Genomic DNA, 70,535 nt, shown 5'->3' on the forward strand with positions numbered 1-70,535 from the left:
TTTTTCTTTTGGTGAGAACATTGAAGTTCTTTAAATATCTCTGCTGCTGCAAAGTCGCTTCAGCAGTGTCCAACTCTGTGTGACCCCATAGACGGCAGCCCACCAGGCTTCCCCATCCCTGGGAGTCTCCAAGCAAGAACACTGGAGTGGGTTGCCATTTCCTTCTCCAATGCATGAAAGTAAAAAGTGAAAGTGAAGTCGCTCTGTCGTGTCTGACTCCCAGCAACCCCATGGATTGCAGCCTACCAGGCTCCTCTGTCCATGGGATTTTCCAGGCAAGAGTACTGAAGTGAGTTGCCATTACTTCTCCGTTAAATATCTCCAAGAGGTAGCAAATTTTAACTATACAACACAATGTTATCAGTTATAGTCAGTATGTTACACATTAGATCCCCAGACCTTTTTACCAACCCCTCCCTATTTCTACCACCCTCATCATAACTTAATTAACTTTTTCCTATTTGAGGGTGTCTCCTCCTTAATTTACAGCTTCCATAAGTAGAGGAAATATCTTTTTATTTTGCTCTGACCACCAGAATTGGTGGATGTTTCAAATATGCTCAAAATAAATGTGAACTAAATGTATACTCAATAAAAAAAAAAAAGCTTATTACAGCAAGACTGTAGATATAATGCTTACCTTATATATAAAATACAATACAGCTATCACCAAAAAAAATTCACCAATATCAGGAGATAATTCTAATCCTTTTGGTCTACCTGGATGGATCATCTGCAGACATATGGCCAGATTTCCTCAACACTGTAAATTGTTCAATATAATCACTTGTCTTGTAGATGAGGTTTTCGCACTCTCAAATTTTCCTTTCAATTTTCATCCAATTTCAGCAAATTCCTTCCTGAAGTTTAAGAAGACAAGAGGCCTTGCCTGCTCTGTGTTAACTCTGGGCCATTTCTGGTAAACTTGGGATTGCGGGGCAGCACAACTCCTCCTGCTCCTGCTCCTGTCCATCTTCCATACCTTACTAGCCTTGTTGCCCTCTGTTTTACTTTCCTCTGAAGTTTTTTCCCACTTTTTGAGTATGAATTTAAAAGCCCCCCTTTTCCATGCTCTAAGAAGAGCACAAAAGAATGAAAGATAGGGCTAGAAGGGTGAACAAAGAGGGCAAGACAAGAATGATGAGGCTCCTCAGCCTTTATTTAACCTCAGTTTCTTTTTTTGTGGATGGCCAGAAATGGATGGACATTTTAGAAAGACTAACGGGGAAAAATTGCTAGGAGGAGACAGAATGTTGGAGAGATGCTAGGAGAAGAGACGTTGTTAAGGAAGTAACCTATCTTGACTTCTCCTCTTCCTCTCATCTCTTTCCACAAGTCACCTGCTAGTGGGACTCCTGGTGGGACTGAACCCTTTGAAAGCTCTGGGTAGATAGAAAGGATGAATGGCATGAAGTAAAAAATTCCACTCTTAAAAAAAAAAAAAAAATCCAATGTCCCTAGGGCCTCTAGATTCATTGCTCAAGTGTTTTCCAGTGCACCCCACCCACTCTCCCAGGCCAACACACACCACCAGGCCATCCCACACCTGAACTTCTGGTTGAGCCAGAAGAGCACTGGACGTTTAGAAGCAGGGCCAGAAGCTCAGCACAGCGCTGGGCTCAGCCACCACCTCTACAGGGCTGGGAATCCACCATCCCCAAAACAACGTCCAGAAAGCTCCGGGGGAGGAGCAGCCAGGAATGTCAGAAACAATTTGGGTTGGCACCAGGGAAGCCTCACCCACTTACCCACAGGGCTCCTGTCTTGGCTACGTCAGCGAGTGCAAGAGTGTCCTGACCCTCCTCCCAACTTCCAGTTAAACCAGAAGCTGGACATTCAGGGGAAGGGCCAGGAATGTGAACCACCAGCTACAGGGCCATCACTGCCACAGTTTCCATCATGGCTCACAAGCACAGCCCAGGCCATACACGCGTGTCTGTTGAACAGAAACATTCAGAGAGTCTGTTTAAGAAGGAAATATTCTGTTACAGACTTTGAGCAATAATGGCTGTCCTTTGTTGAGCCCTTACGGGGTGTGAACTAGACTCTCCGTGCTGTAGGTCATTTAATCCTAACAAGCACTGAAAGTCTCTCCGTTTTACATACAAGGAAACTGGGGTTGAAAAGAGTAAACAACTTGATTCAAGCTACTGAAGAGACAGATCCCACAATTCCACCCCACAAAGACCTGACTCCAAAGCCCATGTTTTTGATCACTGTGTATAGAAAACCAAAATTCTACACCTCTGAGAGTGCTCTTCCTGGATAGGACTTTAAGGCATTTTGACCTTGTTTTGTTAGAGGAATAGAATTCAGTAGCCAGACAGCACATAAGCTGCCTCTGTCTGTCAGTGCCTAAGGCCAGAAAAAGATTCTAGTAAGTCAGATAAACAAGCATCAGAGATAACCCACTCACAGAACACTTGAGGGACTGTGTGGGAGCGAGTGTGAATTCTGGGTTCAGTCTGGCTCATAGTTAATTTATCTCAATGTTAGAGTCATTCCCTTGTCTTTCAAGGGCAGCCAATACATGAAAATAGAGCTACCATGAACCTCGGTCACAGCTCTAAATAAACAGGCAGTGTGTTAACACATGACACGAGCTCTTCACTTTCCAAGTCACGTTTATGAAAGATACTGAGGAACTGACACCAAGGAGAAGTATAGCAGTGCACTTAGGAAAGTTCTGGAAACTTCCTGAAGAAAACAGTAGATGCAAACCCGAAGACAAAGTGAACACTGCCTTTACATCCGAGGGCCCCTAGCTCCTAAAGTAAGAGCACCCTTATGATTTTACAGCAGTTTCAAGAATAAATGTAATTGATAACTTAACAAAATTACAAAATAAACATGTTGAGACAGCTTTTTCCCTGTCCACAGAGACCTTGAGAATTTTCAAGATGATGGCTTTGCAGATACTAGGACTATTTATGAAAGATTCTAGTCAGCCCATACTGCCATTATTATTCCTCACTCCAAGTACCCATGGATTCCCAGGAGGTTCCTGTTTGTATACGTGGTTATCAGGGGAGTGCCCCCTTCTAGTGAAGAAAGGATGAAAGCAGGAAGCAATCAGTTAACATCCCGACTCTGTCAAGACCTCCCAAGCCACTGTCACGACTGCTTTTCCTTCCGTGAACTAAGAGCTAATAGTAGGCATGCACTTTCTCACCCCTTTCTATCCCACAGGCTCCTTCTAGGAAAAAGGATGCCCTTCTAGAACAATGGTCATATGAAACAAGCAGAATGAAGAAAATCAACACCATGCCTACTCCAATCTCTCTCAAAAACACAGATACCTAAGATAGGGCCATACCACACAGGGCCAGGCCTACAAGGCAAGCCAGCTCCCCATGTGATATCATTTAGAGAGAATCAAAAGATTCCAGGGTATATATAACAAACTATTTTCATTTATTCATTCGATCAGCCAATATTGATCATGCACCTGTGTGGAAAGTGTCTGGAAGGTAGAGACACAACAGTCATAGGGATGCCAGATTTAGCGAACAAAAATCTCATATTTTACCTGGCAACTTCAAATGGTCAGCGAGAGATAATGCCTGACCACAACACATTTACAATCTAGGGTCCTCTGTGACATGTGTGATGTGAAAGTTGCTCAGTTGTGTCCAACTCTTTGCAACTCCATGGACTACACAGTCCACGGAATTCTCTAGGCCAGAAAGAATACTGCAGTGGGTAGCCTTTCCCTTCTCCAGGGGATCTTCCCAACTCAGGGATTGAACCCAGGTTTCTCGCATTGCAGGCAGATTCTTCACCAGCTGAGCCACAAGGGAAGCCCTATGTATTCCCCAGAAAATTTCAAACCCATTAACTCTTTAATGCACAAGCCAATTTTTCTGATTAGCTTCAAAGCACACAGATGGAATAACACACAGAAGAGGTTTGTTTTTAAGGGAAAAGAAGAGTTAGAAAGGTTCAAGGCAAGGCACACATGAGTAGAATGTCACAGAGGAAGTAACAATGATTGACCAGAGATACTGCAATGACTGTGTGTCCCCAGTTGGGTGGCAGGGGGTCATGTGAAAGGATCCTAGTGAAGAAATTGTTGCTGAGAACTCAGCTTGTTTCACCTGCATTCCAAGTTAGTGACAAGTTAGCCGAAAACGTTGTCAAGGTTGGTAAACATTTCAATTAGACCTGAGCAGAGAGCATCGAGTGGGATCCCATGCCAACTTATGGTTTGGGGTGGAAACCATACAAAATGTGGTGGTTTTATAGGGTTTGAACCTGAAAGCAAGCAAAATGTGGTGGTTTGAGCAGTGTTTTTCTTGGAGTTTTTTTAGGTACTCAGGCATAAAAATTCACAGTCAAGCTTGGGAGGTCCAATCTGAAACAATAAAAAGTTTTCACACTATCCTTTCAGCAACCACAAGAAATAGCCTTCCAAGAGAAGTTGTTGACTCTTATTTTAATATCTTTTAAATCTGGTTGGTAGATGAACCAGCTAGGCCATATTTATGTAGCAAAAACTGACTTTGATATTTGAGGGAAGGAAAGAGGTTGTCTTTTTCATATTATCTACATAGGAACAAGAAAGTAGGGGGTTTTATGCATGCCATTGTGTTAATCATAAAGTCAGTGAATGATTAGTTCTCTTGGCAAAAGTTTCTTGGTCAGCCTGCTGTGAGCAACTCCATCACTTGAATCTGTAGTGAAACCGGGAGGAGTAAAATATTTGTTTGTTTTATATGTCAGTTATTAAAGCCACTGCAAATTCTTCACGGAAGTATGTGAAGCATAAATAAATAGGAAGTGGCACAAAAGAAGGGGCAGAAATGGAAGGAGATCCACATGCATGGCAAACCTTACCATTTCCCTTACTTGTTATTTAAAACTCCATGGCATCTTTAAAACTCAATGTCATTTTATGTCTGATGCAAAAAACAAATTTCTGTCTCTCCCTTTTCCCTCCTTTCCCTGATCTCCTTTGTCTGAGCAGGTAACTGAAATGCCTCGTGGGAATGTGTGAGTGTGGGGTTAGGGCTGCCCTGGCCTTTGAGGAGGGCGGATGGCATAGGAGTACCTTGCCAGAGTGCCGGAAAACAAGCTGCGGGACCTTGCCCAAGCTTTTCTGGCAGCATCTGTGAGGCTCATTCTCTGGACCTGCAACCAAATAAAAACATTCACTCTGTTCTTCAGCTTGGAGAGCCTAATATCCCTTCATCATCATCTCTTGGTCTCACATTGGTGTGGAATTTCTCTTTTTATTTTTAAATTTTGTACTCCTTTTTTTATTTTTGAGGGAGCTAGAAGAAAGATTATAAACAACAGTTGCGGTTTACCTGAGCGGAACAGCAGGAATCATCATTATTATCACTTAACCCATATATACATTGTTATTCCAAGAAAATCTAGTTAATTTGGACCTTGTGTCTTTAAAACATCTGATAATTCCAAGATGGCGAATCAGCTTAACTGTTCCTTTGGTGGAAGAGCGTTTACAAATCTAATTAAATAAGCTTTGCAGGGGGTGATTAATCTTAAGAAAACAAACTGCTTTCAAACACTCCAGTAATAACTGTTTCTGACAATTAATGAAATGATTACAAAGAATTCTGACCTACTCATTGAAGCAGACCCAGTTATGAGTGCTCAGCTGCAGAGTATTAGTCCCTGGCCTGTGTAAATATTTTCTATATTGTAGGTGACAATATTCTGTGTTCTCATATATCATAGTTTATACTGCTCTTCCATCAGATTAGCTTTCCATAGTGAGGGTTTCCCTGGATTTCTTTTCAAGAGTTGTTGCAAAGATATCAATAAAATAAGCCTGGATGGTCTTTTAAAGATGTTTATGATCCCTCCAATCTCTATTAATGACTTTTTCTTATATATATGTCCTCTAAACTAAGGAAATAATTGGATTCATTGGGAGCCCACTTGGCCAGGGCATCATGATTGTTAAAACCTCATTGTTAACACTCATACAGATAAATCAAATCACTATTCAAGGAACATGTCATATGGTCAAATGCGTAAGGATTCAACAGGTAACCCAACTTGTCCAGGAGTTCTTCAGTTAAAATGGGAAATTTATGAAGATATTTTGTCCTGAAAATGCTGACAATTCACTAGAGTCTCAGGTAAATTCTTCATAAAGTTACTTCTGGGAATAAAAGTCATGTTCCTTTGAGCACTCTCCTTGAGGGAGACTAAGTAAAAAACTAAATATAGAAGAATTTACCCAATTATAACTCATTTACAAATAAGAAAAACAGGAAGAAAAGGTTGAATATTTATTCATTAAGCATATATATATATATATATATATATATATATGGCATATTTACTGCCCATCAGGCTCAATTGTGAGCTCTGAGAAAGATAAATATTATATTGTGCTTGCACAGCATATAATCTAATTAGGGAGACAGATAAAGCAACGACAATAAAATCTACAAAACAGAGGCATAAAGACAGACACCTAATTTCAAACATTGGAAAAGACTCCCGGTATTATTGGTCCCCAGATTGTGTAAATATTTTCTATACCATAGGTTACAATATTACAGTATTACAAATAATATGATAATATACAGTATTACAAATAATACCTATGGTGGAGAGGTGAGAAGTTAGCCAGGGTGAGCTTTCTGGAATAAGGGGGTGCCATATGCAGAAACAGAAACCAAAAAGCCTTGTGAAGCTTTATATTACTGTCAATGTTAAGCATTAACTAGTATTCTTCAAATACTTTTCACAAAGCACCTTGTTAAGCATTTTATAGGCATTTCACCTTATTCTGTCATTACCAGATAAGTCGGTTCTATTACTTTTCTAATTACATAGAAAGGAAACTGAGGCTCAAGATTATCCAGCAGTGGGACCCCAGAGCCCTCCGTGGTCACCCTAGACTCTAAAGCCTCCTCAGATACGGCAGACTACAAGGTCTTTCCTCTACAGGCAGTGGAGGGCCACCGGAAATTTTAGGTGAATCTCCTAAAAGTAAGTCTAACTTTTTTTTTTATAAGAAAAAGATCCCCATTCTTTGCCAAGTGTTGTGGGTTTTTTAAATCTGTTGAATCAATACCTTGATTACATCTAGCTGAATTTGATTTCTACCTTGTTTAGAAAAAGATCAGTGACTTTAAAAAGTCCTTTTGTGCCTGTGAATCATAACCCCAGAATCAGGAAGGAAGTAGCAGTGATGCTGCCCTCAACAAGCAGGAATGGCTACTGCCACGTGTTACTCTGACATGCCACACGGAAACCCATGTGAGTTGTCTCACAGCGTATACGGTAGACGCCATCATTTATACCTATTCTTGTGGGGGTAGGGTCAGATTTCTAAATCCAAACACTTTAAATCTGAATACTTCTTTGCTTTTAATTGATGGTTTTTAAAGGGCAAGATTTGCTTAGAACCATGTTAAAGATAGAAGAGTAGAGCCATAGTGACCTAAAATGATCTAATTTTCTAGAAAATTACTACTTTCTACAAGCTGCATAAACTTTAATTTAAAAGACAAGGAGGTCTATTCTCTCTTTTTACACCCATGTGACATGCTAGGCTCTTAGGATTTGGGAAAAAGGAAAAGAGCAGATTGAAGAGATTAGAATTTTTAGCAAAATAAATATAATTAAGAAATAGTGCTTATTTCCATCTTTAAGGACTGACAAGTAACCAACATTTGTTGATTTTCCAGAGAGAAAGTATTTTCAACTTCAAAATACGTGTAAACTAAGCTTACAAAGTGAACCAGAGGCAGGTTAAGGCACAAGTAAAATGAACAAATTAGCTCATATGAACATGACAATATGTTTTTCAGCTAAAATCACCAAAACGAGCGTTCCTGGGATGCTTGATGCAAGCATCTTTATGTATCTGCATCCAATAAAATATCTCTAACATCTTGTCAAGAAATAGTATGGTAGCTTCCACAACAAATTTTCTAGAACCTGATTTTAGTGGTTGCGGAATGGATTTAGAAGAATGGATCAGGGAAAAGGGAGGCCACCAAGGTGAGAACAGACAGAGTCTGAAAATAACCTCAACAATTCACAGGACACAATCCATGGCCACTAAAGAGTTCTCTGCCTAAACAATCACTCCTGGGGCTCTTTTTCCTTCATCCACTTTCTCTCCTTGCCCTCTTCCTTCCTGAACTCTCCCTTCCCATTTCAGTCCTCCTTTCAAGCTGTGCTCCCAAGCCAGTTGTCTAAAATCACTTTCAAAGGACACATTTGAGGCAAAGCAGTCTAAAGTACTTTGTCCTACTTATAAAAGCATTTGGGTAGCCTCAGTGTCAGTGTGATTTGGGCCATCATGGAGGCTGACCCATTGAGGTTAAATGAAAATCAACTACAAGAGGAATGATTGGAAGGAGAAAGGGCTTGTTTTTATTTAAAACAAACAAATAAACAAATTCAGATATCTGCATGTGTTCCTCCCATTCAACAAGTTCTACAGAAAACTGGGTGGCAGCTATAACTTTATAAGCTACCTCCTGCAAGATAATGTTGAAGATATGACAGAAAATTGAGAAATAAGAAGGATATGTATATAGCACAAACGTTCATGATTATGTACACATCACTTGTGTTGAGTGTGTGGCTCAACTCTACTAAGTAACTGATTAACTCTATTTATATATATGAGAAGTGGTTTGAAAAGCACTGTAAAATTTATCTGAGTGTATATATGCAAGCAGACTAAAGTACTGTATTGTGTGTATAAATATCAGGTAACATAAAATAAAATATCCCTGTAGATGTTTGTTTAGGGACACATTTGGATTGAGCGAGCATTATAACAAGAATTTCTTTAAAAGCCACAAAAACATCACACCTTTTAGTTTTAATAAAGTCTAGTTTTTGGCAGTTCTTTTATCACATCTGTCATCTCCTAAGCTTTGCTTAGCCAAAGCACTCAGACTTGAATTTTGAAATTGTCAGTATAGGCCTTCTAATCTTTAAATCTTGAATTATCTAAGCAGATTAACTGCCATTATTCTATGCCTACAAGACTCGAGGGTAAAGAAAGCAAAGGAAATACAATTTTTTTTTTTTTTCCCAGGCAATTAAGCTCCTGTGGAGGTGGCGTTGGGAGCAGGTATCTGAAACATGGTCTTAGGTATTTTTGTAAATAACCAGGTAGACAAGATGAGTACATTAACCCCAGTATCAGGATCTAGAAGACAAAAAATGGCTCCATCTAAGAAGTTTAATAATCCAGCTTTTAAATAAAAAGTTATTCATAGTTCATAGTTACATTTCCCAGTTTGCCAAAATGCTTGACCTGAAGCAGAGAGATATCTTGAAGAAACAATTGGGGGGGCGGGTACTAAAGGAGGGGAGCTCCTTTTCACAGCAGCATCTATCTGTGCGGTGACCTGATTTCTGCTGTGATCTCCCTTCAGAGATCAAAGCAGGATTAATGTGATTCTTTACTGTTTGCATTTCACATCTCAAAGCTCTGGAGACTTAAGCAATAAGAACAAATGCAGCCTGAGAACAGGAGAGAAACTGAGTTTGAACGGGGCCGGTTAACAGCGGCAGAGGCTAGCTATGAAAAGTTACTTGGGGTTTGAAAGGCAATACAGACTTTAGAGTATTTTGTATTTTTAAGCACATTTGCTTTCTTTCTTCCCTTTTTCTGGGGCAAGGCTTTTGGCTAGTGCACGAGGCCAGCACTGGATCCCATGTTAGTAAGTCTCCACAATGACCTTCTAGCTCATTTGGAATGTTTTGCAGCTGTTAGTCACATGAAACAGAAAGGGGACCCTGCCGCGTGTTTTCACACGAAAACAGTTTCACCTTACAACCGGCATTTCCGCAGAGGATTTAAAAGAGGGGAAGATCTTTTAAAATATCAAAATGTTGAGCTCTTGTGTTTCCACCGTCCGTGTGGCATTTCTGGATGGTGGAACTTCTCAAGAGCGTTTCCACCGTTTCGGGATGCTTGTGTTTTTGTTGAGAAAAAAGGCAAGTCCCCTCTTCCCCGAGTCTCAGAAGATGAAGGGAAAAAATCGCTTTCGTTTTGTAACGCTTAGTGTACACATCACTTGGAGGGGGAGAAAAAGTTCCCCTCCTCCAAACTTGACTGTGAGTCTTAGCTGCATTACCTAGAAGAGGGCGCGCCAGGGAGTAGTCATTCTGCAGTTTTACAGGGAGTCGGGGTGAACCGGCTTGCGGAGGTGAGGGCGGGGGTTGGAGCAGAGGCTCTGTCAGCCAGGGATGTGACCCCCACGGTCTCCATTCCTGGTTCATACACTTCCACCCCAAACTCAACTTTTCCGCAACTCTGCGCGCCCTGACGCACAGACAGCGACACGCAACGAGAAGTTCCCCACACCGACAGCCCATTCGCCCAGCTGAGCCCTGCTTTTTCCTTCGGGCTCCGTCGCGTTCAGTCTTCCCAGATCCTCTAGGTCAGCACTCGGAGACCATTTCTGCCCTTGCACCACCCCCTCCCCCTTTGCACTCCCGCCCCCGGCTGGAGGCCACTCTCCAAACCGGTCCACGCTTCGTGGCCAAAGCCCCGGACGTGGCTCCAGGCAAAGACGCCGCAGGATGGACCGCGAGAGGGGTCTCGACATCACCCGACACTGGGGAACTGGAGGTCCTTCCCGCGCGCACCCCGCCCTGGCACCCACAGAGGTTCCACCTCCTTCTGCGTAACGTCCTGGCGGAGCCGCAGGGACTGTGGAGCTCTGCCCTTTCCCTGGCAAGGGGTGCGGGGTGGGGAACTGGGGGGTAGGGGGTGGGGGTCCCCTCGGCCGGAGCCCAGCCGCCCCGCCCCAGCGCCCACGCCTTCGCCCGCGCGTCCGGGCGGCGCCGGACTCCCGCTGCCCGCCCCGAGCTGGTACCTGGAGGGGAATTCACTGAGGAACCTTGGGAATTGTCTCCACTAGAAAAGCAGCCGGCCAGTGGAGCTTTCTGTCTGGAACACAATTCCCAGGGCCAAGGATGAGGGAAAAGGAATATCTTTCAGTGCCTAAACACTCTACATTCACCTCGTTGTTTTAACCACACCAGGAGCCAAGTGGACTTTCTTAGGCCGTTTCTTTGCTTTCTGTAGCGTCATCTGACGGTGTTGTTAATTGTTTTCTCATCATCGTGCTAATTTGTTAATGAGGACATTTTCAGCTGGAACAAGGTTTGTTCCGGAATCCGTAACTACGAATCAAGAATGCCTGTGGGGAGTAACTCGAAAATTCAACCGGAAAAGTTCGGAACATCAGTATCAACTCACTCTCTGCCCGTCTCTTTTTCTGGTTTTACACTATGCCCGTCTCTTTTTCTGATTTTACACTATGATTCTCTCTGCAGTCCTGGCTTGGCCAACGGTTACCTATCACTCCGAAACAATCTTGTAGCTAAAAGCAGAGTAGTTGGAGACCCACAACTCAGTTAAAAAGTGTTAAGTTTTAAAATATTGCCTGGTAGGGGTTTTTTTTTTTTTTCAAGTTTAAAGTAAAAACTCTTATATACAATTCATTGCTGTATTTTAAAAGCCTTTATATTACAGAGAATTTTTTAACTGCAGGTATCTGACTTTGGGGGAAAAAATGAGAGTTAGAATTCAATGAAAAGTTATTCAATTGTTAAAACATAGTGGGAGCTCTACAAGCTTTATAGTTTCTGTCAGGGCATTGCTAATGTTTTTATATATATTCTAGTGGTTTGGACTTAAGTTTTCAGTTTTTAAATGTTATGTTTTGGGGGTGATCCCTCAAGCTCATATTAATATATGATCTTTTTAATCTAGTGAAGAATCTAAATTTTAAGGAAGGGAAGCACAGGCTTCAGTCTATCTCTGTTTCATATTCTTTAAAGAATATGTATGCACTAACTCTTTAGACTTGTATTTGTCAACTTAAAAACAAAATGTTTAAGATAGATTTGGAAAATTAACTTGAAAGAAAGAGGGTGACTTTTATCTATTGGGGAGGAGGGAGGGTGTTTAAATTAGGGTAATTAAATTACAGTGTCCTAAAATATATAACACAGGGAGAGGGCTTTTAAAAATGACTCCATCTAACAACACATATATACAAACTAGTAAGAAGTCCATAACCCCTATTGCCAGCCTGCATTGCCTGTAAATTATCTTCAGTTGGAACTCTGCTAAGAGTTTATCCTCCATTGTAGTTTGGAATTGTGTGAGGGTATATATGTACGGGATCTATGTATATATAATTCTTATACTTTATATATATTTAGACATACATTCTTTTTAAATGTTTATGTGGTTAGTCACTTTAAGAGCATCAAAATAAATGGTACGTTGGCTTACACTATCTCCCAGGTATTCCCAAACACTGATGAACAAAAATCTGTATATCGGAAATGAAGAGCTACCCATTTAAAGAAAAGAATGGAAAGGGGAACTCGATTTATTCTCATTTGTTTATCGCTAGACGTTCCCCCCTCTCTGCAAATTCATTTGAATAGCTTTCAAGCCGGAAAATGGAAATGTGGCTCCTGCCCTCTATTTCAGCGGCGGCAGCAGCGTCCTGGCAACAGCGCAATTTTCTATCATCAAGGATAAATGGCATCGAACAGAACATTCTGATAAAAAAAAAAAAAAAAGAAAGAAAGAAAAGGAAAGAAGAAAAAAAAAGCCTCAGCCCAAGGAGCCCATGATTGCTGGCCTTCCTGTCTGTCATCCCTTCACAAAATCCTCTCCGCAAACCTGAGCGGCATGCTGTCAGAGCTAATAACGTCTTCTGAAGGGGTTTGGGGGGGTGGGTGGGGGGAGGACATAGTCTTCTCTGCACAATGTTCCCATTTATTAAATCGAGTGCTTATTTTTAAATTGCAAATATCTTTGTTTGGTTCACCGCAAATTAAAGCCAAGATGTAGGAAGTTACATGATGCAACAATTATTCGTGTCATATCAGAGAATCAAACCCCTATCTCCCCTTCTTCTGGTTAAGGTCGGATGAGGGGGAAGGGGGAACCAGGGGGAATCCAGGGCAGGAGGTTTTTTGGTGGAAAAATACAAATCCGTTCGCCCTGCAGGTAAGCTGAGAGTAATTGAAAGCCAGAGGAGCGATACCTGTTTCTACCAGGGAGAGTGAGCTGACGGCGACACCGAGAGCGCGTGTGGGCGCGGTCCTCGCCGCGACGCCGCACGCGGGTCAGCCCGAGCTCCCAGCAGAACCACGAAACTGTCCCGCGGGAGGCTTTGAACTTAATGGTGGTTATTTCTCTCCTACTGCGATGTCTTTCCAGAAAAGGTCATTCTGCTCTAAGGAGATAGATCTCTGGGGTCCCTGTCCTGGAGAGGTCTAGAGGACACCCTGGAGGAGTTCCCCGAGTCGTGCACTTCGCCAGCAAAGTGGAGGCTTAGAGCCGAAGAGGGGCACCCCACACATCCAGGCGCGCTTGCAGATGCTGGCCTTGGTTCTTCTTAGCGGCCTGACGCCTGGAAGTGGACGGTCGGGCTTGACTGGTGACCGGCTCTAGCGCCTGCCCAGTTCCAGGGCCATCCACATTTCTGCGCTTTGGACTGAAACCCCCACGGCTCAGGAGAGGGAGAGTTGGGGGGAGGGGGTTAAAGGAATGGGGAGTAGCGGTGTTGACCCTCTCTTCCTCTTAGAGCGATTGCTAGAGAATTTTTTTTTTAAATCTCATTGGGAGGTAGAGGTGAGGGAACGGATCTAAGATGAAGAGCGAATCCATTTGATATCCTTTAGAGCAAGGCAAAAGAGAAAAAGAATGGAGAGGTATGTAAAGGTGTGGAGGATCCTAAAATGCGGAGATTGAAGAAGTAGACCGAAGTCAGGATTAGCAGGGACGATATGGGTGCTGGGGGAGACGGGGTGGGGGGTGGGGGAGCGACGGGTAATCAATCAGTTTGGTTTGTAAAGAACTCTGCGGCTGAGAACGGTGGGAGGAGGGGAATGATGGGGAAACCTTTGTTTAATGAGGAAACCTAATTATTGCGCATCTGGAAGTCTTGGTCCCAACTACAAGCTGTAGGCGGGTACCCCCCCCCCAGGGGAAGCAGTGCGCATGCGCCAGTCGTTGGCTTTGCCTGATAAGGTGCACACGTGAGCCGACTATGGCGGAGCCCCCGCCAGCGGCCAATGGGATCCTGCTCTTCCTGCGTGTCCGGGTCACACCGACACCGCGGTCCCCCCACAATAGGCCTTTAAAGCCCACTTTAAAAATAAAAGGAGTGTTTTAGTATTGATTCTCGCCGTGGCACACTAGATTTCTGTGGAAAATAGACATTTTTATGACTCCACATACATTTACTACAAGCAAGGGTTAAAGTATTCAGAATTTAAGGGAAAAAAAAAAAAAAAAGAAGAGAAGAGTCTGTTCAAAGAGCACTAGCGGGAAGTTAAGGAATCCTGGGGACTGCTGCCTTCAGAGCCCTGAGATCTGTGTCAGTGTTTTATCTGCCCAGCCTGATCTGTCGCTTTAAAATCACTCCTAGCTCATTGATCAAACGGGCCTCAGAAGCAGAAATATTACACGTGCAAGCCTAGTTTGAGAAAACCACCCCCCACTGGCCTCTTTCTTCACTCCCATGCTCAGACCCCATTGTCGCTAGACCTCTAGAACACCTGTGGCTCCAAATCTCCCCCTTTCTCAGACTTTTGTCAGAAGTGGTCTGTGTGGTGAGATCCGTGGGTAAGCCCGTCCACATCTGTAAAATGGGGCTAATTAGGGCAGAAGGAACCAGAAAGGTAGAAACAGGACATGAATCTCCAGCCTGTCTGGGCCTCTCCCACCTCCACCCGAGCTCTGAGGCTGGAAAGGATGAGGTGGATTCTCTGGGCTGCAGAAGGAGTGGGCCAGCTGGGAAACATTACCTAGCATGCCCCGTCCGTGCACCCAGCACCGCTGCCTGCCCTCACTGCAGCACTGTCCTGACAGTTACCAACAACCCTGGCCTCTTCCTGCCTTACAGCCTTGCCAGAATTACTGCCCACAAATGGGCCTTCAACATCCCAAGAGTGCTTCTGTCCATGACAGGAAAACTGCTTGTTTGTATCACTGAAATAAAACAGGTGGGGATTATTATTTGCAGTCCCTCTCCCCTCTTGTGTAATTCACAAGTCTCCAGTGTAGGATTAAGCTTCAAATGCATTTGGTCAGGTACATACATTTTAGTGCTTGTTTCAAACAATCACATGCTTAAAACCATCCCAGCAGTGCCTCTGTTTGTCTCTTCTTCTGCCTTTCTCACCCTCTAGGCCCTTCCACTATAACACAGGCTCTTTTTTGTTCTGGAGGGTGTGAACCAGAATTCCATCCCAGCCCTCCAAGAGGTGCAAGCCACTAAAGAGTGACTAAAAGGTCTTATCTGCTCATCTAAGATCAGTAGTATCTAATCAATAAGCATTAAGTTGACATACTGTTAAGCATTTAGCTGCCAACACCCATGTCTATTTGTGAAGGAGACACCCACTGAACCTTCAGAAGTGCTGGTTGATACCCTCTGAATAGAGCAAAAAAAAAAAAAAAAAAGCAATCACAATTGTGCTTTGCAGAAATTAAGCTTTCTCCTAAACTGGCCCAATAAAAAGAGGCTTCAAAATGAGATAGCCATGTTGTGTAAAATACTTTTGAACACTAGTTTTGAGGGTTTCTCTTAAGCTGACTTAACTTTGTGCTTTAGGAAAATAATGGTGTATTTGAAAGAAAATATAAACCTGGGGGGAAACGTCCATTATCTAGTCAATAATTTTCACTGCCCACAGTTGAAGCAAAATCCCTATCTTGGGAGTGGCTGTGAAAAGTGAAGGTTTTGGGTAAAACTGAACCAACATACTTCTCAAACTCATGTCCCAGAACTTTGATGAGGACTCACAGAAGACCAGCAGACTGGGAGTCAGATGGGAAACACTGAGGTGCAGACAGGACAGGAACCTGAACCCAGCCTCTGCTTTAGCCTCAGCCTCAGCCTCTGGAGCTGCTGTTTTCTGGGATCCCATCAGCTTTAACCCAGACTGTCCCGAGATCTCTCTGTCTCCCCTGTGTGCTGACCTTAGGGTACTTTCTGGCTCCTGCCCATCCCAGCAGGTGTCAGCAGGCTTGTTGGTAGAGCAGCTGAGTTGGGAGCGTGTCCTTTCCCATGTGGGGCTGTTCCCCTGTTAAGTGGTGACTTGTCAAGTTACAGGGAAATAGCAAAGGCAAAGGCAGGTAAAAGGGAAGATACTGAGGACAACTACAAAAATGCAATTGATAGCATGAAGGCTTCTGCAAACCAATGCTACCTCCTCCTCTCGGAGGAGAGCTATGCCCACAAGTGAGCTGGGGCAGAGAAACCTTCTCCTTCCTGTTTTGGGTCTCATGGTGGTTAGAGGGATGGGGGAGATTCCTTTTTGTCTAGTGTAGGTCAGCCAGGGAGCAGGGCAGGGACTCCCAGTCCTGCTGCAAGTTTTCCAGGAACCCTGACTCAACATCTGTCTCTACCTGCTCTCCCGATTTAACTCTGCTGCCTGGGACCCTCTGACCATGCCTTAGGTGTTACTCTAAGGACATTAAAGATGCTGCAGGAAGCTTCCCCCTGTCTTCCCAAGACTAGGCAGCTAACCCAAGCCAGTCTACAGGAGAACAGGGCAAGCATGCCTATCCAGGGCTGGCATTTTCAAGCAACTTTGGATTACAGGCTGCGTCTTGAATATGAATTAGCCTTCTGCGCTGGTGTGACTCCGTTTTGAAACGCAACTTGTCAAAGTGTGGTTTTAATTAAACGTCTTCCGGTCCTGAAAGATTACATGTTTTGTAAAATATATCCTAGCATGAAATTTACTTCCACGATCTGAAATTAGGTACCTTGTAAATGTTTTCATAAAAAGGAAATAGGAAGGGTGTGTGTGAGAGAATGGAACAGTTCATACTCCGCTGCGTTTCTTTAAAGCGTCCTCCCAGCCGGCCCAGGCGCCGGACAGGTCCCAGGCCGCCCCGCCAGTGGGCCGGGACAGAGGAGGGACCGCGCGCCCAGGACACGCGAGTAACCCGAACCCGCCCCGGCAGGCGCGGCCCAGCAGCTTTGGCAGTTGGAGACAATTCAGCAGTCAGACAAGTTAATCCCGCACTGATTTGTTTCGGATCCATCTGCAGGACGCCGGATGCCGCCTTCAGCTGCTGCTGCAGGCACCTGCCTCCCTCTCCACCCGGGGCCGCTGCGCCCGTCCGGTGATGAAGAGACGGGAGGGTGCAGAAGGGCCCCATAGCACCACTGCAGACAGCGCTTTATCTCGAACGTGCAAGCCCTCCTTTAAGAAGTCCTGGCTAATATTTAGAACCAGCAGTGTTGATCGATAGCCGTCCTAAAGAACTGTCCATAACTGCTCCAAACCAATCTCAAAGCTTCCTTGGACGGACAAGGACCCCCCCTCCCCCAAGGCTGTCTATCACCTACCTGGCGGCGTTTAACATCCAGGTAGCCCTCAGAGGAGACGGACCCTGTTTTCCCGCCTAGGGGCGGGGAAGGAGCTTGCGCACGTTGCGTCTTTCTATTCCGCACAGAATTAAAAGCTGGGCCCTTGAGGGATTTCCCTTTTCTTAACTACTCTCTGCGGATCCGGCCAATTCTGGCGGGATTTGCTGGGTTCGAGTAGAACTTGGCGCCCACGGGGTGGGGTGTGATGGGAGGAAAAGGCGGTGGTGGTGGGTGGAGGGGGACGCATCTCCTTTCTTTCATATAATTGGGGCCGAAGAAACCAGAGGTGGGTAGCGCGGTAGGGAGTGTTATTTACCGCCCTCCACCTGAAATAAGCAAGACCAATAAGGCGCCACGCTTTTCGCCCTGTTTACTCCATCCAATTCAGTGATTGGCAACACAGGCCCCGAAGGCAAAGGCAATAATTGCTCCCCGCTCTCCTTACTAGGGAAAAGTGTGTAGGCATTTGAAGTGTACTAAAAATAAACGAAGGAGCGAGAAAATGAAAAGGGGACAGAGTGACAATTGGCGGCAATTAAAGCGTCTGCGCATGTTGCTGGAGGAGCTGGGACCCACAGCGGTTTTTGTTTTCCCAGGCCTGATGATGTGACTAACTCAGGGAATTTTTGTCCCTGGCTGTGTGTGTGGGTTTGTGTACGCGCGCGCGCGTGCCCGTTTTCAGCAGCCAAGGAGGCCACTGCAAGGGCCGGGTGCGTGGGTAGCGGGCGGGCAGCCTGGGACCGTTTCTGGGCCCTGAAAACCCGTTTGGCCTTGGGAAAGAGCCAAGTCCAGCTCCCGCTGCCTTGCAGCCGGTCTCAAGCGAGAGCCTCTGAATAGCATTCGGCCACCACCTCTTCCAGGAACTTTGGGACAAGCTTTCAACTTTAAGGTGTCTAACCTTAAACGGTAAAAACATAATAATACTAACGCGTATTTCACCACCACCAGAGATGCAAAGGATAGGAGGTGAGGAGGGAGGGTAAGGGGGGCGGTTAGCCAAATCAAAGCTTGGGAGACATTTTGACAGAGCGCTTGAAACATTACTCTTAATTTTTGGAAGGCTTTCAAGAAGAGAAAGAGGGTGGGGTGGAGAGAACCACAGCTTTCTCCTGTCTGTCACTGGAGCGTCCAAACAGAGAGGGCTCCAACCTCCCCAGACGCGAGAACACACAGTGGGAAATTGCTTCAAGATACATACAGTTAGGGCTTTCTTTCCCCAAATTCTACCTGAGCCGTGAACTTTGGGAGGGAAGGGGGAGTCCTGGGTGTCAAAAAGCTTCATTGCCTCGAACCAGGAGATCAGAAGGGTAATCATTGCAGGCCCTGCGCTCTGTCTGGGCCTGGCTCTGGCCGCCCAGCCTCGCGCCCAAAAGGGGGCCCCCGGTGGATCCGCGCCCCGATCCCTACCTCCGCCTCCTCCCCCCACCCTTGTCTAGGGCCCCGGAAGGGGGTGGGGGCGACACTGTGCAGCCACCGTCAAGTCCAACTCGGGCTGGCTTCAATGAAAGCTGGCAAATCCGGCGAGTCTCGCAGAAATTTTCTTCGACCCTAATTCAATTTTAAAGCGGATTTTTACTATTAAAAACGCTGCCGAGCAACACATTGAATTAATCTGACTGTACGGTTTTAATTACAGTGAGGCTTTCTCTACAAATCTGTACAAGACAGTGGCTGGCTCGGGGAGGATCTCTGCCTCCTGAATTCCATTATCCGGCCCCACGCCCCACGTTTCCCGCAGACTGCGGCGCGTGGGAGCCAGCTGCGGGCGCGAGCCGTCCTGTCGACCTCTGCTGGGCGCCCTCCGGCTCCTGGCCTTCCCCGGCCCTTCTTTCACCCGGGCCTGAAGGACAGCCCTGGATGCCCGCCTGTTTGTTGGCTGCACTGATATCCCGAAAGGCTAGACAGGCTTTTAAACTCTTGGGCCCAAGACCTTTGAGCCGCCAGAGCCTCCTTCTTAAAATGACTCGTTGTTCCAGGGAGGGTGACCGCTTCTGTAACTTTTTAAAGTGTCCTCCAGCTTCAGCTTGGCGACGTGCTGCCCTAGATGTTTGAAGGAAAAGCAGGCTAAGGGGCAAGAGGCAGAGGGGAGAAAGGGGTAGAGATAAGGAGTGGCTGGGCCACTAGCTTTGCTGTTCTGCCATCCCCTAACCCTCCCCACACAGGGCTGTTTTGATTAGCCTTAGTTTTATTTGCTGAACAACTAACATTGTGGGACAGTGGTCCCTAATGAACAGGATGGGGAAGAAAGCCTGATGAGAGGTACTCTCAAAATGAAGCAGATTCACACCCATTATGTCTCTTGATCCTGCTTCTCTAACTCCCTTTCTTTCTATAGCTTCTGCTTTTCCACTCTTTCTGCTTCCCCCTCCACAAAGCCTGTGGGAAGAAAGATGATGAACCCAAATGTGTGTCCAAATGGACACAACTCAGCGTGTAAAGAAGCAAAGGCATGGAGCTCCGAGGGAAGGGGCTCACTTGATGCAGAGGGAGGGAGCATTTTCACTCTCTGTACAAAATCAGTGAAAACTACCGAAAAGTACTATTTCACTCCCCTGGGTGGGATGAGGGGGGAGGCTTTCTTTCTCTGAGATTTATGTAAAAAGGATTTTAAACAAAAGAGAAAAGGCAGAGTTAGCGGAGTGAATTTGTTTTAATAACCCTCACTTCTAAGGGCTCTCTAACTTGTCCTCTAAGGAAAGTTTTGCTAAAAATCTAATAAGTTACCTTTCCTTTTATTGGATGTTAGAAAATAAAGGGAGTAAGAGGTATAGGGATGAGGATGAAACTCACTAGAGCATTGACAACTCAAGGACAGTCAGGTACAGAACAACTCTCTAATAAAAATGGTTTTTCTTTCTTTTTCTGTTGTAACTAGTGAATCATCTAAGAACTCACATGATAGCAAGAAGTTCCCATCCCAGGTTTTCTGAGAAGTTGTCCCAAGCCTGCTTCTCCCTTAATGTTGAGGCGTCTACTGTGACTTTGTTATTGTTACTGCTGATGAAGGGATGCAGGAATTAAAACAGAGGGTGCTTCTAGGCATTTAGGAAGACGCTTGGTCAGCTGTATTAACTCCTTATTATGCCTAAAAATAGTCTGCCATTTCCTGTTGATGCTTGTTCCCTGCCACTCCCTTAGGGCGGCATTTATCCTCCAATGGTCAGGGGTCCTGGTTTCCAAAGACTGCCTTGATTGAAGCTGACTTCTAACATCTCTGTCTTCCCACTTCCCCAGCTGCAATTCTCGGCAACGCAAATATGAGGGGCTCTGCTTTGGTTTATCAACAGATTACAAAGAGCACCTAACTGCACAAACAGCATCTAGTTCTAATCTATCAATAAGTGCTTAAACATGGTTGAGTTCTTTTCTTCTTGGACTGAAAGAAGAGTATTTGTGTATGAGAGATGTGGGGTCCTAGGCTTGATAAAAGAGAGGAAGAAAGGGAAGGAGGAGAGAGAAAGACCGCATACAATCTTCAAATTGAGGAAGACAGAAGTAAGTATTGTTTTCCCCCCTGGATCCATACTAGGCCCAGTCTATTGACTCTCTCTGTTAAGAAAACTTTGGATGATCACATAGCCTGGAAATGTGGTCAGGGAGAGGCAGAAGGTGTTGAATTTGAAAACCTGGAGTCGGATTTGAAACCTGGAGTTGAATTTGAAAACCAGGTTCAAAAAGATCTGGAAGAGGCGCCTCCAAGTTGAGACATCCTTAGTTGATAGTCTCCAAACTGGACAGTCTAGAAAAAGTCTGTGAAGCTCCCGGTAGGTGTCACCGGTCCTTGCCATCCATGCTATGGTCTTCTAGCTAACTGTTCTTAGGCCCGGGACTGGATAGATGAGAGAGATGTTGTCCCCAGACTTCAGTGAGCCTCTTTTTGTGGAAGGGGTAAACAGGGACCACTTTTTAGTTGCTTTGGGGGGAGGCCTGGGAGGTGAGGGTGCTAAGATGACATTATAGTTTTATCCCTAGAGAAAACAATGCCACAATAATCAGTGCTTTCTTGACTAGTCTGATACTTTTGACTCCTCCTGAAGATACCATCACTGGCCTGGGCCAAGAAGTTTGGAAAAGGGCAGCTCTCATGTTCCCCCCTCAAACTTTCCCAGCTGTATGTGTTGGGAGAGGGGGGAAAGGTGCCTGGGTTTCCAGGATATGAAGCACTCTTTTCCTACACATGTACACAAAACAGAATTTTACATTGAATGGGGAAAAGACTAGCAAGAATTTTTTTTTTTTTTTTTCCGTACCAATGTCTCCCGTTGAGAAGGGGGTTCTTACCATGGTCATGTAAATCAATACCCAGTTATTTCTTTGAATTCAAAGGCTATTTATCCAGGTCTAATTTCTTTAGAATTAACGTGATAATTGAGCCCAACTTAGCAACCAAAACCAGTCAGGCCCTGCCTGGCTTGAATGTACTTCTACAGCCTGAGGAGGCTGCAAACCCTCCAGTGGTACCCAATCTACTCCTTGACCGAGGTACTGCTGCAAACACTGGTCCATAGATAGAACAGCAGGGGGCTTCCCCCCCCAAAGAGCACCCTCCTCCCCCAGTTGCCTTGGGCACGCTGACCCCCACACAGGGTCCCGCGCTGGCAATCAGCTGGCATTCCTCTCTAAAGAACACTGACAGCCGGAATACAAGCCCCAACACCTCGATGTCTTAGAAAGCAAAAGGCAGCTTAGGCCTCCAACCCTGCCTCGTAAAACTTTTCAGTGAATGTGACCCTCACCTCCTATAGGCCCTAAAAGAGCCTGAGGTCTCCAGATCACCAGCTTTACTTCTATTTTGAATGATAAAGACTTCTTAGGCCTCACCTGCTCTCCTCCTCCCACCACTCCCCCAGGGTTGGCTCGGGTTCCCCAGCCGGCAAGACAAAGAGGTCTGAGCCAGGACCCGGCTGGCGGCCAGCAGGGCGCAGGAGCCTGGAGCCCCTGAAGTGGGCGCCTTCGCTTGGAAGCCTGAGGAATCTGGGAGTTCTTGACTCTCGAGGATGGGCTGGAGGTGCCGGCTGGTCGGGAACAAACCAGGGGTGACAAGCCTTAGCTCACTACTGCCGCTCAAGACCCTGGGCGAAGGATTTAGCCTGGTTTATTTGGAGAGAAGAGACAGTGGGCAGCCACTGAGCCCCGAACTCCTCGCACGGAGACGGATGGCAGAGACCACACGTGGCAGCCCCTCGGCGCGGGCCACCTTGGCACGCTGTGTGGGGCCACACGAGCGCTTCCCAGGACCAGCTGGAAAGCCCAGTGCTCAAGTCTGCAGTTCAGATTCTACCCCTGCACGCATAGAGACCCCTATCAACAATGCCGGGTTGGTCCCCTCATCGTTGGTTCCGTTCCCCAGCCCGGGGCTGTCTGAGCCCACTCTGGGCCGCTCAGCAGGTCTTTACGCAAAAACTGCCACCTCGGGGCAGTTGCACACTTGCTCCTCTGGGACACAGGGTTGAGATTTTATCCTCTAATGGGGGAGGGATAAGAGCCCTGTAGCTACTACTCAGACATTTCCAGCCCTCCCAGTGCTTTCTCGGGTATTAAGCAAACAGGAAAAAAAAGAGAAGAAGAAATCCTTTGCCAGTAGAGGCTACTATGCTCCGGATCTGGTGCCCAGTGAGGGGACCTTGAGGGGCCGGCCACAACCCGCCCGGCCCCGGGTGCTGCCAGAGTCGGGGGAAGCCAGCGAGGAAGGCAGGGCACCTGCGACCAGAAAGAAACGCACATGCACGGGGGCGGGGGCCGGCAGGGGGGCCTTCACCGTGTTAACAGCAAGCTGCAGGGTATAAAGCAATAAAACCGCCGCGTCTACCTGCTGGCTTTGAGGACCTCACAAACAAGCTCGGAGCGCAGCCCGGGTGCGCCGTGCACACCCCAGGGGAGGGAAGAGAAGACCTTCTCTTTCTCTGACTTTCCCTTCTCCACCGCAATCCCCCACAGATGCACACGCTACACACATCTCCCCCTCACCCAGCCCACCTTTCATTTTCCTTGAAGCTTTTTTGTTGTTGTTTTAACTCATTGTCGATTTGTAAACGCGTGGATCGGGTTACGGGTTCGCGTGTTAAAGCGAACCTCTTGTTAAAACGAGGGGAACCAGGCAGGCCACTTAAAAATGAATTCAGAGTTACTGAACCGGCTCCCAGGACTCCAAAAGTTAAGCGCGGCAGGCTAGGACAGGGAGGGGGAGAGGCGACTAAACGCTGCTGCCCGGAGAACCTTGGAAAACTCTCGGGCAGCCAGTTTCAGGTCATCTGATAAGATGGAGGAAGGAAGGAAAGAAAGAAAAAGAAAGACAAACTAGTCTAGCCCTGCCTTGAGACCCGGGGCTGGGAGCTGGGAAAATCAATTAGCATATGCCGCGATCGGTCTGCGCAGTGAGTTGGAGCTGCGGGTCTGCAGTCACCTTTTCTGAAGTTACCGAATGAACGGCACCACTAAATTCTCCACTTCTCAGGTACCTTGAGTCATCCATCCTATGGAGCTCAAGCGAGTAGGGTGCAAAGAAGGCTCGCGCAGTTTTCCCAAAGGCAGACCTACAGTGTCCCCACCACCTCTAGACACGTTGGCCCGGAGTTGTTAGATTGTATGTTTCTTGGTGTGGCCAAAGGCTTGGGGCTTGTATCTATTCTCAGACTAAAAGTTGGCGCCGAGCCCATAGGGGTCTGCATGCCTTGCCCACCCAGCCCCGGTCCACTGGCAGTGCCGACTCCCGGAGTCTCCCCGAGGTCCCAGGACCCTGACCCAGCCACGACCCAGCCTGCCCTCCTCGGCGCCCGATCCCCAGTCCAGCTGTCCTACCTGGTGGCCGGGCCTGAGCGGCACGCTGGGGCTCTTCTGACTGCTCAGTCTGGAGACTAGAGGGAGAGAGCTAGATCCGCAGCCCTGGGCTGCTCCGAACTTAATGTCTTTCCCCAGTCCATCTTTGAAAGAGAAGTGGTTCTACCACCTGGATGTGCGGATATAAATCCCCTTGCAAATAATAAATGGATTAATAATAACAAGGTATGAAGTTCTTTTTATAGAAAAAAAGGAGAGAATTGAAACTAAATGCGGCAGTTAGACAACCATTTTGATAAGAGGATAATTGAGGCGACACTGGTGTATAATTAGAGGATAATTTATGCTATATCCACTTTTATTCCACCTCCCAAAATAAACCCAGTCCATAATCATTACAGGCAAATTGTTCTGAATTTTATAGCAGCAATTTGAACAAAGTACTGCAGTTAATCATGGGAGATTTTTGTGTATTCCTGATTAGAACTCTAATTGCCTCCTTCCAGAAAGTAAAAATAACTGTAAAACGACTCTATTTTTATCATTAACAATGTTGACAATAAAATAAAATCAATTGGAATTGTAATCGAGAGACAAATTTAGGACGAAGGCACTTTTACTTGGGTAGTTTATATTGTAATCAAGATTTGCCAAACCACTAACCGCATGTATCATTTGCATATATTTGAAAGCATTACAGTAGCTTCTGTTTTCAATAGGAAAAAATGCATTACTGTCAGTCCTCCAACGATGTGCTTTCAGAAGAAGCTGCTGCGTTCTGGGGGGGGGGGGAAGATTTCTCCCCCCTTTTTTGTTCACTATATAGGAAATACAGCCTGAAACAGCAAGAACCTCGCCAGAACAGGATTTAATTTTTCTTCTTCTTTACCCCCTCATCCCACCCCACCCATGGGGTCGGTACCAGGTGTGGGGGTTTTCTTCCCTTTGTGGTTTCAATAAAGTACGTCTAGAAAAATCCACGGTGACAGGGCGCTCCCGCGGGACTGCAGTGGGACTGGGGGCGGGGGGGTGGGGAGGTCAAGGGAGGGACCCCTGCTTTAAATGCGGAGGGCACTGCTTCGGAGCACAGGCAGCCTGCTAGGGTGCGGAGGGACTTCGAGACAGCAGCCCTCTGCCAGGCAGTTCCAAGGCTGCGGTACTGGGAACGGAGGCTCCGGGTTTGGGGGTGCGAGCTGCGGCGGGAGGCGTCGGCGGCCGGCCGGGCGGAGGCAACTCCCTCCTCGGAGGCAACTCCCTCCTCGGAGGCCCCGTGCACGGAGCCGCGCGGCCCCCGGCTGCAGCTCGGGGCAGGGATTGGAGTTGCCGAAGGTAGGCGAAGAACTCGGCGATCGGCGCGCACACCAGTGGAAGCCGTGCGCCTGTGACGTCAGGGGGCGACTGACCAATGGGGAGGCGCTGCCCTTTGGAGACAAACCATTCGACTCGTGGCGTCTGCATCAAGTCTGAAAGCAGACGCGCAACTTTCGCAGAATCCACCTTAAAATCTCTGCCTTAAACTGCACCAGCCCCCAAAAAGCCAAGGGGGGAAAAGAAGGGGGGGAGAGCAGAGTCCCCCCTCCCCCCTCTCCTCTCCCATCCCTCCCCCTTCCTCCTCCCTTTGAGTTAACAAGGCCCCGCTCACTATATCTCTTTATATTAAAAATATATATATTAGAGAAGAGCGAGGGAGAGGGAGAACCACCTCCGCCCCCTCTCTTTTTTTAAAAAAATTTTTAATTTTTTTTTTTTTTTTTTGCAAGGATCCCAAGAGCTAAGGTGGCTGCAGAGGGGAGAGCGGCGCGAGCCAAGTGGGGGAGGGTGGAGGAAACCCGGGAGAAGGCTTTCTCCAGCCCCCAAAGTTTTGATGATGACCATGACTACGATGGCTGACGGCTTGGAAGGCCAGGACTCCTCCAAATCCGCCTTCATGGAGTTCGGGCAGCAGCAGCAGCAGCCGCCGCCGCCGCCGCCGCCGCAGCAGCCGCCGCCGCCGCCGCCGCCGCCGCACTCCCAACAGAGCTCCCCGGCCATGGCAGGCGCGCACTATCCCCTGCACTGCCTGCACTCGGCGGCGGCGGCGGCGGCGGCGGCCGGCTCGCACCACCACCACCACCAGCACCACCACCACGGCTCGCCCTACGCGTCGGGCGGCGGCAACTCCTACAACCACCGCTCGCTCGCCGCCTACCCCTACGTGAGCCACTCGCAGCACAGCCCTTACCTCCAGTCCTACCACGGCAGCAGCGCGGCCGCCCAGACGCGAGGGGACGACACAGGTGAGAGGCCGCTGGGGCAGCTCGCTTCTCCCGCCTCCCGGCTGCCCCCCACCCCGCCCGCCCCGCTCACTTCCTCCATGCCCGGGCCTCCGCCGGCCCCCTCCCCCAGGCGGCCCGGCGCGCCCCCGGCCGGGCCTGGTGCGCGCCCGCTTGCCTGGCGCCTGCCTGCCGGCCTCGCCCGGCCGGGCCCCTCCGCGCCGCCCCGGACCCTAGGCTTCCCTGCGGCTCGACCCGCCTCGCTCGCTCGTCTCCGAAGCGTCGCTCGGGCCGCGCCTCCGAGTCGGCGCAGGCTTCGCCCGACCACTTGGCCCGCACTGCGCTGTGCAGCCCGCAGGGGCTGTGCGCCCTTTTGCCTCTCTCGTCCCCTCCGGGTTTTGACCCACGTTTGGCAGGACCGGGGACATTTCTGGGCTAGAACCGGGGAGCGTGTTTGGCTCCACCACCTAATCGGGGCAGCCGGTGGCCTAGTTTGCGTGGGGCGCCGGGTGCGCTTCGGTGACCCGGGGGGAAGCTGGCACGGCCTCCGGCTCTGGTTAAGCTGCTGAGAATTGGACTCTCTCCCGCGGACTTTGAGGTGTCTCCCACCCCCACCCCTTCCGTGGCCCCCTCCCTCGGGTTTTTGATAGCTGCTGGCTACTCCTTTGTTCGTGGAAGTGAAGCCCGGGGCTCAGCACTCGTGGGAGACAAAGTTGCCGCGTGAGGCTCAACCCGCTGCGGTGCTGATCTGAGCCTCGGGTGGTGTTTTGTTTGGGTTTTGGTCCCTCTCGGCAGACTCATTTTCGAACACACCGAGGTATCTTGATGCACCGGGCTTCGAGCTAGTGACATCAGGCCAACTGGCCGCAAAATCACCAGGGGGGCTCAAGCACACCTGAAGGCACAGTGAAGCCAGGCCGAGGGGGCCCTGCTCCTCGGCGGCGAGAGCAGCCGCCCCGCGGCGCCGCGCACCCCGGGGAGCGGCCGGCGCCGCCTCCGCTGCGGCGGAGCTAGGCTGTTTGCCTCTCGGCCCAGGGCGCTCCCTGCACCCAACCACCGCACACGATTAGAGCCAGAGTCAGGGTCTGAAAGTAGCTTTTGCAGCCGCCGGGAGTACCCGGGCCCTGGGAACCCAGAGAGGTCAGGATGGCTTGGGGACGCTTCAAGGAAACTGTTCATGGCTTTGAAGAGTCTGGGCACAGGCCAGGCCAAGCTCGGGGAGACTGCAGCAGTAGCCTCACGGGTGATCACTCCTCTGTATCCTTTGCTTGCAGATCAACAAAAAACCACAGTGATTGAAAACGGGGAAATCAGGTTCAATGGAAAAGGGAAAAAGATTCGGAAGCCTCGGACCATTTATTCCAGCCTGCAGCTCCAGGCTTTAAACCATCGCTTTCAGCAGACTCAGTACCTGGCCCTTCCCGAGAGAGCTGAACTGGCAGCTTCCTTAGGACTGACACAAACACAGGTAATTCCAGAGAAGCCCTGAAATGCTGACCCTCACTTGCAGATCGGGCAGGGAGCTCATCAGGAGGAATTCTTGGCCTAGTCAACCAAAGATGGAAGGAGCTTAATGACAAATGCCTTTGCTCCAGTTATGCGCTTTTCTGGGGCAACACAGTTTGGAATAAATGACCTGGTATTGAATACTGGATTGGATTTGCACATCCTCCCCCCGACCCTCAGCAACCCCACCCCAGCCTAGTGTCCTTCGGTGATCAAACTCATTATTTAATCGAGTCCTATTCCAGTAGAACAACACAAAAGAGAGCAAACAAGTAGCAGAAAGAGAAAAAGATGTTCAGACCAGGAGGGCGGTATAAGACCCGTGTTTCTTTAGGATCCTTTTGCGGGCCCTGGGACTTAATGAGGATTTCAACTCATTCACATTGAAAGAATTATGAAGTGAAAAGGATGGGTTAGCCAGACATGCACAGGTTCCAATAGGATTTGGTAAAGTGACCAAGGTGAAAACTGTTCATCTTAGGATGGGTGAGGTGAGTCTGTCTGAAAATTGTCCTCAGTTCAGTTGGTTAAATCATCCTGGTTGACTGGCTGGTGCAGGCTAAGTTACCTCCCTGGATCACAGAATTTGGGCATGATGGCAGAGCCGGAGATGAAGAGGAACGAAGCCTCCGTTAAGTACAGTTGCTGAAGTTCTCCAGTCTTACTAATTTGAAAGGCGTATGGGGCATTTTAGACTTCACAGGAAGAGGTTTTAGGTAGGTATATTAGGACCCTTGTCATAGAGCCAGGCTGCAGACACCTGAGGTTTTTGTCCCTGTTGATTAACTTGGCTGCATGGGGTGTAGGCCTCATCTGAAATGGATGCTCTTCAGCAAGGGGACATCAGGTTTCTGAGACTGTGTGCTGAGACCAAGACTGAAGTCTCAGCACAGATGCTCCTTAAGCTCTTTCTTTTCAATTCAGCCTGCTTTCTCTCGCCATGTTGCCACTGGAAATATTTGGGATTTGAGATGAAGGGATTCCTGCTATTCAGTAACTTGTACTCCTTTTGGAAAAGCAGATTCCTAAGGCTAAGTAATTTTAAAGGTAAACGAAGCTGTACCATAGAAGGTCCTTCTTCACATAAAGTAGATCTGGGATGTTAGCTTGCATACGCTCCCATCCTAGACTCCTGGTTCACATTTAATACTCAGGAGCCCTTTGACTTTTAGTGCCTGCCCTAACAATCATGACCGCAATTTGAACAACATACCAAGTAGGGAATGAATGAGGCACAGTCCCTCATCGCTGCAGGATTATGTCAGAAGAAAGGTGTTCCATGCACAGTGGGTGGCATATGCAGTGTACGCCTATGTATGTATAGTCAACGCATTTGGGTTTTAATCTGTTCTTAGTCATTTGCTCAGGGCACATCCAGACTATTAGAGGAAGTGCATCCAGTTAGCTTTAATCTGAAAAATTCACTGTGTAAAAACCCTCCTTTAGAGTTTGAACCTGGCTGTCTCCTTGGCCTTTATTCTAGTTTTATTCTTACTTATGCTGTTGTTTCAAACCTAGACTTCCATCTAACTGAGGGGTTACAATGACTTTAGGTATCCGGACAAGATACCAAGTAATCGGCGGGGGTAGGGTGGGGTGGGGTGGAGTGGCGGGGAGAGGGGAGCGGCTAGGAAGAGGTGGAGGAAGGCGGGGTCTTGAGCGCTTTGCATTTGCGGGTTGTCTTAATTTTTCACTCTAGGCACCGGTTCGATGTTTTTCGGGCCTAACGATCGCTGCTACGTTTCTTTCTAGGTGAAGATATGGTTTCAGAACAAACGCTCTAAGTTTAAGAAACTGCTGAAGCAGGGCAGTAACCCGCACGAGAGCGACCCTCTCCCGGGCTCCGCGGCCCTGTCGCCGCGCTCCCCAGCGCTGCCTCCGGTGTGGGACGTTTCCGCCTCGGCCAAGGGCGTCAGTATGCCCCCCAACAGCTACATGCCAGGCTACTCGCATTGGTACTCCTCTCCACACCAGGACACGATGCAGAGGCCACAGATGATGTGAGTTATCCGAGGGCAAAAGATACCCTAGGGAGACGTCTGAACAAGGCAAGGAGGATCCGGGACCTGCTTGCATCTGCCAAACCGAGCCGAAGGAGCAGGCTCCGGAGAACTCTTTATGTGCGGCCAGACTGTCTGGGCGCTTGTTCCCTTCTCTCTCTTCTCCCGTCCTCTCGGTCTCTCTCTCACACTCTTCCTTTTTTTTTTTTCCCCCCTCCCTTCTTCCCATTTTTCTTTTTAAAATTCCTTTCCTCATCTGCCTTTTCCCTTGAGCAGCCTCAGTAATTGATTTTGAATCTTAGAGAGAGAGAAGGAGAAAGAGAGAGAGAGAGACTGGTTTCTAGGCCAGTGCTCCTGAAGCCTCTCACTGTAAGGCTATTTTCCCTCACCCCTTGGGATCCAGGCTCTGAGCCTCTGTTTCTCTTTGGGAGTATCCATCAAAACGACTTTTTAAAGCAGACATTTTCCCCCACCAGAAGAATCTGTGCAAACATGGCAGCGTTTTTACTTGTTTAATGAGCTTAAGACATTACATGATGAAAAAGAAGCAGTTTGGACTCCTGCATTTTTATTTACAATCCCAGACTGACAAAAAAAAAGAAAAAGAAAGGACAGAAAAGAAAAAGAAACCCTGACTTAACAGCCCTTCTCTAAAGAAAAGGGAAAATTCGGCTGTAAGATTAGAACATTGCCACGAAAGGAATGCTGCATGTTTTATCAAAATGCAATGAGCAAGAATGATGATTTAAACAAAACAAAACCACTTTCCCTCCACCCCTACCCCCAAACCCTGAACTGGAATCAGGAAAGACAGAGGAAACAACCAAAATCACCATTCTATTGCTTTGATATCTTTACTAGGTGAATTGGTGGCATTCACTAAGCTAATAGGGACATTTATATCAAGAAACATTTCTGTATATATTGTTGAATTTTAGTTGTACATATACTTTGTATGTTTTTGTCTTCTTTCATATATGGAGTAAAAGCCACAAAACGCTGAGAGTGTCCTGTATATTTCTCTTTGTGTGTCTCTGTCTTACCACCCGCTTCTTCCTCTGCGCCCCCCCCCCCAGTATATTTTCTATCACTCTTAAAAGAATTCCTATTTCCTAATATGGGAAACCCTATATATAAACATCAAGTGCCTGGAAAGATATCGCAGCACTAACCTTTGTCTGAAGTACTTTAACTATAGATGTTTTCTCAACTTCCTTTATGTATTCTGTTTTATTGTAATTTCTACACATTTATCTGTTTTTAAGAATCATTAGAATGATCTAACCCCAGGTTAACCTCCAGACACCCAGTAGTTTCCAGTGCTGAAACTGAGTATTCTCCTTTCCCTTTCCTCAGCCAAAATAATACAGCTGTATTTGTCTTTGTTTGGAAGCAGCTTTTTTTTTTTAAACAAACAAAAAAAGGAAAGAATCAGAGGGAAAAAAACAGAAACTAAATGCACAATTATGACTACTTCATGTTTACAACCCTTTACAAGCTAACTAGATAGGAAAACACACAATCCTGGATGAAATACATCCTTCCTTCTGATCTTGTAGAAAGCACAGAAATAATGAAAATGAAAAGTCCTTTCGTCATGCAAGCAGGAAGCCCCATACTGCGAGAATTAATGGCTACAGACCTGGGCATCCTTCAAATTATGAACCTTGAAACCACTGAGCCATTTATCAGAAGTCAATAGAGATACTCAGAGTGCTCCATATAATGACAGCGACATACAGTCGTGCAAAAGGACAGTCACTATAATTAGACACAAAGCAAAGACTACTTACCAATATACCCGTTCCTTTTTTTGTTGAGCAACTTCCACGCTCAGTCAGTCTTCAGAATGGTTTAAAACCGATCAGTCTTGTCATTTTCTAGCATTCGTATTGTTACATTAGGAAAAATGTTTTCTTTTCTTTTTTCCCCCTTCCTACTGTGAAACTTTGGGTTCGTAGCTCCCCAGGATCAATTCTGAACAAAGCCTCCAGCTGCAGTGCCATCCAATTTGAAGCAGACATTGGGGACAATTTAAGGTTTTTATCCACAAGAAGGTTTTTTTCCATTCTCTTAAATGCAGCCATAATTAGAGTAATTTTTCATGTAGCCCGCTGATTACAGCGTTTTTACCGTCAAAGATAATTACCTGTAATTTTCTTCCACTTTTAATACTAAAAAGCCATCTTTATTTAGATTCAGGAACAGGAAAGGCGAAACAAAAGAGGGAAATTATTCTGTTATTCATACACAAATTGCAGAGACGTAGGACCTAAAATTGAAAATTAACCAAAATTATAATGCTGAAAAGAATGGAAGAGGATGCAGAAGTACAGCTGGTAGTGGGGCTTTGCTGAATTATTCAAATTACGTTAGCGAGAAAGCTACCATACATCGAAACCAACACTGATTTTTGTTTAAAAAAAAAAAAATCACCAGACACATGCCAAACCACTGAGAGTGCGTGGAATTCTGAAACCCAGAAAATGCATTTTAACACATTGGAGATGTTACCATGATGCTCCAGTGTGGATCTTTCTATCTCTTAATACACGTTTAATTAAACAGGAAGTTCTATCAAGGGGTCCTCCCAGGAACTGGCATTGGAGATGGGCTTCCTCTGGGTCCTCTGAACTGCAAGGGTTAATCATTTTCGCTCTTTAGAAGGTATTGACCCCATAGTAAACTGATTCCCTAGAGGGGGAATAGGTAGGAGGGGCGTGGGTGAAGTCTCAGTGCCTACTACGCCTCCCCACGTTGGAACTTCCCAGAGTTCGAGTTCTAGAGCCTTGTTCTGACAATATTTTTTAAGTTGGAAAAAAAAAAAGGAACAATAGTTGGGAAGAGTGAGAGAGAAGGGGGGAAATTTCTTCTCAGTGCCAATAAGCATCTCATTTATTTTCTGACATAATTTAGCACAAACGTTCCTCCGGAGAAAGGCCTTTCTGTTTCTGTGCTGAGGTGAGGGAAACAAAAATTTCTCAGGCTCCTACCCGTAAAGTCTCTAGCTGCTTCCAGCATCTACAGGGTCAGGAAACAGCGTCATCTATAGATAGAACTGCACCGCATCTGCGACAGTCTCCCTTGGCAAGTCGCTAAATCAAACGGGTTCCCTGGCTCCACAGCTCGACTCTGCATCTCGGCCAATCGTGCCCCTCCAATCCCAAGGTCTCGGCATTGGGGCCTCTCAGGCCACAGCTCTCCGGGTCAGCATCCCACGCCTTCCCCCATCCCCCGCCCCCAGCTTAAGGCAAAGACACTGGAAAGCAGCCCTCAAGTGGTTTTGGAGGCCAGTTATTCCGGAAACTTTCTCCCCAATACAGGAAGGCGTCAAAGGGGCTATAAAGTCGGAAAGATTCAGACTACACCTGCCGTTGCTAATGTCCACATACCTGTGATGCTAAAGGGGCATTTGTCCCTCCGTTTGCACACTCAATGCCCCCAAACTTAAAACCATCACCACGTGTAAGACCTCCATGGATTTGTCTAGGACTCGTTTTGAGTAACAATGTTTCAAAGTCTCTTTCAGCCTGGAACCTCTAGCAGACTTCCCTTCACACCTTACAGAAACCTGGTGCACGTCCCAGCTTCCAGTCACAAGCTGCACCAAATAGCAACAGCACAGAAAGCCAGAGAGACAGATTGACTTCTTAAGGATCCCATTCTCACCCAAGTCATTGTACTCACCAGAACCACAACCCTTTTACTGTTAAAGTGGAATAAAAGGTCAGAAATGAAAACCATCTCTAGAGCAAAGTTGCAGTCCGTAACAAATCACAACAGCAATACATACAGCTTTGTGTGAGAATAGAAATATGAGCTGTGTCTTGTAGTATGCAAGAAATAAAAACTTACCCCCAGTGAATCCCTCTTAAGCAATGATCAGGGTCTAGAAATCTATACTGAACAGAAGCAGAGGAGAATATTTTTCTGAGTCTCAGGGCAGAAGCGCTTTCTCTATATTCTTGGTTGAGTGAGCACATCCAGGTGTGAAATTGTTTGCACACCCCAGCACCTCTTATATTGCCAGCAAAATTAGCTGTTATTACTGTCACTGTTTAGTGATGGTTAGCGTGATACAAAAAAAAAAAAAAAAAAACTGCTGTAATCAAGACCTGGCGCATCTTTGCAAATTACAGATAATTGTAAACGTCCAGATTATGATAATAGCATCCTAATCCAGCCTGCAATATAATTATTACAGAGTGTTACATCTGAAACTGTCCAGTAGGGCTAATTCAGCCATTATTTAGACCCTATTTTTGTACTGCAAATGGGTTGCTGAGTTGAAAATGTACGATTGTAATTTCACAGGGCACTCAATGAGTAATGGTATAGGAAGAGGAAAATACAAAAGTGAAATGTGAACAGTAGCGATCAAATCAAACCCTGAAGGACAAAAGACTGTTTGATTCATATGGAAAAAGAAGAGCGGGAATTAAGAAAATAGCAAATCAGTGGTCTGAAGCATTACGTGTCCAAATCTTCAATATGTGGAGGGCTGATGTGTTTGCAAGGGCTTCTACATCTGCCGCTGCCTAGTGTCTGAAATAATTCTTTTTCTTTCTTTCTTTTTAAACCTGTCTTTCCCCCCTCTCTCCTAAAGCATTATCGTCCTTTTCAAAAAAAAAGGTGCCCCTCCCCCAAGCAAAGAACATTTGTCAGTTTCATCATTGTTTCCACCAAGGCAGCCTCAGAAAGTGCCTGTCATTTGTTTATGAACATTTTCTTAAATGAATTTTCAATCTCTCTTGTCATCAGAGCAAAATGCCCTGGGTGTTTGTAAGTGTTCCTGAGCTTCATCTCCATTCTCTTTCACTGAGAACAAGTCATTGAGAGTCCTAAAGGATATCAGCAGAAAATGTATTAATTGCTGCTAATTAAATAAAGCCGGATGGGAAGCCCTCTCCTCTACTCACCTTGGCTGGCTATTGGCTTTAATCCTATCATTAACTTTTATTAATTAACCCACCCCTTCTCATGTCAACCAGTCCAGCTGCTTCTTTTGCTACCGTCACTGATGTACTTCTTTCTGTATTCCAGAAAGTCTGGTGTTTTTGATAAAGGACTGTCCCTGCCCCCAGATATGGTTGCTAAAGAGCAAGGTCAGTCTCCTTAAACTGTGGAGGGACAGAGGAGAGAGGGAGTTGGAGAATTATAGCAAGAGAGCCTGGAGAGACACTGGAACACTGTGCTGGCTCCATAGTGAAAGCAGACCCTGGGTTCCAGCTGCTGCCTTCTGGAAGGTAAACCCTGCCCAGGCTGAAACTTCTGGATTCCAGCTCTGGTTCCTGGTGGGGAGGTCCTGGTCAGGGGGACCTAAATCTGGTACACTACCAGTAGCTCATTTTTCCCACCATGAGAATTGAGAATTTCCTGGGCATCTTTTCCAGCCTCTAGGACAATGTGTGATGATTCTCCTCCCACCACCTAGCAAACCCTGGAGCTACCCAGCCAGGGCCACCCTGCGGGGGTGGCAAGCAGGCTTCCTTAGCTCCCGTGAATTTAAGGGCAATAATGAAATGTCCCCTGTTTAGTGACCCCTGCTTACAGATGAAAGTTGAGTCCATATCCTGCCTCTTGCCCCGCCCTCTTCTCCCACCTTGCAAATGGCAAACAGCAGAAATAGTCCTTGAATGACAACGAGCTTCCAGGGGCAGAATTCTGTCTTCTCGCCTTTGCAAGGAGAAAAAAAAAAAAAACAACTTTAAAATAAATCGTAGCTTGGACTGTTTACCGCCTTTCACCTTCACCTGCTTCTTAAAAAACAAAACAAAACAAAACAAAACACTAGACTGTGCGTGGTGGTTTGACAGAGAATTCTTACTGAAACTTAGTGTGTGTGTGTGTGTGTAATGATGTTATGAAGCCACTATTTTCCCCTTCCTGTGGCGAAAGGTCGTAATGTGTGGTATTTCACGATTTTATATAAATTTTGGTTTAGGATGTGGAACAGACTGAAAAATACGTGCTCTTTTGGCAGAGACTCCTTCGGGTCCCCATAAAGCAGAAGTAAATACGAAGTCCCAGCGAACAAAAGAGCAAAAACACTTAATTGCTGCAAATCGGGACTCTCTTCTCTTTTAAAGAGAGATTCATGTACATTCCCTCGGTTCCTATCTTTACGGTTAGAGCTCGACCTATAAAACAGGTTATTACATTACAGCCGACAAGCCTGGATGATTGAAAGGGAAGTCTCCCCCCCGCCCCCCGCCCCTCCGCAGTCGACACTCCGTGTACTTTCTGCCCCGTACCACCGGGGAACCGAAAGCTTGTCAGATGCAAAAGAAAACGGATGGGGCGGGGGTGGGAGACCGGACTGCGTAGAAAAATATTTAGCCAATCCCACATGTGCTACCGCTATTGGGGCTGTTTTCGAGGCCCAGAGTTCGCTGTGACTCTGAAAAAACCACGTACAGTGTGCAACACTCGCAGGCAACCTGGGAGAGCGCGGAGGGCGGGAGCAAGCCGCAGCGCCCCCTCCCCAACCTCCCCCGAGGCTGAAGCCTCCGCCCAGCTGCTGTGGGAGGGGGTGCTTCTGGGCGGAGGACAGGGGTGACCGCAGGCGGATCCGCCGGCGTGGCGCGCTTCCCAGAGGTGCCGGAGGGCGTCTGCCCTCAGGGCGTGCCTCCGGGGAGGGCTGGAGCGCTCCGGGTTGGAGACATCCCAGTGGCCAGGGGGAGGCGCGCCATCCCGGGGGTTGCGGGATGGGGCGGGGAGGGGGTGGTGGTTGGGTCGCCCTAAAGGTCCCTCTCTTCGAATAAAAGAAGGGCTGGGGAGGGGGCAGGAGAGGGGCAAGGGGCAGGGTTCCAGGAGACGTCCCTCGCGCTCCGGGCTGGAGAGCTCCGGAGACCGAACGGTGTCAAGGCCAGAGGAAGCTGCAGGGCGCGCTGCAAGGAGGCGAGCGCCGCCCGGCCTTGGCGCGCTGTGGGCGACTCCCAGGACGGCGCGGCCGGGACGCCGCGAGCCGTGGGGCGTCCGGTGGGATCAAAGAAGCCAAAGGAGGCCAGCCGGCGCGTCTGGGATTGTGGGAGAAGGGGCGGGAGAGAGAGGATGGGCATGGGCGGGGAGAGCCTGGCCTGGCCTGGCCTGCGCCTCTGTCGTCGGAAGGGGGTGTGTGCGTGTGTTGGTGTGCAGGTCAACACGCTGCTGCCCGAGGCCGAGACCTGGGTGGATCCGAGTGTGGGTGGACGGGCTCTCGGGTGGGTGCCCCACCGGGAGGGCGAGTGAGCGAGCGAGATCAAGGGCAACGAGGCCTGCGGGTTCCTGTGTGTGTGTCTTAGGCCCTGCGGCTCAGCACTGGAGCCGCCTGGCACCCACAGGAATGCGGCTTCTCTCAGCTCCCCCGGCCGCCCCCTGTTCCACAAGGAGGTGGCCGCCAGGAAAAAGGGGGGGAAGAGGGCAGAAATCCGCCTAGCCCAACACGAGCCTCAAACAAAGGCCAATTTATCTCATCTTTTACAGGAGGGTCCCGGAGGAGGACGGGGCACCAGAGTCATACAGCCGTGCCAGCAGCATGCCCTCGGCCTCCCGGGCTTTGTGAGGAGGTCTGAAGATGGGGACAGGGGCTTGGGAGTACGGGGGCGCGGTGAAGAAGCCCACGGGAAAGAAAGTGAAATATGGGGGTGAGCTTGACATCTCGGGAGCAGTAGATTGACAGTTAGGCAGGTGGAGACCGGAAGGGGCAGGCAGAGGTCAGGAGAGTGGGGTCGGGCATTAGGGGACCATGCCGGCGGGGAGTGGTACCCGTTTACATTAGATATAGGAATAAACAATGGAGGGAAGGCGGGAGGGTGGGAGGAAAGGGAACATCACACGGATATTTTTAGTCTTTGCTGAGGATCTGTTATTTTTATATCCTTGGGCGCAGGACTGCAGGGAGTTAAATTCCCCAGGGAGAATCCCCGCGGTGCCAGGGAAAACCCGCTGCAGACTGGTTTGCCAGAATATTTTTGTCCACGACTCCTAGACCAAGTTTAAAAAAAAAAAACCGCGCGAGAGAAGAGGCCATTGCGAGTGGAAGAAGTGAGGTTAGCACAAGGGAAGGAATCCTGAAACCAAGTCTCCGCGCAGCGCTCCGCCCGCCCGCATCGCAGCGAGGCTCCGATGTCCTCAACGGCAAGCAGTGTCAGGGCTGGGGGTGGCGGGGTGGTCAGTAAAGAAGAGCTTCCCTCTTCTTTCCGGGAAGAGTCCGAACTCGCCCTTGCCTCTGCTTGACCACGACGGACGAGGGGGGGCGGTGGTGGTAGTGAAGGGATCCCCTTTTCAAGGCCAGGAAAGGAGAAGGGGAGATGATGGGGGACGCCTGGAAAAATATCTGCCCTCTCCACGTGTAGAAAAATAAAGAGTGTGCTCCAGGCACATGCTTGCCCACTCCGGCCACCAGCGGGTCCACCCCCTCCAACCTTCCCGAGCACGCACCCCGGGGTGGCGAGGGGCGCCCGCGCTGGGGGAAGTTGGCACTCGACAGCCGCGCCCGGGCGCGGGATTTCTCCCAGCCGGATCCGCCGGATAGAAAACGCTGGCTTTCGGTGTAATGGAAACTCCGGAAAGTCTTACAAGCCAAGAATGAAAAGCAGGAAACAGAGCCCTCTACCTTTTCCCTCATCCTTCTATTCTCTGCCAACCCAGAAAACAAAGTGGGCTCCGCACGGCTTTCCCCCAGGCGCGTGACCACCCGGACCTTCTTCCAAGAAAGACGAGCTGGAGGGTATCGAAGGCGGAGGCAACTTCGAAAAGGGAACCGCTTTGGGGGTGGGCGAGGAGGGGGTGGTCCACAGCCCTGGCCACGGCCCACGAGCCACCTTGGAGCCAGGCAGGGTGTCCCTTCAAGACACGCAAACCTTCGAACCCCCCCTCTAGGCCTTTCCAAACTGGCAGGTTAGAAAGGGAAGGGGAAGAGAAGGAAGGAGACGAGCAGAGGAAAGAGAGAAAGAGGCGAAAGAACACACAGGTAAATTCCCCTCCGGGCACACAGCGTGCCTTTTCAGGTCTAGTCTCCCAGCCCTGGAAAAACCTTCTCAGAAATCCTCAGATGACAGGATGTAATTTTTTACGTTCTAATCTCCACTCCCCACCCCCAAGAAGACTCTTTTGTCAAATTTATTACTGCTGACTTCCTAGCTGTAAAATATAACTCATGCAGCTTGTAATTTCCAACAAATGATTTCCCTTGGTGTCCCAAGGAAACAGAATCAGGCGGACTAAGGGACAGTCAGAAAAAGACACCTAGAGTTCTGGCCTGAGAGCGCAACTCTAGACCCGAGCCGTGGCTCTCTGTGGTCACACTGCTGACGTCTCTGTGCAGAGGTGCGGGGAGAAGGACCGGACAGAGGCCAGGGTTGCTGCACGTCCATCCTCTCCGCCCCGGAGAAGCCTTCACAAAAGAGAAATCCCTGCAAACAGATTCAACTTCCCACCGATTGGAAGCTGCTTTGCCACTGTTTTATGTAAAAGCAAAGCGGGGAGTGCTCCTTCCTGAAAAAACCAGTGGTAAAGAGGATGAAGGAAATAAACTTATGTTTGGAGTATTATCTATCTCACACGAAGGAAAATCAACATGGGGCCACAATGCTTTCCTCCTTTCCTCCACCTCACAATTCCCTTTCCTGGCCGAAAGAACCCCCCCCCCAACCCCCGCCCCCCATTACCACCTCCCGCCCTCCCCCCCACATGCCCTGCCTGGCCGACTGATTTAGGTCCATCATTGTTTTCAAGTCCCGTGATCCTTTCCTCTTGTGAAAGAGCTCAGATAAATTTATAATCATACATTAGGGAGTCCAAGGCACTACCATTTGCCACACTGCAAAAGATTTCAGCTTTTTAAAAAAATGTTAATAGGGGAATTTTCTTTTTCTTTTTTTCATTTTCTCATCTCTGGAAGCTCCCTTTGAAGGGAGTGTAATTTGTCTAATTGCTCTGGCAATACACAGAGGCTGATGGAGGTGGGGGGGGGGCAGTCTCCACCATAATTGCTTTGAGCTTAGAATTCAGAGTGGTTATTGAGGGATTTCTGCTTCTTTCTTACTCACACACAGAGAGGGAGGGCTGTATTTAGATTTTCAGCATTACTTTCTACCTGAAACAATTTGGGGTTAAACTTAAAATTATCTAAACGTTTTTGTGGTTAGGCCAAAAATCACCTTAATATATATTATATGGCAGTACTCTAAACAGGCCACATACGTATATAGACATATAAAGTACAGCATCCAGCATACACACATCTACAGTTCTGTATCCATGCATCCCCACTTTCTGTTTTCCTTTTGCCTTGTTGGATCTCTACAGTTTGTCTTCCTTTAATAGCCTGCACAAAACATCACTAGCCCATTGTAAGGGGGGCATATGGAGTATCTTTTAGAAACATTTTGCTTTCATGGTCGAAATAATTTTATTTATCCAGAATATACAGCTTAATTCTTCTATCTACACTTATTTACATGGTTAAAATAACATTGAAAAAAGTCTTTTGAAAAGTTGAGGTCATAGATTTCAAGGCACCATTGATAGTGTCCACAGTTGCGCAAAAATGTTCGTCTGTAAAAAAAGGGGGGACGGGTCCTTTGAAATGCAATAACTTACATGCAAAAAAAAAAAAAAGCTTTACACATGAATTTTTTTGTTTCCGTTTTTTCCAAACTTTCCCATATGAATTCCTTTTTTTAAAAAAAGGTTGATTTTCTAAAACAGCAAAAACACAGTAGTCCCAAAAAAGAGAGCTAGAGAAAGCGGCTGGTCTAATAGAGTGTCCCGGAGGCCAGCGCCAGCGGGTGCTGTAAGGAGCCGGGCGGCGGCAGGTGGGAATTGATTGAGCTGGCTGCGCTCGGGTACCAGGAAGCCGAGTTCTCCAGGTAGCTGGACGCGGGGGACTGGTTGGAGGTCGGAGGGTGGGCATGAGGGTGGTGGCTGAGCGAGCGGGACGAGCCCTGGGGCTCCCACACCGCTGGAGACTGCGGCGAGTTACACGCCATAGGGTCGCTGGAGCTGGGGCTATGCTCCGGGGGCATCTCCCCGTTTTTCATGATCTTCTTGATCTTGGATCTTTTGTTCTGAAACCAGATTTTCACCTGGGTGGGGGGGAGGGGAACAAAGGCACACGTTACCGGGACGCTCAGGTGCTTGCCCGCGCGCCTCCCCCAGGGCGGCGACCTGGGGCTTAATTCGGCCCCCAGGAGGCCGGACCCTGGTGTCCCCCCGCAGCTGGCGGCCTATGGTCAAGGGGCTGGACCCGGGGGCACAGCCTGGATCATGGGTCCCAGAAGGGCCGCCGCTGGGGCAAGGCTTCGGTCTTTGGTTGGGGCCGGGGAAGGGGGAGCGAGTGTCCGCGCCGGCGAGCGCGCACGTGTAACCCAGCGCGGGACGCACGCAATGCGGCGCCACGAACGTCTCCAAAACAACCGCCTGAGCGCCGTGCGCCAGGGGCGCGTCCTCGCGAGGTAGGAGGGGGACCAAGGAGTGGTCTCCCGGTTGCCCGACCGCCTCCTTTTCCTCTCACTCCTGCTCGGCTTCGAGGACATTCTCTATTCTTCCGTAGGCCACCGTGGGGTTGCGGTGGGAGTGAAGGGGACCCTCCAGGGCAGACTTCCCCGAGCCACAGCGCCCCCCACCTCGGACCGGCCGCAGGCGCAGGGCGTGACCCTCTGCTTCCGGCCCCCAGCGCGCGGCCTGAGACCCCCGCGCGGGGACCGGGCCCTGCTCACCCCAGCTGCTCTGCATTGTGCGGAGCACTAGGCAGTTTCTTAAAGCTGCGAGGGTGTCCTCGAGACAACCCTCCCCTTGTTCCCAATCTAGGGAACTGGCCCCTCGGCCCCCGTAACCTCGAAGGGCGGGGGCTGCTTCTGGGGATGAACGACGTCTCGCTGCCGTCCCCACCACGCACGGCGACGGCGCCCGGCCTGACTTCTAGAGGGGAGGGCGCGGGGTCAGTGTCTGTCTGTCTGAGTTTCTCGCGGACCCTGATGAGTCGGCTCCAGCCCGCCGGGACCGAACCGCGCGGTCCAGCCGGGCTTGCAGCCCAGGCGGGGCTCTGGCCCAGGCCGCGGCTGGATTTACCTGTGTTTGCGTCAGTCCCAGCGAGGCGGCCAGCTCGGCGCGTTCGGGCAGGGCGAGGTACTGAGTCTTCTGAAACCTTCTCTGTAACGCGGCCAGCTGAAAGCTGGAATAAATAGTCCTGGGTTTACGAACTTTCTTTGGTTTGCCGTTCACCATCCTCACCTCGGGCTCGGCCACTTCTTTCTCTAAATAATCAAAACAGACCCGGTTAGAACTCGTTGGCAGACAATGGCCCTTTTGCAGAACTTGCGAATACAGTCCTTGAAATTCTTAGCACGCAGCCTTCACTCTCTTTCCTCCATATCACCACCTTTACTTCACGGGAGGACCCCCCCCCCCAATCATGGAAAAGGCCAGGTAGCCTGATTAATTCCCTTCTCTGTTTATTCAGGTTCTCCTGGGTTTTTGCAGAGCGTCTGGCACAGCAAAACTCCCCTCTCGGCGTCCGGGATTTAGCCCTTGCAGCGGTTCTTGCTTCACCCGGATTCGTTTTCAATCCCACCTTGTGTTCACCGACGGCTCTGGGGTGAGTTCTGGGCCCGTCTCTCCCGGGGATTCAAGCGAGGAAGCCCGGGCCGTGGTCCCCCTTATGTCAGCGTCTGTTCGGGCGCCCGCAGAGGCCAGACGCATGGGCAGGGAAGACGCTAACCGAGGTCTCCAAAGTTCAAAGACCCACAAGCAAACTGCTCCTTCAATTCAGAGGCAAGCGGTCCGAGCCGCCGCAGACAGAGGGTCGATTATGCAGCCCCCATAATCTCCCTGCAGATCTGCGAGGGCACAGATGTGTCTGGTTTCTTTTACAAATAGACTTAATAAGTTCTTGGCCAAAAGGAAAAAAAAAATCTTTCATGTATGCACGAAGCACAGAGCCACTGAAAGGAACGAAGACACCCCACTTCTCCTCCTCCCGCCCCCATCCACCCACCCACCCACCCACTCCGGCAATCTTGTAAAGTTTATCAAGAGTTACAATTTGAAAAAGAATCTGCAGTGGGTTGTTTTCGTAGGAAAGGGGCGGCAGATCAGGACGAATTTAGCAGACTTGGTAGTATAGACTGGGGCGGGGTTGGGGGGGGGCGGAAAGACTCGCCGAACGCCTGTTTTCCAAACGTGCCCTGGGGCCACAAGTCCCCTTTCACAAAAGTACCTTATCAAAAGTGCCCATCTCTGAAAGGGGCGGAGACCCTCTCCTTGGGGTGTGTGTGTGTGTGTGTGTGTGCGTGTGTGTGTGCGCGCGAGCGCCGAGCTCCTGGGAAAGGAAGGGTGGAGGATGAGGACTGTGGTCTCCATTCTGCCAGAGCAGGGGATGCTAATATTAGCAGGATTATTAATGTGCTGGTGGGAAGAGATCAAACCTGACCAGCAAAACCTCTCCAAGGAGACCTCATACCTCTCTTACCGCCCAAACTCACTAACCCTCAAACTCTCGAACTAAGTTTCAAGGCAGATGAAAAAGGAGACGCCTTGAAAAAGGAGATGGGAAGGAGAAACAAATTTTAGGCACCCAATGGAGAAAAAAAAATATTGCTCCAATAACGTGACCCTTCAGCAAACCTCCTCCACCTTTAAATGGCTTTTTGTTTTTGGAAATGCCTTGGATAAACCGCAGGGCTTTCGGCGCGCTCTTCCTCTGGCGGGCTAGGGCTCGCGGGCCCCCACCCTGCCCCGCGTGCTCCGGGCACCCACACCACGCTGGCTCGCAGCTACTCCCAGGCTGTTCCCTACGGAGTCTTTGAGGCAGCCGTGCATCCCGACTCCCACCGACCGAGCTTGCCTACCCCCCCCCCCCCCCAAATCCAACAAATAGCCTTCTCCCTACCCCCTTTCCAGTTTAGCTGGCTTGCTCTCCGGGCAAGCTGGGAATCCAGCGACTGAGCGGTCGCCTGAAGGGGCCGAAAAGAAGAGACGCTAGTCCGAACACTCCCCGCAGGCTGCTTCTGCTGAGTCTCTAAAATGCTGGAGGGGGAATCTCTCCCGTTTGTAAAGTCCCGGCCCCCACTCCCTTCCGCCGGGTGCTCCCCCATTGCAGTGGATAGCGCGGCTCCCCCAAGTGCCACCGCATCTCCCTCCTCCCGAATCCTGACTCCCACCCCCACTCCCGGTACCTGGCTGGCTGGCGGCGCTCGGAACGCGGTTGTAGGCGCCGCCGTACTGGTGGTAGGGGCTGGCGTAGCCGTAATCGGCGTAAGCTTTGGCGGGGTAGCTGCCGGCGGAGCCGGTCACGCCGTGGTACTGGTACTGGTAAGGATTGAGCGCCTTGCCGTAGGAAGCCGAGGTAGGAGAGCAGTAGCCGTGCGGGGCTCCCCCCGGGGCGCTGTAGTAGTCGGAATCGGTAGCCGACGACTCGGGCAAAGTTGGCGATTCCTGAGACGGGTGGTGCATGGCTGCGGCCGTCTGGAACGGGGCTTGGAAGTCGCCGGATCGGATGCTGGGGACCCTTCTGTCAAACACTCCTGTCATCGCTCGCTGGCGGCGGCGGCGGCGGCCCGAATTGGCTGTGGGGCTGCTCCGGTCTAAGCTGACATGGCTGTAGGAGCGAGGGAGGAGGAGGAAGAGGAGGAGGAGGAGAGGCGGCGGCGGCGGCGAGGAGGAGGCTGGGAGTCGCGGAGGCTCTGTCTCCGGCTGGCTGACTGCTGGCTGAAGCGCAGCACAGCCTTGGTTAAATCCTTAATTGCGCGCTTACGCACAGCGGGGTGGATCGGGTTCCATTGGCCAGGGCCTCCGGAGCAGCAGCAACACCCTAACTCGTCCAACTAGTTTTAGCACAACAAAGCATTGCTTTAAAAAAAAAAAAAAAGGAGAAAAAAAAAATGAAGGGGTGGGGGAAGACAGAGAGAGACAGAGTTGTTGCTTGTTGGGGGAAGGAGGGGTGTCTCAGGCAATCTGTTTTCAGTGAATTCTAGAGACGACGCAGAAGCCCCAGCACCCAGCTCTGTACTGTCTGGAGACAATGTGTTCCAGTGAGCAGCCTCAGAAAGTGCACATGTTTTGGGATGAGGTCGACCACTGTCTCTCCTTGCTTCTCAGCTGCACCAGGGGCGAATGTGGAATTGAACACTTAAGAGTGAAGTGGGGGGAGTGGGGACAAAGGCAAAAAGAAACGGATGAGAGCAATATTTTTAGTGGGGTACTGGGAGCTAAGTTGTAATTTACATGTGTTGAAAATTTGCGATTTGGGGAAAGATAGACAAATCTGGAGCAAGCACTTCCTTTGCCGGAGATGAGTTTTATTTCTGAGAGGGTGAGACAAGGGTACTCAAGAATGCACAATAAATGGCAGAAAGAGTTCCTGCAACCCCTGGTGCCTGCAGTGACTTTAAAAATCACTGTCTTAAGCACAAATACCTTAATGACTCCCAAATTGCTGGTGCCCCAAAGGAGCAGGCAGTCCCACATTTTGTTCAATATTCTATTCTATTCGGATGCTACTGGAATAGAGGATCTATAATTCTGTGTTCAGTGGCCAAAGACTCCTGCAAAAGTGAACGGTCTACTTAGTGCCCTGTCCTCAGGGACTTAATGGGAATGCCCAGAACACTGGGAAGTAAAGATAAAAGCTCTTCAGGGAAGTTGGGTGAAGCTCATCGATTTCCCTCTCACAGCTCCACGGAGGTAGAACCAAGGGCCTGCTTTTTCCTTCCCCAGGTCTGGGTTCCTGTATCCTCAGTCCCTTTATTTCCTGCATCGAAAACATCTTAGGTCATATGCAAAGAGAGAAAAGGCTCAGGAATCAGACCATTGGTGTTTGGGATGCAGAGTTTGCTTTTCATGACATGTCATTATTGCTCTAGCAGTGATCTAGGTGGGAGATTAGAAATTTAATATTAGTTCACTGCTCCCGACTGCCTCTCCCCTCGAATAGGCCACTACAGGAGCTGGATCCTGATTTGGGCCCTCCCAGCATCTTCCTCCAGGGGTCGGGAGCCTGGGAGCTTCACTCCACTTCCAGGGTGGATGGCCTATTGGTGCTTCCTCCCTGCCCCCCAGCCATTGTTTCTAGGCCTAGTTTAACTGGGGCTCTATTTTGGCTCAAAAAATGCTAGCAGGAGAGCCCAGTGGTGGGGGTGGAACTCGGTGCCCAGATGCCAGCCGGATGCCAGCCAGGTGCAAGCCTGGCTCTGAAACTCCAAAGCTGAGGAGCAACCACACATGCACCAACTCCCTGCCTCTGCCGTCTGGGCATCGTAAAACCACAGCTGTGGTCGCTGGGCCCTCTGGGGGCAACTTCAGCTGAGGGGGGGCCAGTGGAAGGTGAGGTGTGTGTCACCAGGTCCACAGTGCCCCTTGCCCTGGCCCAGCCCGAGTCCCTGCACCCTGGACTTCTCTGAGACAGATTCCCCGTGAAGAGAGGCAAGGCTGGCCGCCCATCCTCACCCCATGCTGTGGGTGTCAGCCCCCTGTCCACCCCCTGGCTTTAGGCTGGGGAGGATCACAGGGCTTTGGAGGAATATGAGCAACAGCAGCAGGCTTGCAGTCCTGGTCTGTGCTCCGGAGAAGGTGTCGGTGCCCACTGAGTCACCTTACACACATCCTGCCATTTAATTACACGAGTCGCTTCCCCAAAGCAATGCCAGGGACGGTTCAAAGTGCCTCCTGGCAAAGGCGAGTGACTCGGGGAGCAGGCGCCCTTCCACAGCGCCCCCCTCCCCTCTACTGCCGCAGCCATGCCCTGGTACTTTTTATTTATTACAGATTTTAAAGTTATTATGTGGAGGGAAATAAGGGCAATAGGGTTATGCTAAATCAAGTGCTCCTAGCAATGTCCTTAGACATTGCTGAGAAGGCAGATTCCCACTTGGATGGCTTGGAAGCTGCAGAATTTGGGCAAAATTTTGAAGTTCAAAATCCAGTTGACAACACAATGTTACAATATCAAGTTACCCTAAACCTTGCTAAATTTCACTTCAGACCAAAAAAAAAAAAAAAAAAGGACATTCTCTTCCACAGTTTTTACACAAGACAAAAAAGAGTGGGCCGGAAGGGAAGGATTTAATTCTTTGTTTCAATTCCTAAAGTCTTGGCCTTCATGCCAGACAGGAAGACACTTTTGCAAAGGCCTCTGCTGGCCTCCAAATCCGGGTTGTGTCTCTGAGAGTCCAGAGCATCGACTTGCTTGCTTTGTCCTGTTCTTTTCTAGGTTGACTCCACTCCCTGATACCCTTCTTTTCCTTAAAGGAGGCAGGAGGGAGAGGGAGCGCTAAGAGGGGCCACGATATGGTCCCATTTCATTTCCCATGTTGTCTTTGTGACTCTGTACCGCTGGCCCCCCGAACCTGGTTGCCGCTTCAGACCCACCCTCCCGGCACTCTGGCTTTGGGTATCCTGGCTGACACTTTTGCTGGTACTGTGGTGGGTCTGACACAAAGGCCCAGAGGTTGGAGACCAGCGGGCTGGACGCTGTCACCTCTTTCTAAACCCACTGACCGGCCCAGCCTTGGAGAAACAGCCCCGCGGCTTCCAACTTCGCCAGAAAATGCTCTCCCCGCGGTGGCACGTAGGAAGAATGTGAGTAATTTCATCTCCTCCTAGTAGCCGAAATTTGCAAAGGGCGGGAGGGGGTGGAGGGGAAGCGGACCCTAAGAGAAGAGCAAGTCTTTACCACGAGCGCCACCCAGTGTCCGGAGGAGCAGCGAGCAGATGGCAAAGGCTTCCCAGACTCAGCGTTCCTGACTAGGTAACGCTGGTTTCTCCTGGGGTTCCGATCGGCTACCACGTGGCTTTCCTTCGAGCCACTTCAGCGGATCTTTCTCTCCACTCCTACGGCCCTTCGTACCTTTCCTGTTACTCCTTATACATCCAAACTCTTCCTCTTCCCCTCGCCGCCAACCAGATCACTTTTTTCCTGGGTTTCAGCACGAAACCCAGCGGTTTGGGGGAGTACCATGGCTTCCCTGGTGTCTCAGCTCTAAAGAATCCACCTGCGGTGCGGGAGACACGGGTTCGATCCCTTGGATGGGAAGATTCCCTGGCGAAGGGAACGGCAATCCTCTCCACTCTTCTGGTCTGGGAAATCCTATGGACAGAGGAGCCTGGCGGAGGACAGTCTATGGGGTCTCAAAGAGTCGGACACGACTGGGCGGCTAAACAGTAACAATAACATGCTCTGGGATGCCTAGAAACAGGTGAGGCTGAGCCTTGTTTTGGAGACAGTTCTGAAGAAGCAGGCTCCCCTCTAACGGGATGGAGCGCTTGATGCTGAGGGTGATTCACTACTTCCATGACCTGGAAAGTTGGTGCCACTATGAGTTTGCGGGGAGAGGGCCTTGGAAAGGCCTAGGAGAAGGTCATTTTAATAGCAGGGTTAACTTAGTTTTCTCCCTCTGGCCCCTCTGGAAGTCTGCTTACTTGTAGGCGTACCAAAAGTAGAACATCCTTTCCTTTGGGCTTAAAGCTCAGCCAAATTACTACACCTGAAAATATTTATAACTTAAGATCTTTTTAATATGTAAACTATTTAATTAAGACATTGTACTCATCAGTTGGATGCACAAAATTCAGGTAGATAAAGGACCCCCATAGCATGATGTGAGTGTGTGCGTGTTCAGTCGCTTTAGTTGTATCCGACTGTGGCAAGCCCATGGGCTATAGCCTGTCAGGCTCCACTGTCCATGGAAATCTCCAGGCAAGAATATTGGAGTGGGTTGCCAGGCCCTCCTCCAGGGATCTTCCCAACCCAGGGATTGAACCTGGGTCTCCTGCACTTTTTGCATTGCAGGATGCCAAGCCACTGGGGAAGCCCGCATAGCATGATGCTAGCATCATACGTGAAAACTTGATACAAACAAGGCTTTTTTATTTTAGAATTTTTTAGAATTATTTTTGAATCAGTGAGCTACCTGTCTTTTAAAAGTCCTTTTCTTGGGTTGAGGTTTATTTCAGTTTTCATTTGCAGTGCTTGATCTGTTACTTTTCTTCATCTGTCCAATGAAAATTGCCCTGAGAGCAGTTCACTGTTTCTATGTCTTTAACGATCATGATACATCTAGAGCATTTTTCATCCCAGGAATCTCAGATAGAAACACAGCTGGTTACATATATCTTATATTTTGTAGAGATAGGTTTGAGTAATCATTTTATTTACAGTGGAGCATCACTTTTCTTTGAGGTAGGGCACAGAGATCATTTAATAAGGTAAGGGACTTGACTTTCTTCGTGGTTCAGTGGCTGAGACTCCATGCTCCCAGTGGAGGGGGCTGGGGTTCAGTCCTGGTCAGGGAGCTAGATCCTACATGCTGCAACTGAGACCTGATACAGCCAAATAAATAAATAACAATAAATTTAAAAAATGACTGTAGAGCCCCCAAATATTAAATTTGATGTTTGTCTAGAAAAGACACATTTCCATGAATTTGAGGCGATGAAAAGATAGGAGTGATGATTGAAAAAGTGGTGAAGTCTTTTAAAAAGTATCAAAGGTTGTTGGCTGTTGGTTTTGGCAACTCAGCTGAATGGCTTTTGGGTCTCTCTATAGAGATCCAGGCACACTGGCTTGGAACTGACATTCAGAGGTGGTTCCTTTTCTGAGTTAACAAAACTGTCTAATTCCCCACCTGGGTTTAAGGTTGTTCCCATGCACTAATGAGGCTGAACTAACTAGGCCGAAGCCAAAATGCTTGGCCTATCTGAATGGACAGTGAGCTTACCCAGGGAAAGAGGTGAGGGAATGGGGGTGTGATGGAGTGATGGGAAGGAGAGGTAAAAAGATTCCTCCCATCCTGAAATTAATTACGGTGCCCCCCTGCCCTCAAGAAAAGTGTGTTTGGAGTTAAGAGGGTATCTCCAACAAAGTCATCTCAAAGGATTCACTAGCAGGCAATTATAAATATTCTGAATAAATTAAAAATCCCCAGAGGGGAAAACTATTTTCCACTTAATTCCAACCTAATAGGATATTTTTTGTTTTTTTTCCCAAATGATAGTGCAGATCATAGACTTCTGCACATTTTGTTTTTATAATTAAGACATTAAAATGTGTTTATTCATTTAACTTAAACATAACTGTTTAGGAAAAGGCCTTAAGTATCCACTCAAATCTATTCTCTATGAGATGAATTTAATATACCACAGCTGAAAACACTTCAAGCTCATCTAAGTAGGAAGTAAATGGGATTATATTATTATATGTCTTTACAAACTGAAATTGAGTTATATTCTTCCTTCTAAACTCAGATTTCATCTTCTTGAAAAGGTTTGGCTGTGATACTATTTACAAAACCTTTATTCTTCTTAAAGATATATAAATATTCCCATTTAAAAATTACCCTTTGTGGAGTTAAAAGAAAAGTAATTGGCAGACAGGGATTTGGAGCAATGATCCAACTCTGGCAAGGAAATAGCAAGAGTCGAGCTTAAGTCATTTTTAATAACGTTCTAATTCCAAGATCAATTTAGAATTTTAAAGTTCATTGATCCTAAGCCACTGTATTTTTATGATCTGACAACACTGTATGCAAAGATGTAAAAAAAAAAAAATCACTTCTAAAGTCAAATCCATTCAGACTATTCCAACACTGAGCTGGGTAAAATTTGGCACACAAATATATGCATGCGGGCAGGTCATAGAAATTTATAGACATTTTTGCACTCTGCCTTGTTTATATCATTTTTATAGATTAAAACAAACAGCAAGAAAAGTCAAAACCTTTATGTACAGCTGTGTTTACTACCTTATACCTTCTAAAAAGAGAAAGATTCTTAAACAGGCAACCTCAGCTTGAGAGAAGAGGTTTCCCTGCTGTGTTCCACAGCATAATCAGTGGAAGGCACAGTGCCCACCTGGACTTGCATCCCTCTGGGCTCCTGCGGAAGAAAATTAAGGCACCAGAAAAGAAAAGTCAATAGCTTTCCAAGTGAAGTGTAGCTGACGCAGCAGCGGAATCTTTTCTTAAAAAAAAAAGCCCAAAAACTGTAGACAGAAAAGATACATTACCCTACTTGTACCCAGGATCTTAGTAAAGTCAATTTATATAGTCCTTGGGCAGTTAAGCTGATCTTTGCTTCTGCAACAGTTAGTTTGATTTCTCTTTCTCAACAGACTCTTTTATAAATTTATTTTTAATTGTAGGATAGTTGCTTCACAATAGTGGTTTGGTTTCTGCCACGCATCATCATGAATTAGCCATAGGTGTACCTATGTCCCCTCCTTCTTGAGTCTCCCTCCTACCTCCCACTCTTTCCCACCCCTCTAGGTGTTACAGAGTCCCCGTTTGAGTTCCCTGAGTCTACAGCAAATTTCCGTTGGCATAGCAGACTCTTAGATGGTGCATTTAGCAAAGTCGTATAAACACATACATTCACATAATTTATTGCTGCATCCTGGTTTAAAACATTTTCTCAGTTTTACCCCCAGTAGATGTATGTGTTTCGATTGGTTACTTTGGAAATCAGGGAACACTTTGGTTGCTACTTCTACTCTTTAACAGCCCTCACTTTGCAGGCAACATACTATCTGCCTGCATGCACTATTGTTTTTTCTTTTTAAAAAACATCAATTTATTTACTTATTTGCACTATTGTTAGTTTAAAATTGGGTTGAAGGAGTGGGTGAAATGAGTGAAGGAGACCAGAAGGTAAAATATTCAAGTTACAAAATAAATAAGTCATGGGGACATGATGCCCAGAATGGTGACTATAGTTAATAGTTTTGTGTTGCATGTTTGAAAGTTGCTAAGAGAGGAAATCGTAAGTGCTCTCATAACAAGGAAAAAATGTAACTGTATAGTGATTGATGTTAATTGGACTTATTGTGGTGATCATTTTGCTATATATACAAATATCAAATCATTATATTGTACACCTGAAACTGATATATGTATCAATTATACTTCAATAGAACAAATAAAATGGGGTTTAGGGCTATCTTGGAATTTTACTTACAAGTTCCAGGAATCCTTGGAACTATAGAGGGGAAAAAGGCTTCATTTTTTGAAGCTCTGAACTTCAGCTCCCCACAGAATATATCCAGATATTGCATTAAATCCTCTCCTAGAAAAGAGTAGAAATGGAAATCAACAAATTAGTGAATAACTGATACAGGCTTTGAAAGCATTCAGAATACACTATGGATGCGCTATTCTTTCCCTACACCTTTCCCTTACTTCCTTTGTTATTTGAGTCTGTCACTGCTTCAGGGGTGTACTGTTTTATAGCTTTTTCACACTTGCTGTTTAAGAGTTTCAGACACTTTCAGGATCATGTTATAGAGTAACTGTGCTCGGTCACTGGTACTTAACCTATGCAGTAAACTTGGAGAGAATAAGGAGAATTCTTCAGCATTGAGAAAAAGAAGTGAACTAAAGAGCTCATCTTTGCTACAGTGATAATATTTTTTATAGAATTATTCCTGAAGCCAGTCAATTGGGTGTAAAACTTGCGAGAGGATATTTAGTAGTTAAAATCGTGTGGTAATTTCCCCTTATCTTACAAGAACAATGAAAAAGATTGGAAGAGAAATAGAAGGATGGAAGACAAGAGGGTAGAAACTGCCAGGCATAAATGACCACTCTGCTGTTCCGGAATTAGAACAGTCATTGGGGATGGCATTTAGGAAAAACATGAGTCCACCCCAGGACTGTTTTTTGGGGGAGCACTTCCCAGAGAGGTTGCAATGAATGGGGTAGAAGGTGCTAATGACAGTTCTAGTCTTTGTGACTTTCTTTTACTGGGTCATTAAATTCAACGTGGCCCTAAATATAACAGTTTAGAAAAATGTTCTTTAAGTTTTCTAGTATGTTATTGGGTTTCATTCCTCTTCATAGTCTAATGGTGAACATTTGGCTTGTCCTTTTGCAAATTTTATAGGCCTTTAAATGGTTTTTTCCCAAAGGGATTTCATGTATAATTCACTTCTCTTTTCACGGTAGCCTTGAGAAGTAGCTATGTTAGACTGTTATGGGTGGTCTTCAACTTTTATATATTTGCCTTTCCTTTAACTTGGGCTTGCTCATATTCCATATTGGCACTCTTACCCAAGCCTTTATTGGTGGGTTTGAGCCATGATGTGGTGACATTGCCTGCCAGCCACTACTGTTGGGACCCAAGTGTCAGGCCTTGGTGTAAGCAGTGCCAAGTGAATGTCCCTTTCATGCCTCGGAATATCCAGGCATGGAATTTTTGGCTCATGTGGGGCAGCCGTCTCTCCCTGCCTGGCCTAATCCCGCTTTCCCTCTTGCTGCCAACCTTGCGACCTTCCCCCTTTCCATGTGCTCAGCATTGGGCTTGCCTGACCCCGTGCCTCCTGGAGGTTAGTGGGCACCTGAGAAGGGTGATGCTTGGCTCAGCCCTCTCCTGTGCAAGACAAGCTGCCACCTCCCTTGCGTGCCAGGTGGGTGGGCCAGAGGGAGGCAGCGCTGGTGGGAACCGTTAGGGACTTTCTATTTGTTTAGCTGTTTAGAAATGAAATGAAACTGGAGCCATTATACAGAGTGAAGTAAGCCAGAAAGATAAAGACCATTACAGTATACTAACGCATATACATGGAATTTAGAAAGATGGTAACAACAACCCTATATGCAAAACAGAAAAAGAGACACAGATGTACAGAACAGACTTTTAGACTCTGTGGGAGAAGGCGAGGGTGGGATGTTTCGAAAGAACAGCATGTATATTATCTATAGGGAAACAGATCACCAGCCCAGGTGGGATGCATGAGACAAGTGCTCGGGCCTCGTGCACTGGGAAGACCCAGAGGGATGGGATGGGAAGGGAGGCGGGAGGGGGGATAGGGATGGGGAACACATGTAAATCCATGGCTGATTCATGTCAATGTATGACAAAACCCACTGCAATATTGTGAAGTAATTAGCCTCCAACTAATACAAATAAATGGAAAAAAAAAAAAAAAAAGAAATGAATGGGCTTCCTGGGTGGCTCAGACGGTAAAGAATCTGCCGGCAATGCAGCGACCTGGGTTCAATCCCTGGGTCACGAAGATCCCCTGGAGAAGGGAAAGGCTACCCACTCCAGTATTCTTGCCTGGAGAAGTCCATGGACAGAGGAGCCTGGTAGGCTGTAATTCCCTGGAGAAGGGAAAGGCTATCTACTGCAGTATTTTTGCCTGGAGAATTCTATGGACATAGAAGCCTGGCAGGCTGTGGTCCATGGGGTCACAAAGACTGAGCGATGCACATGACTGAGCTACTAACACTTCTTTTCTGGGAAGTGAATATCCACTTCCAACTACATCTACTTTGAATAAAAGGTATTCCTTCTATACCTATTTGACAGACTAGTAAACTGAGGCCCAAAGAGTCTCCTTTAATAATAATAATACCTTGAATTTTCTTAGAGTTTTGAGCTTAAAGAATCTCAGCGAATTCTCTATAATTTAGTATTTACCCCCACAGTATTCCTGAGAGATAAGCAGAGCACTGAGAAATCTGACTTCCTAACTTATTGGACGTACGCTGTATGAAGCCTTGCTGTTACCTAAGGTTAATCAGAAATTCCCGTGGTTAAAGTGCTATCCATATTTGTTTTTCTGTTTCTGACTTCATTCCATGTGATGGTTTCTAGGTACATCCATCTTCTCTACAAATGACCCAACTTTATTCCTTCTAATGGCTAATATTCCATTGTGTATAAGTAGCACATATTTGCATATATGTGGAATCTAGAAAAATGCTACAGATGAACTTATTGCAGATGCAGAGAACAGACATGTGGGCATGATTGCGGGAGAGGAGGGTGGGGCAGATTGGGAGATTGGGCTTGACATATATATATACTACCATGTGTAACATTGATAGCTAGTGGGAACCTGCTGTATATCAGCTCAGTGCTGAGGACCTCGGGGGTGGGATGGGGGTGGCATGGGAGGGAGGTCCAAGAGGGAGGGGACGTATGTATACGTAAAGCTGATTTACTTTGTTGTAGGGCAGAAACTAACATAATGTTGTAAGCAACTATACCCCAAGAAAAAATGCTGTCTGTATACACACACCAAAAAGCTGGCCAAAAGCAAATTTGGTACTCTCTTAATATATAAAATAACAGTATTCAGTAGGCATTTACTATGTGCTAATTATTTTGTGTTTATTTTTTCACTTCTTCTTTATAGCAGTGTGCAAGGAGGCGCCTCATTATCCCATTCACATGGGGGAATTCGAGACAGGTTAAGAATCTTAGTTATGCTGCTGTAGCTGGCAAGTTTATTACATGGGGAATCTCGAAAACTGGAAATCCTCCACCCTCCAATAAGAGCAAAGAATTGTGGCTTTAGACACCAGGATAACATTTTTGTTGTTCCTTTTCTTTTTCTTAGTATTTTCAGACACATTCAACAAATCTTTCAATTATAATTGTTTTATCCTTTTTCTTGGCCACACCACAGGACATGCGTGATCTCAGTTCTCCAACTAGGGGTCAAATCCACGCCCCTTGGAGTAGAAGCACAGAGTCTAGCCACTGGATCACCAGGGCAGTCCCTGTAATGGTCTGTTTACATCGACAGTTCTCATGAACAATGTTGTTCTCATCGACAACTTAATGAACCTCATTTTTTTTTTTTTTTAAAAAAGGATACAATTGGTGGATATTAATTTAGGAAGTTGAATTGAGATATGATGTAGATCAGGGTGTTCGGCAGCCCTCAGGATTGGAACCAGGAAAATTCAGGGGAAAGTTGCTCTAATAGGAAAGCTTAATTTTCTAACTGATGTAATGAGCAGTTGGTCCCTTGGAACTAACTAGGGACAGTCCCTGTAAAACTGAGTGGGAGACCTGATTCTACCATTTGCCTCTGTTCTTCACCCGTCCCCCCCCACACACCCCTTCCCTCCTCACATCCACGCATGTATCTCACGCATCTATCTGTAGACTATTCTAACAAAATCTCAGTTTCTTATCAAAATTATGTGTGTATGCTCAGTTGCTCAGTCATGTCTGACTCCTTGTGATCCCATGAACTGTAGCCTGCCAGGCTTCTCTGTTCATGGAATTCTCTAGGCAAGAATACTGGAGTGGGTTGCCATTTTCTCCTCCAGGGGATCTTCCTGACCCAGGGACCCATCCCGGGTCTCCTGTGTCTCCTGCATAGGCAGGTGAATTCTTTACAGTTATGTGTAGGGTGACCATGTATGATATCATTCACACTGAGACACTTTTTTTTTTTTTTTAAGCAGTGTTATGTTAGTTTCAGGTGTACAAACACAGACATTTTTGAAAATTAAAAGATGATAATAATTACCCTAGGACAAAAGCTGGAATGTTCCTGGCCAAACTTTAATTTTAGAATATATTTCTGAGACTCCGCAAAGTATTTTAGTAGGCCGCCTTGGGAAGTCCTATCCAGTAGCCTGACATTATGGGAATTTTCGTGGTAGGGAGAGCAGAGGTTTTCTAGATGCCCTGGGGTCGGGCTACTGGGCCTGCACGCGAGAGGTTGGGGAGGGTCGGGCCCGTCACCAGAGGCTGTGAAGGTTGTGCCCTGCACAAGGGTGCCATGATGAAAGGAGAATGGGAACCGAGTCCAGCCTGAACTCTGTCTGCCCAGCCAGGTATCTAAGCGAGGGGCTGTGTCTGCCCCAGGAGAGGTGCATCTGTCTATAGACACACAGAGACACCACAGAGACTGGGAGAATCCCTGAGTGCTGCAAAATTCCATCTCTTGTCTAATTTTTCCGAAGTGTTGACTCTCTATCCCTTTTTTCGTTTTGATATTATCTTTATAGTCCTGGCAGAAATCACGCCTCTGTATTTTAAAAATCACTTAATCTGAGTCTCCCGCATAATAGAAAACTGCAGAGACCTGAAACCCGAGGCTCTCAAATGCACCAAAGTATATTGAGAGGTTTTGTTTTCTTTTAAGCTTGGACCGTCCTAAAGCTTTTCAAAATCTGGTATATAGAGAGGATAAATGCTTATGCCTAAACTGACCATGCATTCAAGGGCTGTATTTCTTTTCTTCTGTGAGGCGTGCCATATGCAACAAAGATATCTCCCTTACTGCCAAGGTTTCTTCAAAGAGTGCAACTTGGAGGACTATTACCTTTCACAAAACTTTTAAAATGTACTCATTGGCCTTGCAAAAGAAATGACTATCTGGTGCAATTATGTTGGACCATAGACCCAAAGAACAATGAATGTTTCAAACACAAATTGCTTTTGAGAATCATAGTTCTATTCTCGGCTTGAAGACATTCATGTAGGAAATTAACAGAGAATTTTAATAAAAAACTCTCTGGATAAAGGAAATTAGATGAGCAATGCCAGTTTGTCTTTTAAGTTGCTTGAGCACATCTGTCATAACAGACCTTGCCCCAGATTGTGGAACCCTTTCCTTCCAGAATCTCTTAATGGTAGTAGAACTTACAGTGCCATAATTTCCTTTCATTTTTGACAGTGTTATCCTATCTTTACAGACTTACACTGACAGCATTTCATCTTAACATCATTAGATCATCTCACCTGACTTTTGCATGTGGCACACGTCATTACATTGCAGTGATGGCGCTATGCAATTACCAGTGCAGTGAAATAGGATATTAGCATGATTACTGGCAAAAAAAGTTAGCACATACAGATAGAGCGATCTGCATTTGAAAGCATATTATGGCTATTAGTTAGTCTGCCCAGTGCTCCTGGGATCCGGTGAAACTTACTATTCTTTTACACCAGGTAGGCTAATGAAAGGAGACAATATTATAGGACCAGGCACTGGCTGAACTTTCCTTAACTTCTTCGACTTCTTTAAACTTAAAAAAGTTGGATATAAAGATTTATAGTGACCAGTCATTGCCTTTAAAGGCCGGACATGTAAGAAAATTGCATTTCCCCTCGAAATTCTGCTTTACCTCTTTTCCATTTATGTGATTATCATGGCAGTTAATAACAGGTTTTGTGAATGTTGATTGATATGTAATCTGGAATTATTGAAAGCATCCATACTGAGAAAACAGAATTGATCTAATCTGAGAAAAATCCCTGAATATTTTAATTGAAGTATAGTTGATTTACAATGTGTTAATTTCTGCTGTACCATGAAATGATTCAGTTATACATGTATATATACATTTTTATTATATATAAATTCTTATTTTATATATAACATATTATATGTATATGTAACGTTCTTTTCCATTATGGTTTACTACAGGGTATTTTATTATAGTACCCTGTGCTTTATAGTAAGACCTTTTTTTTTTTAAATTGTTTTATTTTACTTATTGGACACACAGCATGTGGGATCTTAGTTCCCCAACCAGGGATAGAACCCATGCTCCCTCCATTGGGAGCTCAGAGTTTAACCACTGGACCACGAGGGAATCCCCTTATAGTAAGACCTTTTTTTAAAAATCCATCTTCTGTATAATAGTTTGCATCTACCGACCCCAAACTCGCAATTGATCTTGCCCTCATCTTCCCTCCCGCTTGTCAGCCACAAGTCTGTTTCTGTTTCATAGATATGTTTGTTTGTGTCATATTTTAGATTCCACATATACGTAATATAATTGTATGGCTTTTGTCTCTTTCTGACTTACTTCACTCAGTATGATAATCTCTAGGTCCATTCATGTTGCTGCAAATGGAGTTACTTCATTCTTTTTTATGGCTGGGTGGTATTCCGTGTGTGTGTGTGTGTGTGTGTATGTATCATATCCTCTTTATCCATTCATCTGTCAGGGCACATTTAGGCTGCTTCCATGTCTTGGCTCTTGTGAGTAGTGCTGCAATGAACATTGGAACATGTATCTTTTAGAATTAAGAGCTTTATCTGGATATGTTCTCAGGGGTGGGATTGCTGGATCATTTTGCAACTCTGTTTTTAGCTTTTTGAGGAACCTCCATAATGTTTTCAGCGGTGGCTGGACCAGTTGACATTCCCACCAGAAGTGTAGGAGGGTTCCCTTTTCTTCATACCCTCTCCAGCATTTGTTATTTGTAGACTTTTTAATGATGACCATCTCAGGTGTGAGGTGATACCTCATTGTAGTTTTGCTTTGCATTTCTCTGATAATTAGCAATGATGAGCATCTTTTCATGTGCCTGTTGACCATCTGTATGTCATCTTTGGAGAAATGTCTATTTAAGTCTCTGCACATTTTTTGATTGGGTTGTTTGGTTTTTTTGATACTGAATTGTATGAACTGTTTTAATATTTTGGAGATTAAGCCCTTGTTGGTCACATCTTTTGCAAAAATTTTCTCCCAGTCTCTAGGCTGTTTTTCATTTGTTTATGGTTTCCTTTGCTGTACCAAAGCTTGTGAGTTTAATTAGGCCCCACTTGTTTATTTTTGCTTTTTTAGCCTTGAGAGACCAACCCAAGAAAACATTGATCTGATTTATGTCAGAGAACGTTTTGCCTGTGTTCTCTTCTAGGAGCTTTATGGCGCTGTCTTATCTTTTAGTCTTTAAGCCATTTTGAGTGTGTTTTTGTGAATGGTGTGAGGGTGTGTTCTGGCTTCATTGATTCACATGCAACTGTCCAGCTTTCCCAACATCACTCGCTGAAGAGGCTGTCTTTTCCCCATTCTGTCTTCTTGCTTCCTTTGTCACAGAATAACTGACTACAGGTGTGTGGGCTTATTTCTGGGCCTTCTGTTCTGTTCCATTGATCCATGGGTCTGTTTTTGTGCTGTTTTGATTACTTTGTAGCTGCAGTAGATTGGCCCAAAGTCTGGGAGGATTGCCTCCTGCTTTGTTCTTTTTTCTTCAGGCCTAATTTTTTATAAAAAGTTTTCTTTCTTTCTGGCTGTGCTGGGTCTTCATTGCTATGCACAGGCTTTCTCTGGTTGTGGTGTGCAGGCTTCTCACTGCAGTGGCGTCTGTTGTTGCCGAGCATGGGCTCTAGGCACATGGGCTTCAGTAGTTGGGGCATTTAGACTCAGTAGTTGTGGTACATAGATTTAGTTTCCCTGTGGCGTGTGGGATCTTCCCTGCCAGGGATCAAACCCTGTGTCCCCTGCATTAGCAGGCAAATTCTTAACCACTGGACTACCAGGAAAATCCAGACCTTAGTTTTTAACCACTAACCAGGAAATCATGTGATCAAAGGATGACATCGAAACCATTTTATAGCTATAGAAATTTTGATAATTGAAAAGCCTCAATATTTCCATCATATTTTTTCTAAAATATCTCACAAGTATAATAATGCCTTAACCAATTTGGGAGACTCAGTATTGTCTGGGTGGGAGAGGATGGGCTGATTGCCTTTTATTTAATCCCGTAATTCACCATGGTTTCCAATTTTAAGGTGATAAAAGAAATTGATTGTATGAATTGATCAAAAGTTTTATAAGCTTTCTGAGCCCCAGTTTTGGAATTTGAATAATTATAAAAGTATTTATTGTAAAGATTATCACGATGGTAAAATGAGATGACAAATATAAATCTCTTGACTCAGAATCTGGACATAGTAGATAACTCAATTAAGAGGAACGATTAGTATAACTTGAGAGAGCTTGACTGGCCTGGGAACTAGGGCAGAAACTTTAGTGGCTGGGGAGCGGGACTTCTCAGGGGACATTTCTTCACTCTTGGCCCTTCTTCTGCTAGGTTCACATTGCCAGGATAGGCAGTATTCCAGGATCTCAGGGTTTATTATTTTACTTGGCCACCCTCTGCAATGATTCAGCAGTGAATGGGAGCAGTGTCAGTGGATGAACTTGTGTAGATGGATCAGAACCAGTTTGTCTAACTGACTAGTATTATTTTACCAAATCTTCCCCCACCCTCCTGTAAAAGGAAGACACCAAATGTTGTAGTTGTTCAGTCGCTCAGTCGTGTCTGACTCTTTGTTACCCCATGGACTGCAGCACGCCAGGCTTCCCTGTCCTTCACCGTCTCCCAGAGTTTGCTCAGACTGCACGTCCATTGAGTCGGTGATGCCATCCAACCATCTCAACCTCTCTCACCCCCTTCTCCTCTTGACTTCAGTCTTTCCCAATATCAGGGTCTTTTCCAATGAACCAGTTTGTCTAACTTTGACTAGTATCTTACCAAATCTTCCCCCACCCTCCTATAAAAGGAAGAAACTAAATGAAAAGAATACAAATTTTCACTTTAATTAAATAAAGTCATAACTCCTGGGACTATATGAATGTCCCTATGACTTACTAATAGTCATATTTATTTTGTGACAAACTGGTATTTTTAATCAAATGAGCTTTTGAGGTCAGTAATATTATATCTTTTTTATCTTATGCACAACTTCAAGTCTTTCCTTATACCATTGAATTTACTCTTTCCTTTTGACTCCTACGTTATCCCAAGTCCTCCTTGTCTCAAGCCCCACTATTATAGTAGCCTCTAATTTTAGTCTTTCCATGTTCCAGTCCATCAGCCTCACCTCTGTTCTGTCTCACCAATGATCGCTGTTCCCTGTGAGATCAAGCCTGAACTGAGATCAAGCCTTAACTGATCTGTGGCGTGAAAAGCTCCCACAGTCTGGTTCTGACCCCATCCATCCAGTATATTTCCATCTTGAGCTGCCTCGAACAATCCCATGTCTTCAGTCAAGCTCCTGCTCTCCTTGTTCCCAATCATAGCGTATACTTTCCCACTATCTTTGATTCTCCTGATCCCAGCTGGGGTTCAGTGTAGAAAGCAGAAGTCGTTCGAGGTGTTCTAGGCAGTGAGGGATTTCAGGCAGTTGGGTACTTAAAAAAGTGTCAGAAGGTCTGGAGGAAGAGTCTAGGCCAGGCCTCCAAAAACACCTCCTGGAGCATAATAGAGGCTGCTAACAGATTTAATTCAAGAAGCTCTACAGCAGTCCAGGGAGATCAAAAGCTGCTGCCATCACTGCCGTTGCACTTGCCTCTTAACCGAGGAAACTGGAGGGAAAAAAACCCAAAGACTATTTTCCATTCCGTGTAGCTAGCGTAAAGAGCCAAAGGGTTGTGAAAATGGCCTTTCCTTCATGTCTGCTTTCTACATGGAAAAAAATGCATGCCTTTGCAACCTGAATCCTTGCTGCAAAGGAGTCTTCCTGTAGACGAGGGAAACTAGAAAAACGGTGAGTAGAGTTTTGTTTTTCTTTCACCAAGAGGATAATTGCTTTACAATGTTGGGTTGGTTTCTGCCGTATGTCAACATGAATCAGCCGTATGTCCCCTCCCACTTGAACCTCCCTTCCACCTCCCACCCCATCCCACCCTCCAGGTCGTCACAGAACACCAGGGCTGAGCTCCCTGGATTGTCCAGCAAATTCCCACTGGCTGTCTGTTTTACACACGGTAATGTGTGTGTCTCCATGCTGCTCTCTTAATTTGTCCCACCGTCTCCATCCCCTGCTGTGTCTGTAAGTCTGTTCTCTATGTCTCTGCATCTCTATTGCTGTCCTGCAGATGAGTTCAGTAGATGGAGTTTGAGAGAGCTAGTTGATGGTTTAACTGCAGTCCTTGCTTACCTCTCCTACATGTAAAATATATGAGATATATAGAGAGCATAAAACTAAGGTCTGCCCTCTTCCTTCTCTACCTTGAGTTACTTATTTGAAGGCTCAGTTCAGATGTCTCCTCCTCCAGGAAATAGCATGCAACATCAATGGTAGATCTTTTTATGTCATAATCCTCCTTAACCCCCATTGCAGAGATAGTAAATGAGTGGTTCACATGGCCGCACTCTGCCTCCGCACACCCTCACCATCATCCCACTTGAATAGCAAGATTAAAGCACGAATTTACTCAGCCTGGAACTGGCCTCAGAATCCTTTATATCACAGTACTCAAGTCAGCCTCAGTCTACTGAGAAGTTATAAAGGCATGGTTCCTGCCCTTAACTGGGTCTTCCCTTACTCTTTAGACTTTTAAACCACCCCTCTCTTTGACTTCCCCTCCCGTGGAGTCTGTCAGCGTCCTGTTCCCGAGACAGCTCCTTCAGTGCTGAGATTTTCAGCAGAGGAGCCTCTTAATGCCCATGAGCTTGGGTTCTGCTTCTCTGTTTCCAGCCTCTCTTTTGAATTCCAGTTATGGATCTTCAATGGACGTTTCAATTGATTCTGTAATTACCTCCAACTCAGGCAGATTGGGGGCTTCCCTGGTGGCTCAGAGGGTAAAGAATCTGCCTGCAATGCAGGAGACCCGGGTTTGATGCCTAGGTCAGGAAGATCCCCTGGAGAAGGGAATAGCAACCCACTCCAGCATTTTTGCCTGGGAAATCCCATGGACAGAGGAGCCTGGTGGGGCTACAGTTCATGGGGTCACACAGTCGGACACGACTGGGCGGCTGAAGACACACAGGCAGATAGAATTCATCATCATGGTTCTGATTGTCCTCTTTCTTCGATGAATCCACAATTCCTCTAATCACGACGGTGGAAAACTTTGCAGTTGACCTTGAGGACTCCTTCTCTTTTATTTCTGTAACAGGGGCAATATTTGGGATGGGGAGGACATTAAACAGATATATACAGCTCAACCTGGAATAATATGGCCTCTCATGGGTATAGTACTCTAAGGCCTTTGAAAGGATGCCTACACTTATAGTCTTACAGCTAAATTATCAAGAAAGTTGGGACAAGAAGAAAAAGCTGGGTACAGGGGCGCATTATTCAGCCTTTAAAAAGTATGAAAATCTGACACATGTTGCAACATAGATGAAACTTGAAGACATTATTCTGAATGAAATAAGTTAGACACAAAATGGCACTTATATTAAGTACCTAGGAAAACAAATAGAGACAGAATGTATCACAGTGATTGGCTGGGATTGGGAGAAGAGGGGGATGGGAAGGTTTTTCTTTTCTTTTTTTTTACACTGTGCTGGGTCTTCACTGTGGCATGCAGGCTTCTGTGGTTGTGACGCATAGGCTTTGTTGCCCCACGACTTGTGGGGTCTTGGTTCCCCAACCCGGGATTCAACCTGCATCCCCTTCATTGGATTCTTTACCACTGGACCACCAGGGAAGTCCTCCTGGGAAATTATTGTTTAATGAGTATAGAGTTTTAGTATAGGATGATGAAAAAGCTCTGGACATGAATAGTCATGATGGTTGTACAACTATATGAATAGATTTAATGCCAATGAACTGTACATTTTGAAATAGTTAAAGTGATAAGTTTTGTTAGTTTATTTTACTAAAGGAAAAAATGTAATATTAAAAGAAACACACAGTGAGATACCACGTCACATGCACTAAGATAGTGATCATAAAAAAAAATTTTTAATGGAAAAAAATTGAAAACTGTCCCCGTGAGACCTTCAAACTGGCCAGGACTTGGCTCAGGTCTCTAAACTCTGTCCTAGATCCCTGGAGACTTTGTTTTCCTTCTGGAATTGAGAGTCTTACTCTGTGTTCTGATGCAAGTCCTCAGGCCAGAGCCTCTTTCTTGTTTGGGAACTTTCCCATCTCCTGTCCACTGCATCAACCCCCCGTCACCTCTTAGGGTCCAATTCACATCCCATTGTATGCATGAAACCCTCCCAGATCACCACCCTCCTCTTTCTGTCCTTTGAGCTACACTTGACCTTACGTTTGTGTAATTACTGAGCCCTTTTCATAAACTGTGTCACATTATTAAAATATTTAAAATAGTTCTTTATATATCTAGGGGTTGATATCATCAGCATCTATTATCTTGTGCTGAATGTTCACTGTGCAGCTCAGCTATATACACTTTCAAAAACAGGAGTCAAATTTTGTCTCTTTTGTTTTCTTACAATAACTGATAAAGTGGGCTACGTATATTGTTGCTCAACAATTGTTGGTCAGTCGTTTGACGGTGTGTTATTCCTACTTACATAATCTTGAGGGAGCTTTTCTGAGAAAAATGCCTGAATCCAGGGTTTCTCAACATTTTTCATCATTGTTCTGCAACCTACAAGGACATTTATGGGCATCTTTTTCTAATCCCCTTTCCATGATGTTTTAATGCCTGAAATTAACAGTATGTTTCTTTATGGAATACTTGTATGTGTACATGCTAAGTCACATCAGTCGTGTTAGACTCTGTGACTCTGTGAACTGTAGCCTGCCAGGCTCCTCTGTCCATGGCATCTGCCAGGTAAGAATACTGGAGTGGGTTTCTGTGTTCTCAGGGGAATCTTCCCAACCCAGGGATTGAACCCATGTCTCCCCTATCTCCTGCATTGGCAGGCGGATTCTTTACCACTGAGCCACCAGGAAAGCCCAGGAACATGTGAGTTAGACCAAAGAGGAGAAGAGCTGTTAATGTTCTGCAAGAAGTCAGTGGGGGAGATGCTCAGGTGGTTATTCAGGCATTTCGGCTCCTTCAAGCATAACTTCACGGAGAAGTTCTTCTAGTCCAGCTTGTTATTACCTAAAAAGCCCAGCTCTTTTTTCCCTCTGTGGTTTTCACCTTCATTCTAGTTGTCTACATTCACAAGTGAGGACAGAGCCTGAGAATGTACTTTCTAACAAGTTCTGATTTCTTGAAATCTCATAGTTGTTCAGTTACTCATTGGGGAAGGGGTGGGGGCAGAGTAAGCTACTGCTGTTGACACAAGGAAGCATAGAGTGTTGCCTCTGAAGGTGCATGGGGCACCTTAGAAAGGATGGAACGCAGCAGACAGGGTGAAGGGCGGCTGCGAGCGCATGGAGGGTCTGGTTGGAATTAGAGCAAGGAGCCGCCCTCCTTTAGGTCCCAGAGCCTGGCCAACTCTCAACCTGCTCACACCCGAGCACCTTGGTCTGGGTGTCTTTGGGGTGGCAGCCAGCTGAACACCCTAAAACTGTAACACCTGAAAGGATAAAGAGTTGTGAACGTAGAAATGAACACATTTAAAATACAGTTTAAAGGCTTTGAAGCAGTTTATGAGACCTGCCTTGTGCAGCTACAAGCTCCCTCTCTCCGGTTACTGACTGTGCGGGGTTTGGTTTGGAAAAGCTGAGCCAAACTCTTGATTTCACATTCCTTCTCTTTGCTCGGATGTGGTGTGCAACTGGCACGGGTCCCACGTTGGAGTGTGGGAGCATCCGGACAGAGAGCATTTCCAAAGAGAGCTCCAGACAAGTCATCCCGCAGAACACACATCTCCTGGGACCTTTTGCCCAGAGTTTTAACTGAATTCCATCCCCCCCCGCCCCGATAATCTGAGCGTGCCATCTGAAATACTAAATTTTAGTTCAGATTAAAGTATCCCAGAACTTCACTACCAATAACAAGTGGTTAATTTGCAAACACATTTTAACATAGCTGAACACAAAGTTTTGTTTTTGTAGTTACTAGTGATCAAAAAGTTCTGTTTTCTTAAGCTTAAACCTGGGATTTCCGCCAACTGTCTGATTTTCTATTGTTACCACATTTTGACCTCAAATGGAAATAACCATCTACATTACAAATATTATTGCATTCTATGAGGGAAAATTTGCATGGTTTCTGATAGAATAGAGGAATATTAGTTGCTTTTTGTTGTTGTTGTTGCTCAGAAGTAGCCTATAATGAATTAACATGATTCCATGTTAATCAAAACATGATTTTGATTACATACAAAAAATATGTAGACTTTCTTTGTGGTTAAGCATTTAACTTTATAAAGTATAGATTGCATGATATCGTGTTTTTCAGATTGCATAAGCTTTCTAGCTTGTTGCTACAAAAGAATTGATGAGGATAACTGAATGATTATGAGCTTAATTTGAGATTTATAAATCTGTGATTTATATATGTGTGATTTGTATATACTTCATGACAAACAGAACAATTCTATTTTTCTCCAGTATCAAAAGTTTTTTTAAAAAAGTTATCCATATTGTTTCAATATCTTATATTACTTTGCCAATATAAATACCTGTTTCTTTTTATATCTCCATTTTTACTTGCGAAAAGAAATGTGTGTTCATTCTCTGAAATTAAACCAATGTATAAAAATCAGCATAAGAACTCATCACAGTGCAAATAGTGTTTTAGAGGAGTGTCAATGAATATTCATAGGGTATTTAAAATAGAGATTAATGTATTTTGTCACACTTTCTTGGTACAGATTAGAGAGATAAACTTTTCTGATCATTTAGTTATACGTTGCAAAGATGCTGCTCAAGGAATTTTTCAGCCTGACTCAGCCCTTGTAGTGAGCTAGATTAGATGGTTGAAATAGAAAGAACATCTTTTGTTCATTGCTCTGCCCTCAGAAAACTGACTTCTGGCACGCTGCTGGACCGGTACATCATGTCTGGGACCTGGAGGGTCTTTGCTCTCAGAATCTTCTAAATTCTCTACACTGCCCTGGACCTGAAACATCTACTGTGCTGAAACTACAGTGCCTGATGAGCCGGGACATGGTGTGAGATGGATCTCTCTAATTTTGTGCTCTTAGGAGTCCAGCTGAGGAGGTGACCAAGTAGTTCTCCAGAGATGCAGATGCATGGGGGGAAAATGGTAATTCATTCTACAAGGCCTGGAGACTTGGCTGTGCATGCTTCCCAGAGTTCCTAAAAAAGAATCAGGTTTGGACATTTCAAAAAAAATTTTTTTAGACTTACCAATGAAAAAAACCAAAGACACCCTCATGAATTTGAAGAACAATTATGCATCTTTAATCCCTTAACTCAGTTGAATGGTACTTTGTGATATCCCACCATTAGCTCCTTTATGAAAGGACTGTCAGAGATGGAAACGGGAACTGGCACTGCGTGCTTCTGCTACTCCCAAGAAAACAGGGGCAGGAAAAGAACCTGGGTGCTTCAGAGGGCAGCCTTATGAATTCTTGCTTCCACTTGCATGTGCCTCTGGCTTCCCACCACCTTAATTTAAATAATATCTTTGAGAAGTAGGGAAAAAAAGAACTCAAGAGTTTGGGTTAAATACAATTCAATTACCATAGGGGATGGCCATTAAATATTTCATAAGGTATTTTATATAGCATCTACTTACAGAAAGATATATAGTACTACTTAAAAGCTTTTATTTGGCAGACAAAACATTGTTATAAGATGTGATGTCCAGAACATAAGCTATAGCCTAAACATAACTGAAATATCCCAAATATCTTTAATGGCTTGGTAATGAGGAAGTGTGTAAAACATGAAAGAGTGTGGCTTTGAGCTTCCAAATTGTCCAGTGTATTAAAGTCACATTATGAAATGGTGACACAGCTTTCAGAGATTCTGCTTTTGGCACTAGATCTGTGACACGCGTAACTAAAGGAAACACTCCAAGTCAGATCGTACGTGGTTAAAATTTTTTTTAAAATCACTTGAAAAAGAACTAACGCACTAAGTTAAAATGGCTGTGTATGCTGCTTAAGAAGCGAGAGGCCAGCCCTCCACACAGCCCTGCAGAGTGCCCAGTGCTAGAGAAGAGAGCTGTTAAAAATAAGAAAGCAGCAGTTGCAGCCAGCTTACTTTAGAAATTATAGTATGCCCTTAGACAGGTAGCTTGACTTTATCTCCTGGGCAGAGACTGGATATGGGAGAGATCTGGGTTGTGGAACATTTTGGCTGGAAGTATTAAGGACTTTAAATTTTTCTTTTGTGTTGAGAACTGTTTTAAACCCTCTGGACTTCTTAACCTTGAGGTAGGCTAACAACAGTGACATCTAGTGGTCATATTGATCTCTCTTTCTCTCTTTTCTTCTCCCGACCCCACCCCAATAAACAATATTATCAGAGTTAAGTGTTTAAAGTTGAATCTCTCTATTAATTATCCACACTCAGATGGGTTTTCTGGGTCTCCAAGCTGCTTCAAATACACGTGTTGATGGATTAATACTGAAATGTTTTACTCTACCTCTTTGACTTGTGTGAAAGTCACCAAACTGCACGGCAGAGAGGAATAATTGGGCTCAGTAATTTAGAAGGACGGGTTTGACAGCCCCAAGCACTTGGTGATGGATAGAGCGGGTGCAGGTGCTCCGCTGGCTTCCGCACTGTCCACCCCCTCCATCCTGTCCACACAGAAGGCCGCCGCAGACCATCCGTCCTGCATCGCGATGCGGCTCAGCCCCTCAGATGCCCGTCACACTGGATTCACACGTGCCTGCCTGCCTTTTAAACAGAATGGGCCACTCTGTTTGTTTCACCCAGCAGAGTGGTGCACTTGGTGTGTTTCTCCCAGTTCCCCGACTCGTTTCTCTATTCCAGCCAAATCTGTTTGCTCGCTGACATCTACACCTGTCATATTAATTTCTCCTTTACTGCCTGTGTTCTTGCTCCCTTTCTTTACCGCTTCCTATTTTTCAAGACTCGGTGTATGCCCATCTTTTCTGTGAAGCCGTATCTTTATTACATCTACACCGATCTCTCCATTCTCTGAATTACTATTTTATTTATACTTAGTACCACACTGTTTAGCATTAAGCTGCCCTTCTAGTATTTCATGTTTCTTTATCTTGTCTTATTTGCTAGAGTTTAAACCCTGCAAAAGCCATGATTGATGTCTAATGTGTCTTTTTGAATTTTTCTTAGGTTTTCTGTTTGTTTGTTTTCTTTTGTGGGGAGAGGAGTACCGTATTACTTTATTTGAAGGATTGGTACAAATAAAAGAACTTAAGTAGATGATTTGGTACACTGTCAGCTTTTTAATGATATAAAATAAGGACAATATGGCAGTGGCTGAGTTGCTAAGTCATGTCTGACTCTTGCCACCCCGGGGACTGTAGCCCACCAGGCTCCTTTGTCCGTGGGATTTCCCAAGCAAGAATACTGGAGTGGTTTCCAGTTCCTTCTCAAGGGGACCTTCCTGACCCAGGGACTGAACCCAGATCTACCCACAGGCAGTCTGCTGCATTGCAGGTGAATTCTTTACCCCCCAAGCCACCAGGGAAGACCAAGGAAAACATGCCCTCTTCTAAACCATTTGTTACACTTTCCTCATGTTTCAGTGGCAAAGGTCTATTTCCTTTTGTCCAACCAGCTGATAGACTATAGTTTTTATTGATAGCCTGTAGAATAATGTTAAGCTGTTACACAAATCAGTAAAATGAGCCTTAGATCAACTTGAGTTGTTGTAGAAGTTTATTACCAGGAGATTCTCAAGGAAACATAAACATGAGATAAATTATTCTACAAACATTTGACCCTACACCAACAGAGCAGAACGATATAGAATAGTGTGGAAATCTTTCTCAGGATTTGAAAATCTCTATTTATTTTCTTTTAGGAAGATCATCCAGTCTAAAAATGTGATCCTGTATCTCCATCTCAAGTTCTGTTCACTGTTTGACATCTTGTTGCTTTTCAAGTACTGTGTTATGCTATCATGTGGCCTACCTAAGGAACACTTGACTGTCAAGTTAAAATTAGGAATTTTTTATTTATCATTTTATTATTCATTTTTAATTTACTTTTTAAATAAAAAGAACTTCCCTACCAGAATTTGGATAAGTAATATTTAAGATCAGGTTACACGTGCACTAAGCCCTGGACAGATTAATATCATATTGGTTAAGATTCAATGGGAAGATTGCATTCTCTCCTGGGCACCACATTTAAAAGAGGCAGACAAATTGGAGAGGGTTCAGAGGGGAAGAACAACAGTGATCAAAGGTTTGGAAAATCAGCCCTGTGAGGAAAGGTGAAAAGAATCAGGCTGGTTCTACCCAGAGAAGAGAGGGCTGAAAAGGGCCATAATAACTCTCCAAAACATGTAAAAGGATGTTTTCAAGAGGAAAGGGATCAATTATCCTCATTAGTCAACAAGGACAGGACCAGGAGTAATGGGACTTAAATT

At 46.4% G+C, this 70,535-nt stretch overlaps 3 protein-coding genes across 3 annotated transcripts; 2 read left to right on the plus strand and 1 right to left on the minus strand.

The window, feature by feature from the left end:
• The first annotated feature begins 25,591 nt into the window (after window positions 1–25,591).
• Window positions 25,592–30,914, plus strand: DLX6 (distal-less homeobox 6). Its single transcript, XM_043871675.1, has 3 exons — window positions 25,592–26,431; window positions 27,682–27,875; window positions 29,666–30,914. The coding sequence occupies exons 1-3, from the start codon at window positions 26,020–26,022 to the stop codon at window positions 29,915–29,917; spliced, it is 858 nt and encodes a 285-aa protein (XP_043727610.1). The 5' UTR covers window positions 25,592–26,019; the 3' UTR covers window positions 29,918–30,914.
• A 5,178-nt stretch (window positions 30,915–36,092) lies between these two features.
• On the plus strand, window positions 36,093–39,535 carry LOC122674713. The gene is made up of 7 exons (XM_043873214.1): window positions 36,093–36,236; window positions 36,333–36,510; window positions 36,701–36,894; window positions 37,378–37,538; window positions 37,883–38,031; window positions 38,545–38,652; window positions 39,221–39,535. Exons 1-7 carry the CDS (start codon window positions 36,093–36,095, stop codon window positions 39,364–39,366), a joined length of 1,080 nt encoding a protein of 359 aa, XP_043729149.1. The 3' UTR covers window positions 39,367–39,535.
• A 746-nt stretch (window positions 39,536–40,281) lies between these two features.
• On the minus strand, window positions 40,282–44,716 carry DLX5 (distal-less homeobox 5). Its single transcript, XM_043871674.1, has 3 exons — window positions 44,073–44,716; window positions 41,968–42,152; window positions 40,282–40,982 (listed from the first exon to the last, which is right to left on the minus strand). Exons 1-3 carry the CDS (start codon window positions 44,425–44,427, stop codon window positions 40,653–40,655), a joined length of 870 nt encoding a protein of 289 aa, XP_043727609.1. The 5' UTR covers window positions 44,428–44,716; the 3' UTR covers window positions 40,282–40,652.
• Between the last annotated feature and the right edge of the window lie 25,819 nt (window positions 44,717–70,535).

This window comes from Cervus elaphus, chromosome 18 (assembly GCF_910594005.1).
Source record: "Cervus elaphus chromosome 18, mCerEla1.1, whole genome shotgun sequence".
NCBI lineage: Eukaryota > Metazoa > Chordata > Mammalia > Artiodactyla > Cervidae > Cervus > Cervus elaphus.

Coding starts and splice junctions, on each gene's coding strand:
- DLX6 (XM_043871675.1), top strand. CDS start 26,020: ATGATGACCATGACTACGATGGCTGACGGCTTGGAAGGCCAGGACTCC. Junction 26,432..27,681: donor GACGCGAGGGGACGACACAG/GTGAGAGGCCGC, acceptor CTTTGCTTGCAG/ATCAACAAAAAACCACAGTG. Junction 27,876..29,665: donor TAGGACTGACACAAACACAG/GTAATTCCAGAG, acceptor GTTTCTTTCTAG/GTGAAGATATGGTTTCAGAA.
- LOC122674713 (XM_043873214.1), top strand. CDS start 36,093: ATGATTGAAAGGGAAGTCTCCCCCCCGCCCCCCGCCCCTCCGCAGTCG. Junction 36,511..36,700: donor GCGTGGCGCGCTTCCCAGAG/GTGCCGGAGGGC, acceptor GGGAGGGGGCAG/GAGAGGGGCAAGGGGCAGGG. Junction 37,539..37,882: donor AAAGAAAGTGAAATATGGGG/GTGAGCTTGACA, acceptor CACGACTCCTAG/ACCAAGTTTAAAAAAAAAAA.
- DLX5 (XM_043871674.1), bottom strand. CDS start 44,427: ATGACAGGAGTGTTTGACAGAAGGGTCCCCAGCATCCGATCCGGCGAC. Junction 42,153..44,072: donor GAGCGCCGCCAGCCAGCCAG/GTACCGGGAGTG, acceptor TTGATTATTTAG/AGAAAGAAGTGGCCGAGCCC. Junction 40,983..41,967: donor TGGGACTGACGCAAACACAG/GTAAATCCAGCC, acceptor CCCCCCACCCAG/GTGAAAATCTGGTTTCAGAA.